Here is a 72089-nt window from a genome sequence, read left to right as displayed (position 1 = left end):
GTCTTTCTCTAACTTGGCCACCTTAGTAGACTGCCCTCTTTACATGATCCAGTTAGCAGGGAACAGAAGCAGATGTGCTTGGTGCAGTCTTTCCCTAACTTGGTCACCTTAGTAGACTGCACTCTTTACAGGATCCAGCTAGCAGGGAACAGGAGCAGATGTGCTTGGTGCAGTCTTTCCCTAACTTGGCAACCTTAGTAGACTGCACTCTTTACAGGATCCAGCTAGCAGGGAACAGGAGCAGATGTGCTTGATGCAGTCTTTCCCCAACTTGGCCACCTTAGTAGACTGCCATCTTTACATGATCCAGCTAGCAGGGAACAGGAGATGTGCTTGGTGCAGTCTTTCCCTAACTTGGCCACCTTAGTAGACTGCCCTCTTTACATGATCCAGCTAGCAGGGAATTGAAGTAGATGTGCTTGATACAGTCTTTCTCTAACTTTGCCACCTTAGTAGACTGCCCTCTTTACACGATCCAGCTAGCAGGGAACTGGAGCAGATGTGGTTTGTGCAGTCTTTCCCTAACTTGGCCACCTTAGTAGACTGCCCTCTTTACATGATCCAGCTAGCAGGGAACAGGAGCAGATGTGCTTGGTGCAGTCTTTCCGTAACTTGGCCACCTAAGTAGATTGCCCTCTTTACAGGATCCAGCTAGCAGGGAACAGGAGCAGATGTGCTTGGTGCAGTCTTTCCGTAACTTGGCCACCTTAGTAGACTGCCCTCTTTGCATGATCCAGCTAACAGGAACTTGATTTGATGTGCTTGGTGTAGTCTTTCCCTAACTTGGCCACCTTAGTAGACTGCCCTCTTTACGTGATCCAGCTAGCAGCGAACTGAAGTAGATGTGCTTGATGCAGTCTTTCCCTGACTTGGCCACCTGAGTAGACTGCCCTCTTTACACAATCCAGCTAGCAAGGGACAGGAGCAGATGTGCTTGGTGCAGTCTTTCGCTAACTTGGCCACCTGAGTAGACTGCCCTCTTTACATGATCCAGCTAGCAGGGAACTGGAGTAGATGTGCTTGGTGCTGTCTTTCCCTAACTTGGCCACCTTAGTAGCCTTCCCTCTTTACACGATCTAGCTAGCAGGCAACATGACCAGATGTGCTTGGTGCAGTCTTTCCCTAACTTGACCACCTTAGTAGACTGCTCTCTTTACATGATCCAGTTAGCAGGAAACAGGAGCAGATGTGCTTGGTGCAATCTGTCCCTAACTTGGCCACCTTAGTAGACTGCCCTCTTTACATGCTCCAGCTAGAAGGGAACTGGAGTAGGTGTGCTTGATGCAGTCTTTCCCCAACTTGGCCACCTTAGTAGACTGCCATCTTTACATGATCCAGCTAGCAGGGAACAGGAGATGTGCTTGGTGCAGTATTTCCCAAACTTTGCCACCTTAGTAGACTGCCCTCTTTACACGATCTTCTTCAAATATATTTTTGTTCTTGAAACTGCTTCCTTTTGATCTTATACACGTCAGTGCAAGAACTTGTTCAGAAATGAAACAGTATTATAATTTTCTGATTAGTGTGCACTTTCTGTTGTGATGTGTTTTGAGTCAACATGCTAGATTAAGCAATGTGCTCTAGTGGTGTCGTTAAACAAAACGAATTTTAATGCATCAGTGTATCGTGACACCCTTACTATTCACCGTTAATACATTTCTATTTAAGTAGTTGCATGTAGATCCCGCCTGCAAAACAATCCTGGATTCGCGCCTGTATTTAGTTCAGTTGGTTGATTGCTCGCTTGAGGTGCACGCGTGGCAGGTTCGAACCATCTCGGTGGATTCTTTCAGCTGATTTTTTTTTCTATCGCTCCAACCAGTGCACCACAACTGGACAAAGGCCGTGGTATGTGCTTTCCTGTGTGTGAGAAAGTACATATAAAAGATCCCTTGCTGCATTAGAAAAAATATATAGCGGGTTTCCTCTGACGACTACGAGTCAGAATTGCTAAATGTGTGACATCCAATAGCCGACGATTACTTAATTAATGTGCTCCAGAGGTGTCGTTAAACAAAACAAACTTTAAACTTTTAACCTTTAAATTGCCATGGTTTAAATGTACCGATGATGACTGGTATTGTACGAGTACACTATTCATGTTTCCATTGAGCACCATGGCCAGTATATCAAATGCTGTGATACATGTATGTGCAAGTCTGTGGGATAGTGCATATAAAATATCCCTTGCTACTAATAGAATACAAATGTAGTGCGTTTCCTCTCTAAGACAATAACATGTCAGAATTACCAAATGTTTGACATCCATTATTAATAAATCCATGATTAATACATCAATTTTCTATAGTAGTGTCGTTAAAGGGACATTCCCGAGTTTGTTGCATTGTAAGATGTTTCCAACTAATAAAATATTTCTACGATTAAACTTACATATTAAATATGTTTTCTTGTTTAGAATATCCGTGTCTGTATATTGAATGTGTTTCTGGTCGTCTTAATATTCGTAAGAAGCCCAAACTGGATTTTGTCTTCAAATAATTTCGTACATATGAAAAAACATATTTGTGGAAATAAAATGTTTAATTTTGGCAGGGTGTGAAATAGGATATCATTGTTTGTGAAACCAAAATAACCAGATACCTACATGTATAGTAATGGAATGAGATTTATTGTGTGATAAATAGATCAGTTTGCAGTGTATTAACATTACACGCATGATGATGATGATGATATTGATTCTACAAGTATTTCACTTGGCGCCTACAGGTCGAGTCGAGAAAAAGAAAGAAAGAAATGTTTCATTTAACGACACACTCAACATATTTTATTTACGGTTATATGGCATCAGACATATGGTTAAGGACCACACAGATTTTGAGAGGAAACCCGCTGTCGCCACTACATGGGCTACTCTTTCCGATTAGCAGCAAGGGATCTTTTATTTGCAATTCCCACAGGCAGGATAGCACAAACCATGGCCTTTGTTGAACCAGTTATGGATCACTGGTCGGTGCAAGTCGTTTACCCATTGAGCCTTGCGGAGCACTCACTCAGGGTTTGGAGTCTGTATCTGGATTAAAAATCCCATGCCTCGACTGGGATCAGAACCCAGTACCTACCCGCCTGTAGACCGATGGCCTAACCACGCCGCCACCGAGGCCGGTTTGATTGGGTGGGTTCCTGGGCCCTTATCCCTTCACTGTAGGACATGTACAATATGTACGTATTTTACCCACACATTACCGGTATTGCCTTATTTATTTCCGATTGATTGAAACACTTATTTTATTAGATAAACAACAAAACGATTGGGTAGACGTTTGCCAACTAACTAGGCTCTCTCCTACATAATTATAATGTAATAGTTACATGTATGTATAGATATAGAATGTGTATACAAATGTATTTCAATAACAATCAATTTTTTTTATTCCAACCTTTTGTTACTAATTTAAAAGGGAAATAGCAGTAACAAAGTATCAAAAGTTTAAGTTTGTTTTGTTTAATGACACACATTTATTTATTAAATCATCGGCTATTGGATGTCAAACATTTGATAACTTTGACAAATAAAGTTTGTTTTGTTTAACGACACATCTAGAAAACATTGATTATTAATCATCGGCTATTGGATGTCAAACATTTGGTAATTCTGACTCGTAATCAATAGAGGAAACCTGCGACATTTTCTTAATGCAGCAAGGGATCATTTATATGCACTTTCCCACAGACAGGAAAGCACATACCACGGCCTTTGACCAGTTGTGGTGCACTGGTTGGAACAAGAAAAAAAAACAATCAGTTGAACGGATCCACTGAGGTGGTTCGATCCTACGACGCAAGCACCTCAAGCGAACACTCAACCGACCGAGCTAAATCCTGCCCTTAACTTTGACAGTCTTAGAGAGGAAACCCGCTACATTTTTTCCCATTAGTAGCAAGTGATTGCACATACCACAGCCTCTGATATACCAGGCTGTTACGAGAAATAGCCCAATGGGCCCAATGACAGGGATTGATCCCAGACCAAACGTGCACCAGGCGAGTACTTTACCACTGGGCTACGTCCCACCACCACTAAAAAAGCTAATTTTAGAATTACAATAATTAATGAGTGTCTGGGTATTTAAAATTTTGCTTGACTAACACAAAATCAGTGCAAGATTAAACAACGCAACACAAATTTATTCTTTTTTCACATTTTAATGTGCTTATACATTACAAATAAGTCAATCAAAAATCCAGATTTAAAAAACGAATACAAAGAAATTATAGCCATTCCCTTCATTATTAAATACAAAAAGAAATCATTATGCCATCCTTCAAACAAATTTGTTGTAACCCAACTGACTATTCTATAAGTGACAAACTATTGTAATTTTTGTCTTAAATTAAAAAAAAAAATTAGCTCCAAAATTTTTGTGGAAAATAAATAAATATGAAACGTCAATTTTTATGAGTTACAGCAAATGTTTTTTTCAACCCACTTCAAGGTTGGCCTGTTTCTATTATCAAAGTGTTTCATTCGTGCAGCAAACAACCAAACAACCAATCAGATTCCAGGTTACAGTTGAATATATTTATGTACAGACAAATCATGCAGCACACACATTCTCATAATAATATGTCTCCTGTTTCTAAAACTGATAAACAGTTTGTAAAAGTCGTTAATCCGAGTCATAGCCTTTCTTGGCTTTGTCCTCTTCGTGTTTTAAGAGACCGATCTTCTTCTTGTGGCGATCAATGGCCTCCTGTAATGTACAATGTATTTCAATTAGATGTGGAATGTGGGTACCTGTGTACAGGTATTGAACAATTATTACATGAGTAACCATACTCGGTGGCACGGAACTACAGGCTGGTAGGTACAGAGCTTGCAGCCTGGTACCAGCTCCAACCCAGAGTGAGTTCTTAAGGGCACTACACTCTCTTCTCTCCCATTAGCCACCAACCCACTGTCCTGGAGAGACAGCCCAGATAGATGAGGTGTGTGCCCAGGACAGCATGCTTGAACCTTAATTGGATATAAGCACGAAAGTAAGTGGAAATGCAATCCAATTACGTGAGTGTTTGTTTGCTATATAAAGCTTACGAAGTGTTTAATTCTCAAATTAATTTCATAAACTATTCAACGCACTAATGCTAGTATGAAAAATACCATACATTTTATATGCAGATACATGTATGTCACATTAATATATATATAAAACGAAGACAGCAGATGTTTTAAAATACTTGCAGTAATAATATGTAATAAATATAATTTTATTAATTTAAAATTTAATGTAGTTATGAAATAAATGTAGTTAAACTTTATAAAAAAAAATACTTTAAAAGCTGATTTAATAATAAATAAAAATAATAAATATATAAAATAAATAAATAAATAATCTAATACAAAGATTACTGATTACTTTATGATTTATTATTAGTATCAAATCAATAAAGCATATTAAGGGTCAGGGTTTTTTTTATTTGTTGCTTTAAAAACTAATTTTTTAAAAGAGTTCATAAACACAATTTCAATATTTATTTTTTAATTGACCTTCCTATCTGGAATTAAAAAAGGAAAAACCCAATCAGTCCCTGTAAACAAAATTAGCATGCATTTAATTATTCCATGAAAGTGATCTTTAATATAAAAAAACCCACAATGTCGTTAAAATATCAAGTTTTTTGTGTTTCAACACATACTTAAATCTGAGTAATCACTCCATTGTATACATGTGTAGCTACATGTATGTAGCCATCTGTTTATCATTTCAACAAATTGTGAATTTGCAATAAATTAACTAAAGACTAACCAAAATCTATTCATATTAAACAACATTGTTCAAGCAGTCCAGCTATGATTTGCATATGTGTACCATAGTACCATAGTGCATATGGCTTAAATTTATTTTTAAAACTAACATTTTAGTAAATCAATGTAACAGCAAATGTAACATCAAATTAAAAAATAAAAAGCGATAATTCAAGAACATTCAAGAATACAATATTATATGTAATAAATATATTGTGCAAAAAGAAGCAAATATCAAAAATAATAAATGTTTGACAGAATAAGTTAGTCAATGCCAATAAAATAGCAAAATCCCAATGAAATGAGTATTTATTAATTTGTATCCGATTTCAAAGTCTATTCAGCTGAAGCACTCAACATTAAACTGAATTTGTTTAAAGTCAATCTGCCGAAAAGTCTGAACTAAGATGGCTGGAAACACACTTTCTAATTTTACTATGTAGCCTTGACCTTTAAGACAGTGCATTCTGCCTGTATATCCATCACATTAATGCAATGAAAAGCACTGAAATGTATAAAACATTTTGTTCCAATTCCAATAAGCGACCTTGACCTTTGACCCCCAAAACATACAAAATGTACATTTTGTTTTAGCAAGTTACAGTTTGTTTTGTTTAACAATATCACTAGAGCACACTGATTGATTATAATCATCGGCTAATTGGATGTCAAATATTTGGTAATTCTTACATAGATGTATAGTTTTAGAGAAGAAACCTGCTACATTTTTCCATTGGTAGCGAGGGATCTTTTATATGCACCATCCCACAGGCTGGAACGAGAAATAGGCAAATGGCTCACTGATGGGGATCGATCATAGACCGACCACACATCAAGCAAGCTCTTTACCACTGGGCTACATCCAGGGTTCATACACTTAAAGGAAGTCAAAATTCAAGGGTTTTTCAAGCACTTTCCAGGTCAACGTTACCAAAATTCCAGGACCTTACCGAGTTTCCACAGGTCGTTAAACACGCAAGTGCCAACCATCTTTGTGGGTTTACAATAGATTCATTAACTTGACACGCTCCCTGAACTTGCTAAATACCCAGCGGCAAAAAGTGACAAACTTTCTTTTCCAATATGGCGACGCTGTCGCTTGGATCTCGTGGCCGCGTGATCCTCGCATCGCAAGATAAAAAACAACAACAAACATTCACACGTCAACTGAGCCGGTAAACATCGATTGGCCGGACGATTGGCATTTGATTGTGCCGCGGAAATGAAACAAATAATTTAATTACATGTTAAATAAAGTAAATAAAGCCTCCATTTTAGGCGTTTATATTTTATCTGACATCAAATTTTCATTTTCAAGCGTTTTCCAGACCGCAAGATGATTTTCAAGGGTATTCAAGCACTGGAATACATTATTTTATTTTAAAGGGTTTTCAAGGGTTTTCCAGGTGCGTACGAACCCTGTACATCTAACCCCTGAACAATAAAAAAAATGCCACCCACAGAAATAAACCCTAATAATGATGATAAAAATGTAATGTGCAAACTACAGGCATTAATTAGTATGCAATGCGAGCAGCGGAAATAAATGAAGCTAAAATGTACTTCTTAGCATCCAGATGATGGTCATGGTGATGATGATGGTCATGGTGATGATGATGGTGAAAATGTAATGTGCAAACTACAGGCATTAATTAGTATGCAATGCGAGCAGTGGAAATAAATGAAGCTAAAATGTATTTCTTAGCATCCAGATGATGATGATGGCGAAAATGCAATATGCAGACAGATGCATTACAAGTAGCAGAACTAAGCTATAAACATTATATTAATTTACTGTTATTTCGATTATTGATGCTCCAGAATAAAAGCCCCGAATCGTCCTTGCATGTCTTTTCATTTAGCACTGCGAGATTGCTGTTGTCAATTAGGTCTGGGCCTGTGCTTATAAAACTTTTAAGAGTCCAGACTCGATCTCAAATGACGTCACATGCATGCAGTTTGTATGGCATTGCCATGACGTTACTGTCTCAGACTATAGAGTCTCGAGTCTAGACTCTAAAAGTTTTATAAGCACCAGGCCAGTTTTGTGCCAGAGGGTAAAATTACATAACTGTAAAACTTGGAAATTAATAAGACATATTTTTATTAAAAAACTTTTATATGACAGTAACAAAACGGCTCTTTACATTTTGTCAAAGTACATGGAATGCAGAGCCCAATTTCAAAACAATTCGAATCCTCAACCACCCAGTAGATTATTTTCTGGCAGAAAACCTGTCAGGCCCTTGGTGTATATTACCTGGTAGTATTTGTTGAATCTTCACCAATATTACACCAGTGAGTTAATATGGGAAAGGGGGCATCCTCACCCCCTCCACCATCATCTGACAAATATAACACACTTACGGTCATCCTAACACTAGGTGTCAAACTGCAATCACTTTCTCTTTAGTATCACTCATTGGAGCACTAGATACTATTATCTAAATATTTTATTCTGCTTAATACCTAACCTAATACAGTTTTAAAAACTGTAATTGTACTTTGAAACTTTTTAATACTTCATTAAAAAAACCCCACCTACTCTCTAAATACCGTATGCTATTTAATAACGGCTTCATACTGTTTCCAAGAACTGTATTCCAATTAGAAATAACATTTCAATATATTACTCCATAGATACATTTGTACCTTTGGCTGTTTAGTAACTGCTTCAAACTATTTTTAAGAAATATATGCAATCAAGCAATTTTTTAAAACTTTAAACTGTGAGATACTAGCTACTCTCTGTTTACCTATTAATACTTTAAATTTGAGATACTATTCTCTAAATACCTTATGCAATTTAGCAATTTTTAAATACTTTCATTGTGAGATACTCGTCTCTGCTTAACTATTAATGCTTCAATTTCAAGATACTACTCTCTAGATACCTTATGCAATTTTTAAATACTTTAATTGTGAGATACTAATCTCTGAGTAACTATTAATTTTTTTAATTTCGAGATACTACAATGTATTCTCTAAATACCGTATGCAATTTAGCAATTTTTAAAAACTTTCATTGTGAGATACTACTCTCTGCTTAACTATTAATGGTTCAATTTCGGGACACTATTCTCTAGATACCTTAAAAAAAATTCAATACTGTAATTTTTCAATACTAGTCTCTGCTTAACTATTAATTCTTTAATTTTGAGATACTATTATCAAGTATTCGGTAGATAGCTTATGCAATATAGCAATTTTTAAATACTTTCATTGAGATACTAGTCTCTGCTTAACTATTACTGCTTCAATTTCGAGATACTATTTTCTAGATACCTTATGTTGCTTAATAACTGTTTCATGGTGAGACACCTCCTCCTCTAAATGTTTGTGGAGTCTTTCCAGCTGGAGAGCTTGCTATATACAATAATTACAAGATTAAACAGGCGAATAGACAAAAAAGCACATTAATAAAACGAAAAACACCATCAAACTAGCGTAACTACAGTGCACAGGTTCACATACATTCATAAATGTTGGGATTTTTTATTTTCTTCTGGGGTGTGGGTTTTTTTTTTAATGAATAATTTATTTTACAAATTAAAACCAAATGAAATCAGGTTATAAAGTATATTAAATGTCATAAAACGTTTTTAAAACAACAATTAAATCTGCACTATCAGATACACGTAGTAAAAGATTAACCTAAATGGGCTTGATGTGAAACCAAAGTGCCAAAATACAGAGATTAAAATTTAAAAATATAGTAACAAATATGTCAATAATGACTTTTTCTCAATGGTCCTTCTATTATTTAAAATGTTTGTTTTTTTAAATGGAGATTTACATGTGCCACGATATAAATGATGTAAACCTGGACTTAATGAGGAAAATGATGAAACATGCAAAAGACAAGCAAAAAGCAATGTGTGTTAAATACAGTCAAACCTTTTAAAACAGCCACCTTTATATAAACAGACACCTTCTGTAAACAGTCACTTTACGATTCTACAAAACTGTTTAATAAATCAAAATTTGACTGTATTAATTAAGCAGACACATGTTATAAAAAAACTACTGTATGATTATCCAAAATCATTTTTAACAGCATATATACTGACTTATATTAAGCAACCACTGTCTTATTACACCATCGTATGTTACAGTATAAAGAGGATATTTTAGTTTGTTGAAGAATTTTTTTTTTAATACATTACAAATGAAAAAAAGAAATGTTTTATTTAACGACGCACTCAAAACATTTTATTTACAGTTATATGGCGTCAGACATATGGTTAAGAACCACACAGATTTTGAGAGGAAACCCACTGTCGCCACTTCATGGGCTACTCTTTCCGATTAGCAACAAGGGATCTTTTATTTGCGCTTCCCACAGACAGGATAGCACAAACCATGGCCTTTGTTGAACCAGTTATGGATCACTGGTTGGTGGAAGTGGTTTACACCTACCCATTGAGCCTTGTGGAGCACTCACTCAGGGTTTGGAGTCGGTATCTGGATTAAAAATCTCATGCCTCGACTGGGATCCGAACCCAGTACCTACCAGCCTGTTGGCCGATGGCCTAACCACAACGCCACCGAGGCCGGTACATTACAAATGAACCTGTATAAAACCAATCACCTGTCTTAAGGTCACTGACAAAAGAATACCGTTCCGAGTACACAATTGCAATGCACCCGGGGGAAGCTGAACAAAAGAATATCGGCCTCCTCCACCCAAACTCCCAATACTTGCTGCTGGTAATAACTTGGTACTTGGTGATGCCTCGACCAGAAGCGGTCAGTCCCTTATCAGGGCCCTATGGGCAACCTAGGGAGACACCACAGCATCGTTAAGGTCTAAAATTAACAAGCTACTCTCGATTCACTAATATCAAAACCTATATTAGCTCGGCCATTTACCTTTCGACCGACCGTTCAAAATTGCGCCAAATTCCCTCAATAAAAATTGCGCACCCTTTTCTCTTTGGCATTTAACTGCTCCATTCAAATTCCATAGCACCACCACCACCCCCACCCGCTACCGATTTGCTGGTGCTCCCTTGCACCTGCCAGTGCAGGCGGTCCCTCCTCTCCCCTCCCCCCACCTTTCCTGTCATGGATGGAGGAGCCGACTCTTGCGCCCACGACAGCCGTGCGCTACAACAGCTTGTTCTGAATGTGCACGTAAAACCCTATGGCATGACTGACATTAAGGTCACTGCAGGGGACAATATTTTAAAATCTTAAGTAACCGGAAATCAGTTCATGTGAGTTTTACTTAGGTAACCGATTGTTCGGTTACATGAATATACTTCTCCTAACTGATGACTTAGGCCTACCTAATCCTAAAGCACTTGAACTACGGTTCTGTGCTACATTTAATTTTAGAATGTAATTGTTCACCACGATTGGCGGTTCTCGTGATTTTAAAGTTTGTGTAACTGTCATGCGAACAGAACGATGGTTCTCGTGAAATATTGTGCCCTGCACTGGCTGCTTGTTAAAGGTTTGACTGTATTTACTACAATATAAGCAATAGCTGTGTTAAATATATACATATATAACTGGTATCATACAGCCGTGTTAAATATATATATATATGCATATAGCGTATAATAAACATGCAGGAATTGCGCTGGCTACACACACACAGCTCGGAGAATGGCCACGTGACGATTTCTACCTTGTGGGTTTCTATTTGTTTTGCATGGTAGTCCATCTCTTCTGTCATCAATTTTCTTATCTCCTTCAACTGTTCCTTTTGCTGTTAAGGCAATAGAGGCATTCAAATACCACACAAAACATCCGTACTCTGTACTGATGAAAATTACTAGTTTTTGTCGGAATCCTTAAAAGTTTCTGTGGGTTTTTTTTAAATGGTTTAAAATGTCAACACAAACTCTGTTACAATAAAACTAGGAAGAAGGAGGAAATGTTTCATTTAATGACACACTCAACACATTTTATTTACAGTAATATGGTGTCAGACATATAGTTAAGGACCACACAGATATCTGTGGGGTCCTTAACCATATGTCTGACCCCATATAACCGTAAATAAAATGTGTTGACCGAGTCATTAAATAAAACATTTCCTATCTTCCTTCGTTCCATTCCCAGCTACGACTTTAATCGAGGTAGATGTTAGTCCCTGCTCTCTTGATCTCCCTCCCACCCCTGGGGGCTTTGATCGTCACATATGGGAAGCTAATTGAATACTACACCAGGTCATGAGCCATCGTGACTTTGGTGAATTGTGAAGCAAAGAAGATACGGAGGACACGGAAGAGGAAACATGTGCCAGGGGTGGCACAAGGGGTGGGGTTAAAATTGGCAGCTCCTTCTGCATTGCAACCCCCCCCCCCCCCCCCCCCCCCCCCCCCAACCTGCTGCATCGGTGAAGGTGTCAAAGCCCAGGCCAGTCCAGAAGATAGTTGCTGCCTCTCACGCCATCAGTTGACGCTCCGACCAGCCCTGAGTTGTCTGTCTCCACCAACTCCTGTCCACACCGACAGTGGAGTCAGTGACAAGTGGCCCAAAAGGATAAGACAAAAACTACTTGAGCATGTAGCAACATCAACAACCACCATGGGTGATGACTGGTGGATGGCACTTGGCAACTTCCTCCAAAGTACCATGCAAAGCTGATGGGAACTGATCGTCAACCGTGAGGGTTTTTGCACCACTCAGGTTTATCACAGGATGGGATGGGGGACAAGAACGTCATCATCACAGCCAAGATCGGTGATGTCTACAGACAGGCAGTGTTCGAAATAAGCACTTATCAGTTTGTCGCCGACAAGTGAAAATCTATTTGGACAAACAAAATGTGCCTTGGTGGTTGTCCAGTGGACAAGTAAAACATTTCTGTGCAGTTTCATTTTGAGCAATCACAAACATCATCCTGGTAGTTGAATAAAACAAACAATTTATATGGACAAGTGAAGAAATTGGCGGACAAACAGATTTCTAGATCTAGTCACATGTTTTGCTTATTTCTATCACCGAGAGGCCCACCTAACTGTTGATATGGACGGAGTATCGATTCACCGGGTGCTGAGGATTCTCCTGACCAGCGAGTACAATGTGTTTATCAGGAAAGCGGGACACCTTCAGCGATATCTCGCCAACTTTAAGAGGACTGACGTCATCTTCAGTCCCTAGCATAGTCGGACTTTTGGCTCCAGTTCAAAAATTAGTTTAAATCTTTTTGTAAATAGTCTAACGCACATTATTTTGGCAGCCCGTTTAAATTGCTCAAATCACCTTGATTTAGTTCTGCTCACCCAAAATTACATGCCTTCTTTATACAGATGTGTGTTATGTAGAGATTATTATATGAGCTTGTGTGTCATACTGATTTTACGAAACAAGTGTCTGGATTATTGTATTATCCGAGCAAGAGCGAGGGTAATACATGAATCCTGACACAATTCACACGCAAGTGTAATAATTTTTTTATTATCCACATTATCCAAAATATAATTTTTATGAATACCATGCTAGGACAATGTCAAAACGTTTCAAACGTTACTAAAAAGAGATGACGAAACGACATCTTTTTCCAAAATGACGTCATTTTGATAAGCGGTTACACTGTGGAAGCCACATTAAATTATGATGTCACTTCACAAAATTACGTCATTCGTTAAGCATGTGAAATAATTATGACACACGTGGGTCATACTGGATATATGTTTCCCTGAATATCTTGAACTGTGTGGATAATAAGGTACTTTAAACAGTAATCCTTTCTATATCCTCTATGTACATACATAACACAGAGAATTGCAACTGTTGTACCTGCTTTCTAAAGTACTCTTCTTCCCGGGCAGCCTCCATCTTTCCAAATGCACCACCGGCATCCCTGAACACAACAAATAATATTATATTAGCGGTGAGTCAATGAAAATGGGTTAAAATAAAAAATATATATTTATGGTGAAACCCTTCCATACCTGGCCTAGTGCTTATAAAAACTGAGTCTGAGACACTAATGATGTGACAACACCATACAAAGTGCATGTGTGTGACGTCATTTGAGATTGAGTCTGGACTCTTAAAAAGTTTTATAAGCACAGGCCCAGAACTAATTCTCTCAAAACCGGACTTTTTCCATGGTAGGCCTACCATGATTTACACATCTTTTAACACTGACATTAACCCCTCTAAAATATGGATCCACCATAAACTGAACAATCTAGCCCCAATGTGTCTACTTCATATACAGGTACAATGTATTCCTAAATACCACACAGTCACACTGTAGTAGTTATTGTGCTGCAAACACCAAGGGATACACTTTTAATTGGAGGAGGAGGGGGGGGGGGGGGGGGGGGGGGGGGGGGGCATGGCAAGTGTTGCCTTCAGTTTTCACTAACAGAAATTAGTGCACCGAGGCAAACCTTTCCTTTAAAAAGAGGGTACAGAGTCAAGTTTTCTCAGACATAAATTATTTCATGCTGGTGCCTTGAGCTCTAACCTATGTAATTTGTTGGAAGGAAGGATGACACACTCAACACATTGTATAAAAGAGTAGTAGGGGCCAACCCTGCTTCCTATTTCACCTTAGGGTGGAGCGGTCACTCTTCCAGTGCTGCTAGAACAGGCTTGGACATGTAGAGGCTAAACGCGAAAAACCGTGGCGTTCTGCAGAATGGCCGCCATACGAGTCACGAAAAAAACAAGTCAACATTGACTGAGAAATGACGTGGAGGCAAGGAATCTCGCTAAAAAAGAATCCAACCTGGTGGTGCAGACTGTCTAAACGAGAAGTGTTCCAGCGTTCAATCAGTTCCAATGGCTGCATTCATCCCAGTAGAAAACTTCACTTCGCTGACAAAAACAACGAAGTAAAGGATCCCCAAGTCGAACAGCGAAAGCACGTGCAGTGTGCACAAGCGAAACAAACGTGTCAAGCTGCAGACTGGGAATGGTTGATTAAGTGATTATGGATGCAGACAGTTCCATGTAATGTAGTTAACGTACATTTAATCAAGTTATTTTAAGCTGTTACAGATAACAATTAAGCAAAATTCAATTAACAGCAGTGTATATACATGTATTCCTACACGTATTGTCTACTTTTTGTTTCCTTTCAAAATGTGTTTAACCATATAAAAAGTAAGGAGAGAGAGAGAAGTGTTTTATTTAACGACTTACTCAACACATTTTATTTATGGTTATATGGCGTCAGACATATGGTTAAGGACCACACAGATATTGAGAGAGGAAACCCACTGTCACCACTTCATGGGTTTATATACACCATCCCACAAGAAATACAACCAATGGGCCCACCAACAGGGATCGCACAAGAAATAGCCCAATGGGCCCACCAACAGGGATCGATCCCACACCGACAGCGCATCGAGCAAGCGCTTTACCACTGGGCTACAGCCTACCCCTTATAAAGAGTAAGGAAGAAAAATTAATTTGATATCGTTTAGTGAAAAACCATCAACAGTGTTTCATTTCCAAATAAATGTTCAACACGTTGGAAAGTGTTAATAAAGGTACAGTGCAGTATTATCAACACACACGGCTGTATCTTGTTGATGATAGTAAAGTAAAGTTTCTTTTATTTAACGACGCCACTAGAGCACATTGATTTTTTATCTTATCATCGGCTATTGGACGTCAAACATATGGTCATTCTGACACTTTTTTTTAGAGGAAACCCGCTGTCGCCACATAGGCTACTCTTTTACGACAGGCAGCAAGGGATCTTTTACTTGCGCTTCCCACAGGCAGGATAGCACAAACCATGGCCTTTGTTGAACCAGTTATGGATCACTGGTCGGTGCAAGTGGTTTGCACCTACCCATTGAGCCTTGCGGAGCACTCACTCAGGGTTTGGAGTCGGTATCTGGATTAAAAATCCCATGCCTCGACTGGGATCCGAACCCAGTACCTACCAGCCTGTAGACCGATGGCCTAACCATGACGCCACCGAGGCCGGTGTTGTTGATGATACTACAAAGACGCTATACAGGCCTTGACAGTAACCTTTTTCAGTGGTAGCCCACTGGCCTACCAGGTTATAAAATCTGGTAGCCCTCAGTAAAAATAGGTAACCCCTTTATTTTTTTATAAATTAAAAAAAAGAGAGAAAAAAAGCAAAATCTTTTTACTTTTATTTAAACGTTGTTTTAGGTTGTTTTTTGTTTGTTTTTTGTTTGTTTGTTTTTTTGGGTATTTAAGCATCTTGTTGATGTTCAAAACTGGATGTGCAAAAAAAATCTAGTAGACCAGCGGACTACCATGTTTAGACATCTGGTACCCCGAGCAACAAATTGGTAGCCAAAACACCCCCGGGCTACCACTAAGGTCAAGCCCTGCAAACTACGTCATAGTGCTGAAGGGAGATAACTGATGAATGTCTTCTATTACGTCTCAAAACCCGGACTTTTTATTTTGTCCGACGAAACATTTTGTTCAATACCACGTCGTGTTTCACAATACACAACCAGCCTCGGTGGCGTCGTGGCAGGCCATTGGTCTACAAGCTGGTAGGTACTGGGTTCGGATCCCAGTCGAGGCATGGGATTTTTAATCCAGATACCGACTCCAAACCATGAGTGAGTGCTCCGCAAGGCTCAATGGGTAGGTGTAAACCACTTGCACCGACCAGTGATCCATAACTGGTTCAACAAAGGCCATGGTTTGTGCTATCCTGTCTGTGGGAAGCGTAAATAAAAGATCCCTTGCTGCTAATCGGAAGAGTAGCTCATGTAGTGGCGACAGCGGATTTCCTCTCAAAATCTGTGTGGTCCGTAACCATATGTCTGACGCCATATAACCATAAATAAAATGTGTTGAGTGCGTTGTTAAATAAAACATTTCTTTCTTTCTTTCATAATACACCAGTTTCTAAAACACTGAATAGTATTTGCCAATATATTTTTAAATTGACATCTTTCTTCTTTTATTATTTTCGTGCTTATATCCAATTAAGGTTCAAGCATGCTGTCCTGGACACACACCTCAGCTATCTGAGCTGTCTGTCCAGGACAGTGGGTTAGTTGTTAGTGAGAAAGAAAAGAGTGTAGTGGTCTTACACCTACCAATTGAGTCGTTAAAACTCACTGTAGTTGGGAGCTGGTACTGGGCTGTGAACCCTGTACCTACCAGCCGTATGTCCGATGGCTTAACCACGACGCCGGTTAAAACTGATTAGCAACTGTCATAGTGCTAAAGGGAGATAACTGATGAATGTATGCTATTACTTTTGTCAGACAGAAATTCGAAGTTGTTCCTTACCTAATGCTTCCACCAGTGCCACCTCCCTGAAAGTAAAAATAATAATAAATAATATATATATATATATATAATATTAGGTACCAACAACCAATATTTAGAAAGCACCTTTCCATAATATACTTACTTTTCAATCTGATTAAAATTAGCTCTACTGGTATATACTAGTAGATCTAACAGCATTGCATGGACTCCCATGTCCAGGTGACATAATTTCATCTATAAATAACAATTTAAATATCGACCAATTACTCTTCGCCTTTTATAGCGTTATTCCGGAGCATACAAATTCTAAAAATATCAGGCTAGACTATTTATGCAATAGGCGAATTTGTTGGTCTACTTCAACATTGAAAAAAACAGGGAAAAAAGTGCAGTAATAAACTCTGGATTGTATAACAGATTTTATGGCTATACCATCATGGGGTGCCCCCCCCCCCCCCCCCCCCCCCCCCCCCCCCGTCTTGAAACAAAGTTTATATAAAATTTTATATTGAAATTATATTGACACATGTGCTGTTTTTCACACTTGTCAGATTGAAATTACGTGCGCTGTACGAGTGTGATCGCACCCGTGCACATTAAAAAGCATGGTCTGGGTTCTTCTCATACACCGGTCCAAGAGCTATGATGGCACAATCTAAACTCTCACATTTGGCATCGAGGACATTTGTCTTGTTTTTGATTTAAAGAGGACATAAAGTTCTCAAGAAAATTGATATTTGTCTGATGAAAATGCAGTGATGCTGCTGAATTGGTAATAGGGTCTCCACGAGTACTCGAGTACTCAGGCATGGGTCGAGTCTAGCAAGACTCCGTCCGTTCACAGGACTCGAGTACCCGTATAAGGTGGAATACAATGATCAATGTATGACAATAACTTCAGCAATAGATAATTAACGATGTAAGTTACATAATAATTATATGATCATGCACTAGTTTCTCTTTTTAAACTGGTCGTTCGTCCATCACAACACTGCACGTACATGTATCAACCAGTTTTTAACTGTAATACAATGGCATGATTTGGCATCCATGTTCAACGCTGGAATTAAGATACGTAATGCTAATCGTTTTTTTTTTTTTTTTTTTATCCCAGTGCCCCCTTTCCTTTCTCTCCTTTGAATTCCGTCTCATTTCTTCCCGATCTGGCAACTCCTCCTATCTTTCAACTTCTTTTGCTGTCCATCTCCACATCCCAGTCCTTGTCTCTCCAACCAATGAATGAATGAATGAATGTTTAACAACACCCCAGCACGAAAAATACATCGGCTATTGGGTGTCAAACAATGGTAAATGCAAAAACAATTGGAACAGTACGAAGACAGTGGTCTTATAAAATCAATGAAGATGGGTGGAGATCAGTTGTAAGTATTATTAATGACATATTTTTTCTAACTAATGAATGAATGAATGAATGAATGTTTAACGACACCCCAGCACGAAAAATACATCGGCTATTCGGTGTCAAACTATGGTAATGCAAATAAATAAAGTGATGATCAACATCAATATAAAAATTCAAGATTTAAACAAAAACAGTGTAAAGAACTGTGCAAAAACACAAATATCACAGAATTTTACGGATACTGAATTTTACTCAAAACTTCAATTTTGTGCTGTATTGGCCATTCTCAAAGAGAATGTTACACCCCTGCGCCACGGTGAGGTTACAGCACGCGCAGGGGCTCTCCAAACACGACAGGTGCTTGTCTCTTGTGGCTATCTGTGCCACACACCTGCTACCCATCAGATTTTAGCTGTGGGCTTAGTCTGACCACTTCGGGGAGTGTTCAGTAGTTACTTCTGGCATTGATAAGAGGCACTTGTAACCACCTACTATGCTCCCCTACTACCAGTGGTAGTTAGTTAGTGCCGTGGGTCAGACCAGCTTTACTAGCGGCAGAGGACGAGGATGCCAGGTGGGTGCAGGGTTATACACAGAGACTGCACCCGTGGAGGAAGTTGAGACAGGTAGGCAATGGTGTGGACAGCTCAGAAGACGGAGTCGGAGGAAATTGACAGAAAGGGTCGAAACACATTGAAATCGTGGGAGAAATTGGAAAGTTTTTTATATTAAGATAATGAGAATGTTAGGCAGAGGGTGATAGATGAGAAAGATGAATGAGTGTGTGAGCCAGCTTTGACAGGATTTGAACCACTGTCGTCAGCTTGATTGTCCAGCAGCTTATCCACTAGACCACAGAGCTCACCAATGCTATTTTAGTTTATTCCTTAATCTCATACTGTGAAATGTTTTATTTAACGACGCACTCAACACATTTTATTTACGGTTATAAGGAAGGAAGGAAATGTTTTATTTAACGACGCACTCAACACATTTTATTTACGGTTATATGGCATCAGACACATGGTTCAGGACCACACAGATATTCAGAGAGGAAACATGCTGTCGCCAATTCATTGACTACTCTTTTCGATTAGCAGCAAGGGATCTTTTATCTGCACCATCCCACAGACAGGGTAGTACATACCACAGCCTTTGATATACCAGTTGTAGTGCACTGGCTGGAACTAGAAATAGCCAAATGGGCCCACCAACAGGGATCGATCCCAGACTGACCACGCATTGAATGAGAGGTTTACAACTGGGCTACATCCTCCCCCCCCCCCATAAAACCATAAATAAAATGTGTTGAGTGTGTCACTAAATAAAAGATTTCCTTCCTTCCATAAAACATACATAATTATACATCATGTATATGTTGTTAAACAATAACAGTGGCGGATCCAGATCCAGAAAATTCATTTGGGGAGGGGGGGGGGGGGGCCCAATGACATGAGGCAGAATGCCAATGGAACTTGGGTGAGGTTTGGAGGGGATTGTAAAACATTTTTCATTAATATATAATAAAATTATAACAGCCCCCACCCCCTCTCCCCTTAGATCCGCTTCTGAATAATATATTGTTCAATAGGTTGGTGAACTAGTAGAAATTCTGGCGATATAGTAAAATTTAGTTGGTTCTGCTCCAGCGGGCTAGTGAAATATGTTCCATTTCTGCACCCCTGGGTGTCTGATCCAGACTTGGCTGTCAATAATTTAAGTGTTAATACACTAGTACTTAACAGAATAACAGACTGATAACTAAATGGAACGAAGGTTGTCTTTGGTTGTCATCAGTGCTTGTATACCGTACACAGCAGAATTTATGTCTTAATCAAGCCACCCCCCCCCCCCCATCCCAAATATTGCTTAATTTCTGTAAAATTTGCCTCAATTCACTTTTTCATAATTTGTAATCTCACCTTTCCTGCACCAGATCCGAATTCGCCCGTACTCATGTACCGAACTCTAAAATAAAATAAACAAAACACTAATTTAAAGTTAATTATAAGAGAGACATTTACATACATGTTAACGACACACAGTTTTCGCCATGAGCAAAATCAAGGCGAGCTGAAGATCACTCTCCTGAAATGGTGCTAGGCGAGCAATCACTCCCCTCAATAAATGTATATATACTATTCACTAAATAATGCTGGGAGGTATTAAACTTTGTCGTGCTCGCTTGACAAATCCCCTGACGTTTGGGTGTTTTGAAACACTGTCCTTGTATTTTGCACATAATTTGCACCAAACAAAATTGGCGTAACTTCTACCATTTTTCTCTATGATTTTGTAACCAAAATGGTCAGTCATCGGCCATGCTTTAAATATTTTTAATTCCACGGAATTACCTTTTCCCGCCAGTGTTCCTCCTTGAAAAAACACACATGCACTCGAATCGTTCCGTTTCCATTCATTCGGAACACTTCGGTCGATATCGGACCGTTGTAATGTCTCTGGTATCGGCCGAGATGTTCCGAGTCATGATGTTCATAGATTCTGTCGAGGAGTTCTGAATGAGTTTCCGTGATAATTCGTAAACAAAGAGTTTCAAATAAAAACGTCAGTTCGAGATTGTTACTACACAAATAAACACAACAGTTCGCGATAGTTACATATTTATTTGTGAGATAGCTTTTTGTGTCTGATTTGTGAGATAGTTTTTTTTGTGTCAAAATCATAGAGAAAAGGAGCTAGAAGTTTCAAAACAAAAAATTAAAGTTTATTGCAAGGCAACCGATTCGTAGATCGCCTAAAACTTTCCAGGCGAGTGTGGAGGCGAGCACGAGCAATCGAAGACTGACACATTTAAAGGGACAAACCCTAGTTTTGAAACACTAAGGCATATTTTTCACCTAGACCCTTAAAAATAAGACTAAAATGCGACTCCATAATCATTACTTCTCAGACGCACGTGTGTTTTTAAAAATATGAAAAATGCATTTTGTTGTATTAGAAACACCAGGATGACCAGAAACACTTCAGTTGTATGGAAATGGATAAACTAAACAATAAAATATAAGTAATGTTTGATATCAGTGATCATAAACGGCTCTAATAGTGAGAAATATGTCTTAGTGTTTAGAACCAGGGTCTATCCTTTTAACACATTTTAATTAGGGTTATATATGTTGGGCATAATATAGTTAAAGACCACAGAGATAGTTAGAGATATAAAGAGCAGCAAGAGATCTTTTATATGCACCATCCCACAGACAGGATAGCACATATCATGGCCTTTGACGTACCACATATATATACAGTGAAACCTCTCAAAACTGGATCCTCTGTAAACTGGAATTCCCCCAAAACTGGATATTTTTCACAGTCCTTTTTTAAAACTCAGTACAGAAATTAACCTTTCTAAACTGGATACCTCTTAAAAACGAACATTTTACTTGGTCTGGAGGGTGTCTGGTTTAGAGGGGTTTCACTGTACATACTATGCCCTTTATTACACCAGTTGTGGTGCACTGGCTGCAACTCAACACCAACTATAGGTCCCAGAAATGAGCTACTCTCGGCATACTAAGTTCAAAAACATACATAGCTCCCATTTATATTTTCAGCGGACCGTTAAAACATGTGCCCAATTTCCTTCATTCAAACTGCGCACTTTTCCCTTTGGCATAATTAATCCTATGGATCATTCCAAATTTCATAGCGCCAAAACCAACCCACCCCCTGTTACCGACTCCGGTCGGGCTGCTGGTGCTTCCTTGCACAGATCTGACAGTGCAGGCGGTCCCTTCTCCAAGGCATAAAATTTAGCACAAACGATTTTGTCGCTTGTCTGTCGGTTATGCAAAACCAACATTGTCGGTGTGAGAAAGATTAGAAGATTCCAAAAAGTTTAGTAACAAAATTGCATGTTCCCTTTGATCATTTTGCTACGTGCACAAAATCCTAATATGCTGTTCGGAAATTAAAGGGACTGTCCAGAGTTTCAGCCATAGTAAGAGTTCCTCCACCCCTCCCCCCAAAAAACAACAACAACATAAACCCTACTTTTTCTTTATTTTAATAAACAATATCTTATCTTTGGTTATGCAAAACCAATATCAACATAAAACGACGGATCGTTCATGCAAAAGCTGTAATCACTCATCAGAAAACCCAAACAAACGTGTGTTGGCTAATATCATCACTGTTTTGGAAAACTGCGTGCACTGGGAAATCCCTGACCTAGATATGTCATATGTGCTTGATGGTAATGTTCTAACCAGCTTTTCCTCCATCGTTCAACGTGTCCAGCTATTTCCCTCACGACCACTGTCTACTTTCATTATAAAATGCTACCTGCGTTAGCACGACACCAACATACATTACAATTTACGGAAGTTTGCTGAAATTATCAACTTCCCGACATCACGATATTCAGTGTTTGAAGCTCGTAGTTCCTTAGAATTATATATATTATATACTAATGCAATTTAATGACACTGGAGAAAACAAAATATGTTTTAAAAATATTTAAAAATAATTTTTTTAAATCTTCCCCAAAAGAGGTCAAAAACGATTTTGGTCCTAGCATACAAAAAGGACATTTTCGTATTTATGATAGGAGAATTTCTACGAAAATCTTAGATTCTCGTTTGAATATCATTGTCTATTAACCTTTTCATTTGTATCTGAACTTCTGAAGAAAATCATTCTTACAAACACTAAAACCACACGAACGACATATTGGTTGTCTGAAAAATTCAAATTTTATGCCATGCTTTTACCTCCCACCCCACCCCAACCCTTTCTTGTCCTGAACAGAGGAGCCCTTGCCCAATGACAATGTACCTGGACTCGCGATAGGGGTCTGCGACAAGTGAAAATCAGTCCAGTTTTAGACACATCAGATATTCAATTCATATCTGCAATATACTGGGAACATTTTGTTGAGTATCCTGTCGCAAACTAAAACTAAACCATTGAAAAGATGGTACGGTAAAACGCATGCCTTTTGATATATAGTAGTCGTGTTTCACTGGCTGGTACAACAAATAGCCCAGTGGGCACACTAACAGGGATCAATCTTAGACCGACCCCGCATCAGTTAACTGTTTACGACTGTCACCAAGTGACTGTGCTACGTCCTGGCACCTGCCACATGGCATATGCTTAAAATTTATAGCTTCGCAGACAGTACATGTATTAACCACCCCTCTTTAAAAAAAAACAGGGATCCGCCAGACACAGCCCTCGAAATGCAGATCATTTTGCAACAGCTTTCTGCGGCGGCACTGCTGATTCAAATGACTGCCGACGCGAATTTTCCGAAGGCTGCAGGCCTACTGTACTCACATTTAAAACGACAGTAACTTTATTACTGGAGGGAAAAGATATGCTTTCCGGTCAAGTATAACTAAGAACTACTGTCTCTATATGACATGGTCTAGCTTCGCTGACATTTTACGCGATATTTCCTTACCCAATCAATCTCAACGTGCTAGTCAATCTTGAGGCCATTTTACGCTGTCCAAGGTCACAAGGAGGGGTAACTCTAAATGTCTTCAAAATAATGCTTGACGTGACCCATCGAATCTCCGCCCCACTTCATACTCGCCCCCAGTGAATGGTCTTTCCATTCTATATCACATGGACGGAACCAGTATTCTTCTTGGGAGGGGATAAGGCTGCCTGTATGTAAATTGTTGTAATTTGTTAAACGCTAGGCAATTTGGAAAACTAGAGTAAAGAGAACACGCACGTATGATGATCTGGAAGACGCTGAAGACCCCTATTTTAAAAAAAAAAATTTAATTAAAAAAAAGAAGAAGAAAAATAGAGGCATGTTAAACCCTGATACAGAATTATATAAATTATATTTGTATACATTCAAGGTTATCTCTCTCTCTCTCTCTCTCTCTCTCTCTCTCTCTCTCTCTCTCTCTCTCTCTCTCTCTCTCTCTCTCTCTCTCTCTCTCTCTCTCTCTCTCTCTCTCTCACACACACACACACACACGTGTGCACACACGCACACGTGCATGTCTCGTCTGATCCCCAGCAGCTGTCTCGCCAGCGACTGGTCCTGTCGCCTCAGCTCGATCTGGAATGGAAAGTAAAAGATACAATCTCGATTGATTATATTTATTCATTTACCTCAACTATCTGGGCATTCTTTCCAGGACAGGGGGCTACTTGTTAGTGGTTAGTGAGAGAGAGAGAGAGAGAGAAAAAAGAGGGTGCAGTGGTCGTTTAAACTCGCTGTGGGCGGGAGCCTATACCTGGCTGCGAACCCAGTGCCTACCAGCCTTATGTCCGATGGTTTAATGACAACACCACTGAGGCCGGTGAGTGATTATATAATCGGCCTCGGTGGTGTCATGATTAAGCCATGAGACCTAAGGCTGGTAGGATGAAACGGAAATTTAAAGATGCAACCTCACTTGCTTATAAAGTTAAAGTTTGTTTTGTTTTAACGACACCACTAGGGCACAGTAGTTTATGCATCATCGGCTATTGGATGTCAAACATTTGGCATATAGTCTTGGAGAAAACCCGCTAAAAACAATCTCCATTAGTAACAAGGGATCTTTTATATGTACTGTCCCACATACAAGACAGCACATAAAACTAGTTGGGACAGGACAGTGTTCACCCGATTCGGTGGACCCAGTGGGCTATTTCTCATTCACTCCAGTCCACCACGACTGGCTATAGGAGAAGCCATGTGTTTTTGTACATGACGTCATACATCAGCATGCGCGCGCATCTGGTAGACAGAAGTCGATAATGGCCAGTAGCAACAAAACGAAATAGCGTAGAGTGAATAGCAACCAATGGCCTAAACATGTGCTTAAATTACCGCTTGTAGCACGAGAACGCTCATAGCTCCTGTGTAGAGGAGATACATGTAGTCTTTTGACCCATACAATTTGACGATTTGCTGAGTTTACGGCAAACAAACGTTTATTCCATGTAAGGCGTCTGGTCCATATTTCCAAGCAAAGCATTGCAAACGAGCGCACACATATATAAATAAAAATTATAAAATAAAAGGTAGACCTAGCTAGATGTATTTAAAATTGTTTTAAATATGAACAAATGAGCAGCTTTTTTATGTTTCGGGCACTACCGGACAATTCGCCGGTTGCCCCATTTATTTTTCAATATCCTACCTATTTACAATTAACCAGGTTCTCCTTGAATGTTAAAAATATATGTACAATAAAAGTGTTTGTGCTTGTATCATAATAAAATATATTTACTGCATGACTGTGTTCTTGTTTTCATTTATAAAGTTTAATGTATGTTGTTTAAAATTGATTAGTTAAAAGATTCTAACCTGGTTTGCGGGCCTGGGACCCGTTCCACGAAGCGATCGTGTACTAAGATCACCTTAAGTGCATATGCATATATGGTAGTTATACAGTTACGGTGATCTTAGCGCTAAGGTTGCTTTGTGGAACGGGGCCTAGGCCTCCAAAGCGACAAGCTGGGAGGTCCAGGCCTAGTTTTTGTACATTTTGTGCATAATTGGCCAATACATTTTCATAGTTCATAAGTAATGTCGACGGCGTCATTACACGAAGCAACAACCCCTTCGAAACACCAATGTTTTAAAAATACGGCAAAATATTCTCTTTCAACCCTTGAATATACTAAATGTTTGAAAAGTGCCATTTCTTAACATACATGTAGTCACCCTCTTGTAATTTTCGTGTAGTCCAAATTACCCTTATAACTTTACTCCAGAGAAAGATCCCCAAGTTCGACGCATAGTTGCCAGGTTTATGTTTGATTCCGAAGATCATTTTATATGCATTTAATCTGAATTTTTATCCAAAAGGTTTGTTAAAGATGGGTTCGATGTGTTTAATTAACAATTTAGTTTTGTTGCAGTGAAAAAAGGCGTGCAAGACTGAGTTTTCTAACTGAAATTACATTTCTAATTATGTTATAAATTAAATCAAAAACATCATTTTCAATTAAACCCGAATTTAGTATCTGCCAAACAGTTTTCCAGTTTATGCTTTCAGTTAAAATGGTTTCCCATTTGGTCTTAAACGATGCGTCTTTGTGAGTTCGTTATAACAAAACTGCGTATATGTCTTTAGTTTTCGCGACTGTCAATTCGTATCACCTTCGTCGATACGAAAGATGGCTTCTAAGTCACCATCATAGGGGTCAACTGAGCAGCTACTAGACAAGTCTGATGTGCTATATATATTATATATATATCATGTCAGACATGTTTACTGGTTCATTTGTAAGGCTTTTCTTGAACAGTAAAGTTTAAGGAAGTAAGTATCTTATTAGAAAACTTTACAAAACGTTAAAACTATTCATTTTAAGTCCTTTTTTATTCCTTAAAGTTACTGATATCGGATATATATTAACTTGTACAAATTGTATTAAAATGGAGGATACTAAATTTAGTTTCAGTACCTGTTCCATGAATATTAGTACAGAACTTATAGCCTTTTAAATGGATACACCTTAAATTTACTTGGTCCCTCAAGTTTGTGGTTCCATCTTCAGGACATTTTCTAGCATTCTTTTTTTTTATAAATTAATATATGTATATATTACTATCCATTAAAAAAAAACAAAAAAACAAAAAAAACTTACCATTAATATTTTAGTCCCTTAATCGCATGCAGGGCAGGGCATAGTTTTATATGCAATCGGTCTAGGGTGCGAGTGCGAGTGCTGCGAATAATTTTTACATGCTCATATACCACTAGAGTTTCGAGCATGTCCGCCCGGGGCCTGTCTCTGGATAGCCAGGGGCTTGTCCCGGGACAGAAAAAAAATTAAGCGGACAATTTTGAAATTTACATCCACAAATTAAATAGTGGGCCTTTAAAATTTTGATGCGCATCTCTAATTAATATAATTAATAAAGAAAATTCTACTCATTAAATTTGGTCGCTAGATTAGATCGGGTGGTCAAAAAGAAATTAGATAAAATCGGTGGCCTGACTCGGGATGGGGGTAGAGTTGAAAATGAGCAGAATTTTAAAAATCAGTAAAAATGTTAAAGCCGCACACCCTAGTTCCATCCAGCGAAAATAAATTATAATTTGGTTAATCTACAAACCTGTAACACACTTAGATCACGTTTTTATCAAATGGAGTGAAAAAGCAGGTTTTATATCGACAAATACCATGGGAATCCCCATGTCCCAATTGCTTGAAATAATTTTGAAAGTTTGTATTCTGATGTCACCGATAGATGTCGCTCGAAGCACAACAATGCCTACGTCACGACAAATTTCACAGACTTGGGGTGCGTTCTTTTCACCTCTCCTGGACATGTTCCAACTGTTCTGTCCTGGTTGTATCCCTCTCCAGATATCGTAGGACTTTATTGGTTTTAAGGGTTTGTAACGTTTTGTATTGAGATACTTATTTGTCTGAACTTTATTGTTACTGAAAATGTTCACGAACTGTGAAAAAAAATCTCACAAATGAACAACAACAAATCGGATATTGATTGCGCGAACCGTGCACGAGAAAACAAACCGAACCAAAATGATAACGGTCACGTGGTATACCAACGTCTGTGACATTGAAATGGAAATATCCCGTCTAAAAATAGATTAGACCTTGTCTGCTCAACGGTTTTTTTCTCAAACGTGCGTCCGTTTTTCAGAAATACAAAAAATGCATTTTGTGGTATTACAAACACCAGGATTACCAGGATTACCAAAAAACACTTCATGTGAATGGAAATGTATATTCTAAATAATAAACGGTAAGTAAAGTGCAATTTTATTTGTGAAAAAATGGGTTTAATAGCGAAAAACAACGCCGTAATGGTTAACAACTAGCCGTAACTAGGGTGTGTCCCTTTAATAGAATTTTAAAAAAGAAAGAAAAAAGTTACAAGCCAAAAATAAAAAGAATTTACTGCTCGGTCGAATATTTATATAATTTGGAGCATTTAAGAAGGACAGTCAAAAATAAATAGGAATTGTGTACTTACTTTCATTCTTTTCTTCTTTTGGCAACTCTACATACATTTCTTCTTCAAACCAGTCTGGATTTATATCAAAATCTTCCTGAAACGTACCGATGTCAAAGGTGCCCCTTTATTCGGCTGACATGTTTGTAAATACCGCGTTGTATTCATACGCGAGTAAAGCTGCCTAATTAAATATTAGGTGGTTCTCCATGATTAATCACCTAGGATTTAAGGTAACTGGCCAATCAGAATTGAATATTTTCCAAAGACATGGTAGAATTTTTATTATCATGCGTGTATAATTTAACAGGACGTATTAAACAACAACAAAGAAACACACTCGGCCGAGCAGTCAATTCATTTTATTTTTGGCTTCTAATGTTTTTTTCTTTTGTTTTTTTTAATCCTACTAATTTCTTTTACTAATTGCTAATTTAGTCCATTTTACTCAATTTAGTCCATTTTCAACCCCCCCCCCCCCCCCCCCCCCCCCCCCCCACCCCCCCCCCCCCCCCCCCCCCCCCCCCCATGTCAGGCCACCGATCTTATCGAAGGTCGGACTCGGGATGGGCGTGTTCGAAACCCTAGTGGTATACGAACACGTTAAACTAGTTATCTATCTTTTTGACCGCCCGATCTAATCTAGCGACCAAATTTAATGAGTAGAATTTTTTTTAGTAATTATATTGATTAGAGATGCGCATCAAAATTTTAAAGACCCACTATTTAATTTTTGGATGTAAATTTCAAAATTGTCCCCATATTTTTTTTCTGTCCCGGAACAAGACACTGGCTATCCAGAAACAGGCCCCGGGACGGACATGCTCGAAACTCTAGTGGTATATGAGCATGTAAAAAGTGTTCGCACTCGTAGACGTTGAAGGTGTAGTGCTGTGCTGAAGTACAGATCTTGAGAAGCCGGATCCGTCTGAACGAGAGAGAGAGAATCAGACTAGGGTATAGTCCAGTCGTCATGGGTTGGTTTAGTGGTGCGGACGGGCCCGACTCCGGAGGATACGAGATGGTATCACAATAATAAAAAAAGTAAAATCTAGAAAAGAGTAGTAGGGGCCGACCCCCTTCCTATTTCTTCTTAGAGTGGGGCGGCCAATCTTCAGTCTAGGGTTGATTTTCATTGGTAGACCTTTGGGGGCTAGTTCTAGTTCCTGCAGATGCTCCACAACCTGCGTAAAAAAGGCTATGCTATTTATTATCCTGTCTGTGGGTTGTTTCATATAAAAGAACTCTTGCTGCTAATCGGAAATTGTAACCCATTGCGTGGCAACAGCAGGTTTCCTCCCTAATATTATCCGTGTGATCCATAAACATGTCCGACGCCATATATTATATGCATTTTTTTGCTTTTGGTATTATTACCATTAATAATATTCTTGGTATAAAAATGTAATTCAATCTATATTAAGTTTAATTCCGTAATCCGATATCATTCAGTTATCGGCAATGCACAGGCAGTCATTGGTATTATGGCTGGTTGGTAACGAGTTCGCATCTTTGTGCGGGGAGGGGTGGGGGGGGGGGGGGGGGGGATTTAGCTCAGTCGGTTGAGTACTCACTTGAGGTGCTTGCGTCGCTGGATCGAACCACCTCGGTGGATCCATTCACCTGATTGGTTTTTTTCTCGTTCCAACCAGAGCACCACAAGTGGACAAAGGTCGTGGTATGTGCTTTTCTGTCTGTGTGGGAAAATGCATATAAAAGATTCCTTGCTGCATTAGAAAACATGTAGCGGGTTTCCTCTGATGACTACGAGAAATATCAAATGTTTGACATCCAATAGCCGATTATTAATTTAACCAATGTGCTCCAGTGGTGTTGTTAAACAAAATAAATAAACTCTGTGCGGGCACCAGCAAGCAACTTAGTGGGCAGTTTTGCATAGGTGGATAATTAAATGGATGGACGGAAAGGACGGATGGGTGAGGACGGACGGACGGATGGGTGAGGACGGATGGATGGAGGAATGGATCATATCATGAATGGGTGAAGGAAGGATGAAGAAGAAAAACGAAGTGTGATTTTTATTGACACCACTAGAACACACAGAACCCGAAAGATGAAGGAAAGATGAAGGAATGAAGGGAACGGAAATTGGGTCAGCTGTAATGAGATTGAACATAATTTAGTTTTTGGAAGTGGTTTCTATTTATTGTTGTTTTATTTTGGTTTTGGTCTTTTTTCTTGCTAATTTGTTGGGAGTGTGTGTGGTTTGGACGGTTCTCTGTGAATGGGTGTGTGTTTCTTTGTTGTTGTTTAATACGTCCTGTTAAATTATACACGCATGATAATAAAAATTCTACCATGTCTTTGGAAATACTCGATTCTGATTAGCCAGTTACTTTAAATCCTAGGTGATTAATTATGGAGAACCATCAAATATTTAATTAGGCCGTTTTACTTGCGTATGAATACACCGCCCCATCCCGAGTCAGCCGAACAAAGGGGCACCTTTGACATCGGTACGTTTCAGGAAGGTTTTGATATAAATCCAGACTGGTTTGAAGAAGAAATGTATGCAGAGTTGCCAAAACTAGAAAAGAATGAAAGTAAGTACACCAACTGCAGTTTTAACAAGAAGAAATGGAAAAATAGCTGTGTAATACTCTACCCTAGTTAGTAGTTATAGCAGACGATCGAATTTTGTTTGGGAGGAGTGTGTGTGTGTGTGGGGGGGGGGTATTTATTAAATTTCAAACACACGTGTTATGTATTCTTGTTTATGGATTTTCCTTTACATCTGTTAATAAAATAGACAAGATTCAATATTTTTTCGAAGTTCTACGGTCGTATGTATTTATTTATTATGTTTTTTATACTGTCAACAGGTGTTGACATTTCAACATTATAAACATAAACATATTCCCTCCGCATATTAAAAATAAATCTAACTTTGAATACGTTTTAATCGTGATAGAATGGAGATAAACATAGTCTTATTTCAGTTTCGAGGTAGGTTATCGTGGATTTAACACCGCTAAATGTCATTTCAAACCGAACGCGTTAGTGTCATGTATATGTGACTACTCGAATGATACCATGACTCAGTGCCCCGGTTTGTACTGCGTGGAAGTGAAACGTAATGTAAATCTTTTCAATAATTATTTAACACTTGCAAACTACACCTGCTTATTCGCTATCTTATCTAGTACAGTATAATTGTCACATTAAAAGGAAAGAGCATCCGTTCACGTAGGAAACTGGTGTCCTCTCAAATTATAGAGTGGGATATAGCCCAGTGGAAAAGCGCTCGCTTGATGCGCGATCACTGTAGGATCGATCCTCGTTGATGGGTCCATTGGGCTATTTCTCATTCCAGCCAGTGCACCACGACTTGTATATCAAAGGCCGTGGTACATACTACCCTGTCTGTGGGATGGTTCATATAAAAGATCTCTTGCTGCTAATCGAAAAGAGTAGCCCATGAAGTGGCGACAGCGGGTTTCCTCTCTCAATATATGTGTGGTCGTTAACCATATGTCTGACGGCATTGTAAAATATTAAAAAAAACCAGGTTTTGGCTGTTACAAAAAGTTTGTTTATTTTGCTTAACAACACCACTAGAAGACATTGATTTATTAATCATCGGCTATTGGATGTCAAACATATGGTCATTTTGACAGAGTTATATATGGAGGAAACCCGCTACATTTTCCTATTACATGTAGTAGCAAGGGATCTTTTATATGCACCATCCCACAGACACGATAGCACATACCACGGCATTTGATATGCCAGTCGTGATGCACTGGCTGTGATGAGAAATAGCCATATGGGCCCACCGACGGGGATGGATCTTAGACTGACCGCGCATCAAGCGAGCGCTTTACCACTGGGCTACGTCCCGCCCACTGGCTGTTACAAATGCAAATTTAGTATAGGGGAATGTCCGAATAACTCTCCTGAAAAATAATGTGAATTTAAGTTAGTATGGAGTTTAACACCAACGAATTTGGTGGGTTAATTAAGTAGGGTTTCATCTCTCCATTACTGAAAAATAATACAGCATTGAGACAATAGTGTGACTTCGCAGGTGTATTTTAAAAGTAAGATACCTTTGTATGCACGTTCTCAGAGACAGGGCAGAGCATACAACAGTCTTGTTGTACTCGGTGTGTGGGGCACTGTTTGGGAACCATCCTACCAGCTCAGGATACGGCATAAAGAACGGAAACAGACGTAAAACGAGGATTTTTTGCAGGTGGGTCTACATGCAACTAAAATGGAAGTATATTTGCGGTGAATACTACTATAGGGGTGTCACAATACACCAATGATTTAAAATTTGTTTTGTTTAACGACACCACTACAGCGCATTGTTTAATCTAGCATGTTCATCCAAAAGGCATCACAGTAGAAAGTGTGCACACTAACCAGAGAATTATAATACTGCTCCATGCCAGAAGATTTTGATTTACCAGCTGTGGTGCATTGGTTGGAACGAGAAATAGCCCAATGGGCCACCGACAGGAATCAATCCACACATCAGGCTAGCGTTTTAACACTGAGCTACGCCCCGCCTTTATTAGAAGGGTAAGCGCCAACATGTATAATACAGCATGTCATGTTATGGCGCCTAATGTATGCAGAAAAACAGTTTGAAATTACATACTTATTTAAAGTTCTAGCTTGCATATTTGAACAACGTTGAACATCAGTAGGGCCTACTATGATGATGACGCTTTGTTGATGGAACATTTAAATTAGAAACAGACATATGAATTGTGCTATAGAATCATGTTTCATAGATATTTTTCAAGGATTTTACCGGCCTCGGTGGCGTAGTGGTTAGGCCATCGGTCTACAGGCTGGTAGGTACTGGGTTCGGATCCCAGTCGAGGCATAATCCAGATACCGACTCCAAAACCCTGAGTGAGTGCTCCGCAAGGCTCAATGGGTAGGTGTAAACCACTTGCACCGACCAGTGATCCATAACTGGTTCAACAAAGGCCATGGTTTGTGCTATCCTGCCTGTGGGAAGCGCAAATAAAAGATCCCTTGCTGCTAATCGAAAATAGTAGCCCATGTAGTGGCGACAGCGGGTTTCCTCTCAAATTCTGTGTGGTCCTTAACCATATGTCTGACGCCATATAACCGTAAATAAAATGTGTTGAGTGCGTCGTTATATAAAATATTGCTTAATTACATAAGGAAGTCCGATTAGATGAACATGAAGAACGACGTTTCAGAGGAAGCTACTCTTGTAACCGAGCCTTTCATTTTTTCTGCACTTATAGTCCGTAGGTGTCTTCATTAAAAACGAGCGTCCGCCTGATGCGCGGTCGGTTTGGGATCGATCCCTGCCGGTGGGCCCATTGGGCTATTTCCTGTTTCAGCCTTTGCACCATGACTGATATCTCAAAGGCCGTGGTGTGTGCCATCATGTCTGTGGAATTGTGCATATAAAATATCCGTTGCTACTATTGTTTAATGCTATCACTGGAGTACATTGATTTATTATATTAATCATCGGCTATTGGCTGTCAAACATTTGGTAATTTCGACATATATAGTCTTAAAGAGGAAACCCGCCACATCTTTTCGATTAGCAACAAGGGCTCTTTTATATGCACCATCCCGCAGACAAGATAGCACTGCTACTAATTGAGAAAAAATGTGGCAGGTTTCCTCTCTAAGATTATACGTGACCATTTCCAAATGTTTGACATCCAGTAGCCGATGATTAATAAATCAATTAATGTGTTGTAGTGGTATCGTTAAACAAAACAAATTTTAACATCATTTGAAAACGTATGTATAGCTATTTTGAATTATGTCTGTATATTATATTGTACGAAGAATTGTTGTCATTGCTGTAAATACCCTTTGTACAATAATTCTTCATATGATGTCGTTTGATGGCCTGAGTGTACCGAAATAAGGTTTCAAGTTTGACTAGTTTCAAAGTCAAAGGCGGACCAATGAATTACATATAACTCTATAGGTAGTAATGAACTAAATAACTTCCGGCTGGGTCAAAGTTCCAGGTGCACCGAATGTTTGATAGAGAAGTTAACACCACAAGTCCTATGATTAGTGATAATTAAATGTGAGTCTGTTGGTTGTAAAAAAAAAGAAAAAAAGAGGTTTATCTGGGCAATAAATGTGTGCAATTTTATTTCATCTAGTACAACTATGTCAAGTTGCCTTGTGCTTGAAACATGTATTGGGTACCTGTAAAGAACCCCCCCCCCCCCCCCAATTTTGTGCAGAATTATGATAGTTATAGATGCTACCCATTATATCTGAAATGAGCAGCTTAACCCCTATTTTTTCTAATTCACTTTAAGAGTGAGAGGTGGTAGTATTTTTGTTCGTGATGTTTATCCATTGATACGCTGTAAATAGGAGTTGTAGACATATATGTTAGTATTGTCGTATGTGGGTTTTGATTTGGCAGTATACACCCTATAATGCATAATGTTATAACTTATATTAAAACATATTACTGAATTTGAAACCCATACCAACTTAAAAAGCATTTTTACTTAACCTTTCTATGTAATAAACCCCCCAAAAATGTTTCTTAACAAATTACCATTAAATTATATAGATTAGTATAATTTTTAATACAAGGGTGAAGTCGAAAACCTAGGACAGCCAAGTAATCGAGAATACAGTTCAAAGATACTAAAAAGTTAGAACGGCGCGTGCTTTCACTTGGCTGTTCCATCAGCTGTCTTCAAACCGGTATTGAAAAAAATATATAAACAAGTTAAAGGCATATTGTCACATACCATTGACCTATTTGATGGCTCAACAAACAATTACCTGAAAATATATACAATTGATCTGTCTTTAAAAGTAATTTATTCAACCATCTACAAAACCACCACATCCCACTGATTGATGATATTTTGTAAAAATAACTGAATTATGGCGACGGTTCATAATTTAAAATCAATAGGATTGTCATGGATTTGCCTCCATCGTGGTTCAGTTTGGGTGTTACAACAGCGAGGTTTGGTATCCCAAATAAATGTAATTTTCATTTATTATCAAGCTTTGGAGAAATAAGGTCCTTAAATCTGTGACAATATTCCTTTAACCTTTGCAATTGTATGGTCATTTGTAAAAATCAGAGGTATTCATTATAGTTATATGTGTTTGGTCTTCTTTACATTTAACAGAAATGCACATTTTAATATCCCTTACTCAAAATCAATAATTCGCCGCAGAGGACTGCACATGATTAAGAATATGTATTACATGTGAAATGTATTCAGGTACACGCATGTTTGTGACATGCATGTAAGTTATATATTTCAACAACATAAATATTTATAGAAACAGAATATAATATTTTTGGCATGTAAAATATATTCATGAATTTACATATTTATCATATAATAACGATATGCATTCAAGACCTAACAATGACATTTGTTTAAAACATGCATATTTATCATATTTTGAAACAGAATATGTAAAATGTATTTTAGAATTTACGCATTTATTACATAATGACGATATGCATTCAAGATCGAATAATGACATTTATTTAAAGTATGCATACTTATAACATGCAAAATATTTTAAAACAATATACATATTTCTCCTACATGAAATGAACGCGTGCATATTGATTAGTTTCATGATAGTTCCCCCTTATCAAACCTGGCATGAACATACTAAAGAACAATCACTGGTAGTCCTGTCATAGTGGAGCATTTACAATTATATCCAAATGTAATTTATATATATTTAGTGTGCATGTATAATTGAGTTAATTGTTAATGTATCACTTAGTCGTTAGTTAAGACCTGGTGCAAATAAGACTAAATTTTCTTGTCTCCAGTATATTCCAGCTTCTGAAAATGATTGTTAATGTGATATTGATGGTTCTTTGTTGTCAATTAATTTGTATGTACCCAATTGATATATGTTTCAAATTTCAGACAAATCACACTAACGGAAGTAAAGATACCTAGCAACAAAGTTGACAAAACCTGTGAAAAACGGCAACTTTTTGCGTGACAAGCATATTTTATATAAAAAAGACTACAATTATGTGCAAATTAAAATAATACACTTCCTTAAGTGAATATGATATATGCTTACATAGAGTAATTACCGCAAAATGTGTAAAAGATCTCAGAAATCAATGAAATCGGTCAATAAATAAGATTTCTGCGGTACATTTTCGAAAATTAGGTAATTGTCTCCAAGAACCTTTTTCCCCTCATTTTACTTGTTTCGGCATGAATATAAATTAAGATAAATCTGTTATTTGTGCCTAATATGAGTAATTTCATAACAAATGTAGTTATAATGTAAACAACTAGTGTAGTTTATCCTTTCTATGCTTGTCACACACTCTACTCGTATCCCTTGGTAGCATGTAACACCTGTCCCAACCATAACGGTGGTGGTTCTTCCTTGTATACTGTTGTGTAGAATACTATATAGTTACACTATTCTTCCAATTCTCTTGCACACATTTCCTTAACCCATTATTATTATTTTCTCTTACAGTGGGCTTAATTCTCAAAGGCAGTTCCAGACTAAGGACCCAAAACTAGTGGTGTCCCAACCATAACGCTTCTGTCCCAACCATAACGGCAACAATATAGATTACGTTTTAGCAATAATATCACTTTACATGTCTCTAAAAGCTACCAAATTTAATAGCAGTGAATGTTTCACACATGTTTTTGTGTCATAAGAAGATTATAATGTACAATATGTTTTACTCTGAATTGTGTTGAATCACAGAAAATATTTCATTCCAAGAAATGTATTACTATATAACATTGTATAATAAGTTATAGGACATAAACAATGCAAATAATACACGTATTTGCTACACAATGTGGATTGTGAGCACTTCCTTTGAAGCTGCAGTTTGTTGTTTAGTATTGTGTCCCAACCATAACGGTCCAGGGTAACACTAAGGATGTGGGCGTCTGAGTGGCAATGTATGGATAATCATAGATTAAATTTACACTGTTGGTGTTTGATTGAGTAGTTAAGCAGTTTTATACTTCATGTACACATGCATTACAAGTATGTGGGTATCCAATACACATTTAAATTTATTGACAAAGTTCAGTTTATGTTCAGTCATTCGTAAATGTTTTCATTGAAAACACCAAATATTTGATGTATGAAGGTTATGCATTCTAAAATTCATTCAAATGAGGTACCAAACATTATTTAGTGAATAATGTGTGTATATGCTACAAAACATGGATTGTGAACAATTCTTTTGAAGCTACAGTTTGTTAAGGATGTGGGCATTTGAGTGGGAATGTATGGCTAATCATAGATTAAATGGACACTAAGTACATAATTGAGTAACTTTTGAGCTATTGTTATGTTGTTCGGGTATTTAGTTCTGTGAAAGTTTAATTTCATTTGACATTTTGGGAGGTGTTCAAAATGTCACAGTTCTTTGAAATACCACTTCTATGATCACATTTATGTGAGCTTTTAGGAAGCTAAGATTGTTTTAAATGATTGTCATATGAATGTATTATATGTTTTTATGATAACAGTAATAAAATGTCAACTATTAAATGTTAATTTGCTCAAATTGCTATTGTAAAGCATGTGTCCCAGCCATAACGGTGAAATCCTATTCAGAGTGAAATATTCAAGAGCTTATATTCATGCACTTACAAGAGATATCTTCTTCAAATTTTCAGGAAGTTAAGTAACCATGTCCAAAATTATAGTTAAGACATTTTTACTAATCTAAATATGTGCCTTGTTATTTTAATTTTTTTTTCCATAATTCCAGTTTCGATACAAATTTTCCTAGTTCTATACATCTTAGCCACAAAATTAATTTTTGTCATCAAAATATATACTATTCCCCAATTGAAATTGCTGCAAATCGGACTATTTGTTAAAGTTGAAATTTTGGTCAAATGTCACACTTTATTTGCACCAGGGCTTAAGTAGGGTCCAAAATTCAGACCAATTAGTGTGAAATTAAATTACAACAATCAAGAATGATATGGATTTAAATTTTTGCTCCAAGCTGGTACCCAATCTGCCAACAAACGTATCTATTTATTATTATGTCAGAATCGGCAGCAGTTGACAGATTACAACTGTTCTCTTGACAAAATAATAGATATGTGCCGACTAACGACACAATTCACAAACGAGGTTTTAGCCCGAGTATGTTGCCTAGGGAAACACTATTGACAAGAAACAAATTCCCAAGGAAAATTAACACGTAACCATTTGAGTCAGGTCGTATAAAATAGACACAGAGAGACCTAAGACTTAGAGGGATGCTTTCTTGCACCTACCAGTGCAGGCGGTCCCTTCTCCCACCCACCGCAACCCTTTCCTGTCCTGGACGGAGAAGCCGGCCGAGGCTGGCACCTGTGCCCATGACTAACGTGTGCTAAAACAGCTTCCTCTGAAAGTGTACGTTAATCACCAGACCAGACCAGACCAGACCAGACAGAGAGAGTCAAAGATATAGACCCAGACAGCTGAAGCGGGAACCAAAGAAGGACAGCTCTGCTGTTCATTCCCTTGGGGTTTTCAGTCGTAGTGTCAACTCTGTTGTTCACCTAAGAGCTCAGACGTATATATTATCTGTATCATCATGTTGTTAACTTGTTAATCATGTTTTATCTCGGAAAGCAAAATAGAAAATACATCACCAATTTGTGACTTCTGTTCCTTCATTTACATTCGTCAGAAAATAAGAAAAGAAAACTTACTCTGTGTTAGTACTATTACTAATATACAAACTACTTATTTGTTTAGACCAATAGGTACATTTATATGTGAAGTCGAGGTTCACCCACTATACGATGTGTGTTGCCGTCCTCATGTTTGTTGTAGGTCAGACAGGATTTTATCTACCAATAACTCTGTACGTACTGAACAAATATACACATGTATTACGAAGTAAAATATGAAGAAAAAAAAAGCCCGCTGCAGTCATTAGCAGACACCTGCAAATACACTGCATATACAGACACTGATATTCTGTAGAGAAACCTGTACTTACTATGTAATTGTAGTGGCCGAAAAAGCTCTGCTAGTGGGAAACATTTCACAGTGGGTGAAAACACAGGACAGTCCCGTTACAATATGTTAAGGGGTCGATAAATGCTTTGGGGGTAACGGGGCTGTTGTTCTTTAGTTTTGTTTTGCTTGTGGTTTCTTTTGAATTTTGTACTGGTTTTGTAGTAGTTTTGTAGCATTTCGTGGTGGTTTTGTTGTTTGTGGTGTATGGAAATATGTGTGTGGTGTGTGTTTGTGTGTTTGTGTGCATGTTCTTTTTGCGTCTGTGTAGGTGTGCGTATGCATTTGTGACACACACACACACACACACACACACACACACGCAGACGCACACAGATATATAATATTAAAATACATACTTGAAACACCTCACTGAGTATTTTAAAATCAAATTTTGCACAGGTGTCTGAGTTGTCGTATTTCCATATATAATCGATAGAACACGTTGTCTCCATATATAGTGGAGCAATGAAATCGAGTGGTGCTTTGTCTAATAGCCTCTTGTTTTCCTCTCCACGTTTTCACTAGTGTGTCTTTAACCTGACTTTTCTCGTAAAAGTAAGTAGCCTTTCAGTTGTTATTGTTGTTGTTGTTGCTGTTGTTTTTATTGTTATTATTAATTTTTTTTTTATTATTGTTGTTGTTGCTGTTGTTTTTATTGCTGTTGCTGTTTTTATTTTTGTTGTTGCTATGTTTGTGTTTTTGCTATTTTATTGCTGTTGTTTTTATTGCTTTTGCTTTTATTGTTGTTGTTGCTGTTGTTTTTGTTATTGTTACTGTTGTTGTTGTTGGCCCTTAACTTCTTGTGGTTAATGTAGCTAATAGTCAATGATCACTCTAGTGTCAACATATACTACAGTTTACCTTTATTTCAGTACAAGACGGAATGAAAAAGATGAGAGAACTCTTCACCAGTGGTTGTCTTCTCTTACTTTGCTGTATTGAAGGGATGATTAGGGAAGACCCTAGGACTGGTATGCATAATTAACGATATTTAATGCACATTATTGCTTAATATCAACATATATATTGGTATATTAATTAATAATACGGTTCAAATGTGACGGTTTTTATATAAAACGGGCGCATCCATTTTGTTCCATGCCACTGAATCCGCCCTTAGGTGAGCCGGTAGTTACGTAATAGTTAACTGAAAAAAGTACCGTATAAGTCTGTTGATTTTTGTGCTAAATGATGAAACCAGTCTCGGTGGCGTCATTGTTGAGCCGTCCGACATAACGCTGCTAGGTACATGGTTCGCAGCCCAGTATTGGCTCCCACCCAGAGCCCATTGGTATATAGTATCATCATATTTTGTCCGTGAAACAGCGGTAACCTGAAATAATAAAATTACTGTTTAGTTACATGTAGTTAATTGGTCTATTCTTTTAGTTACCCCCACCTGTGATTTTTGTTTTGCGGCAATTGTACCAGTGTCATTAACATCACAGAGTATTGTAATGCATTTTTTTCACCAATCTGAAGCGTCGTGGCATCTCCTAATATTAGTCTTTGTTTAATGGTATGGAGAAAGTGTGGACACTTGTGTTATTAGCAGGTAGTGGATTATGACCCGTGTCAACATATTGCTGGGGGAAATTACTGTAAATAATTCTGTAACACTATTGATTAAGTTGACTGTATCATCTAAAATCACAGAACTGACAAATCACGTAGTCCCAAAGAAAAGAAAATTATCACTTGGTTATCGTGGATGGTCCAGTGGTTTTTGCTGTTGTTGTGTTGTTGTTTTTTAAAGGGACATACCCTAGTTTTTAAACACTAACGCATATTTTTGACTATTATAACCGTTTTTGATAACTTAAATCATACTTTACTTAGATTTTATTGTTTAGATTATTCATTTCCGTACATTCGAAGTGTTTAATTGTGGTCATCCTGGTGTTTTTAATATCAAAATGCATTTCTCATATTTTTAAAAACGCACGTGCGTCTGAGAAGTAACAGTTATGGAGTCGAGTTTTCGTCTATTTATAAAGGGTATTTCACCATTTCAAAGTCACAGACTCCTGTTTCACTCAATTGTAACTTTATCCAAATGCGTTACCGGTTTGTAGATTAACTAAACTTAGTGTTAATTTCCACGGGTTGAAACTAGGGTATGTCTCTTTAAACTTTGGATTTTTAAAGAGGGAAAAATGCTATAACCCCATTTTATTCTGTTAATGTTTAGTTAAATTCCTTATTATATTACCTGGGCATGTACATGTGTAACTTCAGTGGTTGCAAAACAAGGTGTCGCGTGTCGCATGCGACGTTTAGTACCCTCATTTCCGAAGTCTATTTTCGCCACAGTTGCTCAGACTCCAGTTCATATTTTCTTGGTTCTTGTCTGAATGGATAGCTCGGCTTATATGGGTTAATTTCTTCAGGAAAACTTTGAGTTTCCACGAATACAGCGTCCATTACTGCTCATTGCTGTGGCGATTAGCACACACTTACACTGTACATGGAACGCTTGGATATTGCTTATTCCTGCACTGACCAATCACACTCAAGGATAGAAATGTGGGATAACTCCACATGATTATCATTATCACGGATTGCGAGAAGAATCAGAAGAGAAAACAGCCGAAGCAGCATTCAATAGACTCTTTGTTCAAGTGACAGAAACAAGGTAAGGAAATTCTGAATCGCCTTTTTTCTAACGAGACCGATGGTCATCAGTACGTGGAATGTCTTTGTTTTGTTTTTTTAAATAAAACAATTTGATTCATGAGCACACTAGACCCAGTGATTTTCCCAGCGGAAAACGGACGGAATTCCCATTGTGAAACGGAATTTACATTTGGAAACGGAATTACGATTTTCCGCGAAGTTAAAACAAATCAATACTATTTTACTATTGCCACACACAGTAAAACTGAGATTGACCCGTGCACAGTACTATTGGCAAACGCTAGACTGAATTATGCGCCTCATGGTAAACCAAAGGGTCACAATGGGAACCAATCAAATACTTCGCGAACATTAGTGAAACGTTTGCTGGCTGAACTTGGGGCTGGTTTACTGCTTAGTCTGTTGCGCCTGAGCAGATGGGACAGGTATTTTTCCAGGAGTAAGTTTAGCCAGCGGTTTGTCGCTAACGCTTGTCTTGGAACACAGATTTTTACACTACACATTAAAGCGAATGACCATTTCGGGAACCACCAGTCAAAATATGTTTGAAAACGTTTAGCAAAAAACGGCTGGCTGAATGATGGAAAGTTACTTTATTTCCGCTTTGTCATGCGCATACTTCAGTTTGCAGACGACGTTAGACTGTCACAGAGATGAAAAAATAAATGTTTACGTTTTGTGAACCCTAAGCCCCGTAGAATAAAGCAGTGCACTTAATTGTTGGACAATCATGCTTTATGTAGTTATTATAATTGTAGCCTTTGCTCCTGATATGATTTTTTGCTACTGATACGATCACTTTAAGTAACCTAAAGTCCGAACCAAATTGTTAACAACTACGATAAATTACTCTCCTACCTTTAATTACCGTTATATTTCCACCAAATTTTGTCCAGACACAAGTTGTGAAAACACAATTACAGTGACGTAGATTCCACATACGAGACTGTAACGATGTCGCCAGTATCGACTTCGCTGAGATAGCATAGGGCAGTTTTCTGCCGTCTGCCATTTTTTTTTATGAAATATTCTTCAAGAGGGGTGAAAGCCTCCAAAGTATGTGACATTAATATAAAATCAATGATCTCTAGTGGTATCTTTAAACAAACAAAAAATACTAATAAAAACATTAATATGACGTCATCACGTTTGCTTTTATATCATAACATGGTAAGACGTTGTTACATTAAATGATATCCTTTCACCCATCTTCCGTCATCACGTTTGCTTCGAAAAATGTGGGTAAAATCTAACGAAAAATAAAGGTAGGAAAGCAATTTATCGTAGTTGTTAACAATTTGGTTCAGACTTTAGTAAGATGAGACAACTTATAGACTTAGTCACCCAGTCAGATTTCTTGGTTTTTCAAATTGTCTGAATCTGAAGCAACTAGAGTGGTCAGAGTAAGACAGTTTCTTTCTGACACACCTCTGACACAACTTCCCACTGTTTTGTCTAGAAACAGAGAAATATAATACATCATGTGATGTAACACAGTTTGAACCAGCAGCTTTTGCAACACATGTGCATTAAAGATCTGAAATGTTTCTTAACCCGAAAGTCATACTTGTTCTATCCTTAAGCCAACAATTTCACCAACTATATGCATGACAAGTGGACTATATTGCACACTTCTGTGGTAACAGACTCCGGCCAATACAGCCCCCCCCCCCACCCACCCACCCCACCCCACGTGCCCCCATTACTGAGTGTCTGTAGCTCTCGATAAACCCCCAACTCCTACTCTGTCAGTTCCAACGCCTACTAGTACTTCGTTTTGCAACCGCTGCTTAGTAACGGGTGTCCTTAAATTCTGGAACGGGCCGTTAATTAGTTCCCCAGAATCTATATATCTGATCTGGCTTTCAAGGTAGCGATTTACTACAGTGGTAACTAATTATTAACTACAACATCAACGTTTATTTGCATTTACCACAAAATAATACACAAATACAATTATAATTAATTAGTTTGATTTCAGCTATTAAAATAATACCCCTCCCCTAAATTATTAGTACTCGAGTTTTAATTATAAATTAAGATCCAGAAAATCAGCTCAGGCAAACATGCTACCTTTCAGGTGCAAACGAAACCAATAATACAAAACATAACAAAAACTAACGACAAACGAAGAACATATTCTACTAAACAGGTAGGCATAGATAGTACCTTTTGCTATCTCCAAGTAAGACAAAGTACTTGGGTAATTTTAGTTAATATAGTCAACTCAGGACTTCTCAACATGACCCTCTTAAATAATTTATCCTTAATATAATGATAATGAATAAATCAAAGCTCAGTTAATACCCAACTTATTATATACCAAATGGCCATACCGAAATTATTTCCAAATAAACAAAACTATATCCCATATAATAAAATATTAATTATTAAAGAAAAACAATTTCACACAACCTATTTTCGATACAACCTAAATCCGTTTTCACTACATATGTATGTTGTTTAAAAAATCAGGCTGGTCAAACCAAGGTGCCTTTTCTTAAATTACTGTGTTTACTATGTGCATACAGACGTGGTTGACAGGTGACATCATTACTGTGTTTACTATGTGCATACAGACGTGGTTTACAGGTGACATCATTACTGTGTTTACTATGTGCATACAGACGTGGTTTACAGGTGACATCATTACTGTGTTTACTATGTGCATACAGACGTGGTTTACAGGTGACATCATTACTGTGTTTACTGTGTGCATACAGACGTGGTTTACAGGTGACATCATTACTGTGTTTACTGTGTGCATACAGACGTGGTTTACAGGTGACATCATTACTGTGTTTACTGTGTGCATACAGACGTGGTTTACAGGTGACATCATTACTGTGTTTACTATGTGCATACAGACGTGGTTTACAGGTGACATCATTACTGTGTTTACTATGTGCATACAGACGTGGTTTACAGGTGACATCATTACTGTGTTTACTATGTGCATACATACGTGGTTTACAGGTGACATCATTACTCTGTTTACTATGTGCATACAGACGCGGTTTACAGGTGACATCACTTCCAAGCTGCAGTACCAGACGCAATCAAAACCAAACCAAACATGACAAAACAAAATGGCCGCCCCCAATTATCAGGAAATGTCATGTGCTTTACTCACTCTAAAATTGCGCATTTTCAATTTGTTAAACTGTCAGTATATCTTGGTGGTACGGGTATGCATCTTTTCAATAAGGCTCATTTTTTACATGATTCTCCCTTTAACAGTGAAGGTTACACAGCAAGCTGTTCACTTTGTGTCTGTCCCTGCCTCTATGTTGGTTGGTCTGTCTATCTGTCTCTGACTGTGTGTCTGTCTCTCTGTCTGTCTTTTTCTCTCTCTCTCTCCCCCCCCTCTCTCTCTCTCTCCGTCTCTCTCTCTCTCTCTGTCTGTCTGTCTGTCTCTCTCTCTGTCTCTCTGTCTCTCTCTGTCCCTTTCCCTGTTTCTCTCTATATATTATCTCTGTCTCTGTATATGTTTATATGTTTATATGTCTCTCTCTCTCTCTCTCTCTCTCTCTCTCTCTCTCTCTCTTTCTTTATATATCTCTCCTCTCTCAGTTTATATTTCTCTTCCCCCCTCTCTGTCCGTCTCTCTCCCTCCATATCTCTCTCTCTCTCTCTCTCTCTCTCTCTCTCTCTCTCTCTCTCTCTCTCTCTCTCTCCCCGTTTCTCTCTCTCTGTCTGTCTGTCTGTCTCTCTCTCTGTCTCTCTCTGTCCCTTTCCCTGTTTCTCTCTATATATTATCTCTCTCTCTGTATATGTTTATCTCTCTCTCTCTCTCTCTCTCTCTCTCTCTCTCTCTCTCTCTCTCTCTCTCTCTCTCTCTCTCTCTCTCTCTCTCTCTCTCTCCATTATGAAATACTATTTTCCTCACACATCTCACCCGTTTAACCACTTGTTTAAAACGTGATATTTGCCTTACATTTCAGTTCTTTTCCATGGTAGAGAACGCAAAAATTGGGCATTGGGCAAACCCACCCGCCAGTCGACGACTTATAACCCCATGTTTTCGTCCAGTAACGCTGTCGACGGACGACTTTCCAACGACATGAAGTTTCGCTCCTGTATCCACACAAGTTTTGAGAGAGATCCATGGTGGATAGTGGATCTCCAAGTGGTATGGGTGGAGAGGTTTGGGATGGGTTAGAGGTGTGGGTCGGGTGTTTGGTTTTGGGTGGGTCTGCTGGTATAGGTAGGATAGAGTATGGTAAGGTATAGTAGGGTAGGCTGGAGTACGATAAGGTAAAGTAGGGTAGGGTAAAGTAGGGTAGGGTAAAGTAGGGTAGGGTAAGAGTAATATTAGCATCATACTTTAACAAAATATATATTTTTATAATTTTGTTTAGCCTTGAATATATTTATAATATTGTTTCTGTAAACTTCATTGATAGATGTGTGGCGTAGGAATTCAATGTTTCATTGATCAATAGCTAAATGAAGTGACGTAATTTTTCCGGTCTTTAATCTGTGCATTATAAAGTTTTGTTTAGTCATTTTGGAAGTCATCCTGTGAGGTTTTTGTTCATTGATGTGCGGTGTAATAAATAAATACTCGTTCCCTGTGAGATCGCTTAGTACGCTTTCGCTCCTGAAATACGATAAAAACACACTAGTTGTCATAAGCATATTTCCATCATTCTACCCTCAAAATTAGTCGTAATCCATATCAAAATGCGTAGTGATTCGTTTACAAACCAATAATATGTCTGTTTGGCAGTAATGCTAATATGAATAAACGTTGTAATCCAGATTCGGGCATTTTCGTTTTATTAGGGCAAAAGCGCCCCTACAAAAATGTGAGCCCGTACGCATATGCTTGTTGTAGTATAAACGGTCTCACACGGGAACTCGTTTAGTATTCTCTATGTATAATGTTACATATCTTCAACAGACCATCCGTGTGAAGGAAGTTTACATCATGAACCGAGGCGACTGCTGTGGTGGGTTTTTGTTACTTTGTTGGTCAGACACGGCTGAGCGGGGGTGGGTGGGGGTTGCTGGATATGCCTTAATCTTAAGGCATATTGTCACAGACCACTGACCTATTTAATGGTCTAACAAAGTATTACGGGAACAAAAATAATTTTATTTGTTCCTAAATGTACTTTATTCAACCATCTTCATAACCACCATACTCCATTTATCAATAATATTTTGTAAAACTAATTGAATTATGGGAATGGCCCATAATTTAAAAAATAAAATTGCCGACAGGGTTGACATGGATTTCACTCCATCATGGTTTAATCAAGGAGATGTAATAGCTAGATTTGGGTTCCAACAATTAATGTATTTTTATTTATTATCCATTTTTAGAGAACAGTATGCCTTTAAGGCAGAGGTGAATTTTATTCTATTTTTCAAACGTTTACGGTGAAGCTTACCCCCTGTTGAAGCCCAAAATGTCCTAACTGCCAATTGGGACATCTTGGACGGACACCGGTCCGACGCACAGTTTCAAAATGTCCACATGCCTTTATACGGTGTAAACGGATCGCCACGACTGGTATATCAAAGGATTTAGTATGTGCCGTCCTTTCTGTGGAAAAGTGCATATAAAAGACTCTTTGCTGCTACTGGAAAAATGTGACAGGTTTCCTCTCGAGACTACTTGTCAGAATTACATGTACTAATTGTTTGACATCCAATAGCCGATGATTAATTCATTAATGTGCCTCTAGAGGTGTCGTTAAACCAACAAACAATTTGACTGATTTAAGCAAATGTAACAAAGTATATGGCATGTCTTGGCCCAATATGTCCCAGTGGCATCTTGGGCAACTGGGGCATTTTGGGCTTCAACACCCCCCGAACCCGCTAGTAACTTTGCTTTGCGCCCATGATCTGTCAGCCACCCACTCCCATTATCTATTTTCTTCCATCGTGCATATTTGTTGGTGTTGTCTTTACAATAGGTTTCATCTCAGTCCATCCATCCACCCGTCCTTCCATCCGTCCGTCCGTCTAGAATGTCATGTGATATTGAGCTCAAATTTTGTATATAGCTTTATCATGTACTGTTACAGATCTATTTTGACTTTCATAGAGATTTGGGAAGGGACGTGGCGCAGTGGTAAAGTGCTCGCTTAAAGGCATACTGTCACGGATTTAAGGACCTTATTTCTCTAAAAATATATAATAAATAAAAATTACATTAATTGTTGGAAACCAAATCTAGCTATTGCATCACCTTAACTGATCCATGATGGAGTGAAATACATGGCATCCCTCTCGGCAATTTTAGTTTTTGAATTATGGACCATTGCCATAATTCAATTATTTTTACAAAATGTCATTAATAAATGGAGTATGGTGGTTATGAAGATGGTTGAATAAAGTACATTTAGGGACAAATCAAATGATTTTTGTTCAGGTAATACTTTGTTAAACCATTAAATAGGTCAGTGGTCTGTAACAATACACCTTTAATGTGCGGTCGGTTTCGGATTGATCCCCGTTGGTGGGCTCATTTGGGCCATTTCTCGTTTCAGTCAGTGCACCACTACTGGTATATCAAAGGCCGTGGTATGTGCTATCCTTTCTGTGGAATGGTTCATATAAAAAGATCCCTTGCTGCTAATGGGAAAATGTAGCGGGATTCCTCTCTAAATCTAAATGTCAAAATTACCAAATGTTTCAAATCCAATAGCCAGTGATGAATAAATCAATGTGATCTAGTGGCAATCTGATTACAATTAGCTCTACTGATCTACAGTGGAGCTAATTTTAATTAGATTGATCTAGCGGTGTCGACAAACAAAACAAACTTCATGGGGATTCTCTCATTTTTGCTGGAGTTGTGGTCCTCAACTAAGTAGATATGAAAGCAAATATTTCCTATGAATTAGATATAAACATGACACGGCTTTCTTGGATTATGTATAATTTCAGTATGATAATATTTTCTTCTACCTTTATTGTTGGAAACAAATTCATCGACTCAGCTTTGATTAAAGGGACAGACCCTAGTTTTAACCCGTGAAAATTAACACTAAGTTTTGTTAATCTACAAACCTGTAACACATTTGGATAAAGTTACACTTGAGTGAAACATTAGTCTGTGATTTTGAAATGGTGAAATACCCTCTAAAAATAGACTAAAACTCCATTCCATAACAGCTACTTCTCAGACGCACGTGCGTTTTTAAAACTATGAGAAATGCATTTTGTGATATTAAAAACACCAGGATGACCAAAAACACTTCGAATGTCGGAAAGTGATAATCTAAACCATAAAATCTAAGTAAATTATGATTTCAGTTATCAAAAACAGCTATAATAGTCAAACATATGCCTTAGTGTTTGAAAACTAGGGTATGTCCCTTTAACGTGAAATATGCAGTTGTTTCTATACTATACTGATGGAAAGAAATAAAGGATCACACAGATTACAACATGAAATAATGACTGCATCAAAAATCGATTCATATTGTCAGAAGTTGACTGGGAACATATAGGCAGCACATTCAACATTACAGACATTCAATCCCACATTACAACTTGGTATGAAATATAGACATTACTACGCTAGTTGTGAATTAAATTTGGTCTACAATTTGATGTGTCCCCTTATTTCTTTCCTTCAGTATATTAATTGTGTTTGAATGTGGTCCGGGCCGTTATATAGTCTGAATTGCGATAGTTCAGTTGTTTCTATCCTATTGTAAACTGAAGGCGGATGTGTTCTGTATTGTGATTGGTTAATTACATTCTTTTTTCCGGGATCAAATAGACAATAACACCCGGAAAGGTAAAGACGTCATTAGCTATTGGAACAGGCGAAGTTGACGATTCAAGGGTCTACACTTAGATTGTAGCCAGGCATTTTTTTTCAAGAAATACCAAATATACAGTTAGTTGCGTTGAAAAACGATCCAGTTTACAATGGACATAACCATATTAAGTTTTTAGATTTGCGGGTGTTATTGTCTATTTGATGCCCATATGTTTCATTTTTTATCTCAGGCTAACGCCTTCGGTTAAAAATGACATTTGCGGGATCAAATATATAATAGGACCCGCAAATCTAAAAACGTCATATGGTTATCTCCTAATTAATTGTTTATCAACATAGCCCGGGCCCGTTATGGGTGTATACTACCAAATCAAATCCCATAGAAGACAATAGTAACATATGTGGCTAACACTCTTACCTGCAGCGTATCAAGCGACATAAACGCCACGGATGTAAATACTAGCACCCCTCATTCTTAAAATGAATCAGAAATAAAATTGGGGTGTCAAGCTGCTGATTTCTGAGATAACGGGTAACGTCTATGACTACCCTAGTTCCGCACACATTTAGAATACAGTTTTTTTGCAGATACCCAATACATGTTTCAAGTACAAGGCTACTTGACATAGTGGTACTAGATGAAATAAAATTGCATAAATTTTTTTGCCCAAAAGAAGCTTTATTAATTTTTAATTTTTTTTTTACAATCAACACACACATTTATCATCAATTACATGACTTGTGGTGTTCACTTGTCTATCAAACGTTGGCTGCACCTCGAACTTTGACCCAACCGGACGTTATTTGGTTTAGTAATACCTATACTGATAACATACATTTTACAAAAAGTGTCCAGCTATGTGTTTTTATGACAACCAGGATCTGGTGTATTCTGACATAAACTGACAACCTTACTGACACTGCTGTTTCTACGGTGCAACCTGATATATTGTACACCTCATAAGGCATATATATTGCATACAGTTTTGTACAAATGCAATATGTCATATTAAACAACAAAATGTTTTTAAATAAAAGTCCTGAAGATATTTATATCTGTGACGTTACAAAAAACGTAAAAGCCAAAGACGTTCATGGGATGAAAAAAGCGCTAAAGTGGCATTAAACTTATGATCCGTCCTATCCTATTCTCTGTTCTGTTTTTTCTAGGTCGTCGACTTAGCAATTTCCACATTGACGTTCACAGAGGTACCATTGCACAACTACAGTTAGTCGGCTTGTGTCATTACCAAAGTGAACCCCTTAAGTCTGGGATCGCCAAGAGTTTCCGCTGCCCCTATGACCTGATAGGTCAGTTCGTTCGACTGTGGATTGACCACGACCGTCAGGCTTTAAACTTGTGTGAAGTCGAGGTGTACGGGTCGAAGTACATGTATATGCTCGGTATGTGGTAAGAAGGTTACACACCACAATTAATTATTTCATGCAGGCACGGGCCATAGCCCAGTGGTAAAGCGCTCGCGTGATGCGCGGTCGGTCTAGGATCGATCCCCGTCGGTGGGCCCAGTTAGGCTATTTCTCGTTCCACGAAGTGCACTACGACTGGTATATCAAAGGCCGTTGTAGCGGGTTTTCTTTCTACGGATAAATGTCAAAATTACTAAATGTTTGACATCCACTAGCCGATGATTGATAAATCATTGTGCTCTAGTGATGTACTTAAGCAAAACAAACAAACAAATTTTAATTATTCCACGCTTTTTACTACAATTTCTACGTCTATATCTATATATTCTGTGAAGAATACAGCACTGTCGAGAGGGTCATGTGACTGCTAGTTTTAGGGAGTGCTCTCAACTGACAAGCACCATGTAAAAATCTACATAGGTGTAAAAAAAGATCAACACCGTCTCGTGTTGCTGTTATACAAGTTATACAAGTTATACAAGTGGCACTATATCACTTGCACACTTGTTATCACAAGTTATGTCCCAATCATCGATTATAAGCGAAAATTAATCGATGTGATGATCGATTACATAAATACATAATCGATTGTGTGGGGAAATAGTAAATGTACTTGTTCCTCGAGTTTAGATGCTGGAATTGATGTAATAAATATGTTTGGGTTGGTGTTTGTTTTCAGGTGTACAGATAGAAAAACTATAATAAATAGTTATTAAAGTTAAAATTAGCCATTTGTAGGGTCTATCCTGGAGAACACAATAATTAATAGGTGCATGATTTTTTTAATTCAATCCTTCTTATGTTCATATAATTCTAACCGATTGTGTAATCGAAAGTTGATCGTTTGGTGCAAACCGATTATAACCGATGATCGATGGTGAAATTACAATCGATTCCCAACACTAGTTATCACTCAGTACTACACATAGCAAGTACAAGTAACTTCAAATGAGGTTTTTAAACTACTTCAGAGGTCAACCTACGTGTAATCATCATAGAAAGATTTTTAAAAAGCATATCAGAATTTTGTAGTATTTTTTATGACCTGTGTTCCTTTTTGATTAGCGGGACTCCAGACCAACATGCATAGCAGGATCGAACCACCTCGATGGATCAATTCAACTGATTGGATTTCTTTCTTTTTTCCAGCCAGATCACCACAACTGGTCAAAGTCCGTGGTATGTGCTTTCCTGTCTGTGGGATGGTGCATATAAAATAGTTTTGACATTCAATAGCTGATAATTAATTAATCAATGTGCTCTAGTGGTGTCTTTAAACAAACCAAAGTAACATTTTCTCTCTCTTCATTTGTCAGATCCGAGTGATGGGTCATGGGCGATAAACATGCCGGCCTCGCAATCATCAAGCCTAAATATAGGGTATCCAGCCGCCTCTAACGCAGTGGACGGCAACTATAACCAAGTCTTCGCTTATGGCTCGTGCTCACACACCCGCTACGGCGACAAGAGGCCGTGGTGGCAAGTGGATCTCTTGCAGATGTTGATCATCACCAGCGTCAAACTGTACAATCGTAAAGACTGCTGTGGTAGGTACTGCAAATTTAAAGCGACATACCAGTTTTTAAAAACTTACGCTAGGGTCAATCTGTCAACTGTCACTGCGAATTTAAAGCGACATTCCCGAGTTTTTAAACACTTATGCTAGGGTCAGACGGTCAACTGTCACTGCGGATTTTAAAGTGACATACCAGAGTTTTTAAACACTTACGCTAGGGTCAGACTGTCAATTGTAACTGCGAATTTAAAGCGACACACATGAGTTTTTAAACACTTATGCTAGGTTCAGACAGTCAATTGTCACTGCGAATTTAAAGTGACATACACAAGTTTTTGAACAGTTATGCTAGGATCAGACTGTCAACTGTCACTGCGAATTTAAAGTGACATACACAAGTTTTTGAACAGTTATGCTAGAATCAGACTGTCAACTGTCACTGCCAATTTTAAAGTGACATACCCGATTTTTAAAACACTTATGCTAGGATCAAACGGTCATGTCATGTCATAGGGCTTTATGTGCACATTCAGAGCAAGCTGTTGTAGCGCACACCTGTCTTGGGCACAAGAGCCGGCCTCGGCTGGCTCCTCCGTCCAGGACAGAAAAGGTGACAGGGTGGGGCAGAGTGAGCACCAGTAGCCCGACTGTGGTCGGTAGCAGGCGGGGTGCGGGGTGGGGTGGGGTGGGGGTAATGGTGCTATGGGAATTTTGAATGGAGCCAGAATTAAATTCTGGCTCCATTCAAAATTCCATAACACCAGTATTCCAACCCCCCCCCCCCCCTGCTACCGACCACGATTATGCCAAAAGAGAAAAGGTGCGCAAGTTTGATTGAGAAATTTGGGTGCAATTTTGAATGGTCGGTCAAAAAGAAAGTTTCGGAGGTAATATAGGTTTTGACATTAGTGAATCGAGAGTAGCTCGTTAATTAGACCTCTATGCTGCTGTGGTGTCTCCCTAGGTTGGCCATAGGGCCTGTAGACAACCAAGCACGTGTTCAAATTTGAAGTTCTTTATTCTTGTTCATGAATTGTTTTCTTATTCTTAAGTTCTTAACTCTAGAGATCCAAATACAGATTGACTGAAAGATATAAAAAATAAAAGAACTAAGTACTGTGTCTTTTCTATATCAATACATTAATAATACTAGACAAATTATATATTCACTATTTTGTAATTACAACATTTACGGTAATTTATAGTACAATCGAGCCAACCATGTGAAATATAAAAATGTGTTTTTACTTATATATATAACGTTAAATTCAATAACCCAAGAAATATAAAGGAAGTTTGTTACATAGAAAATCAAAATATTTATATTAAACGTGGGGATGACATGTATAATTTCTTTACCATTGTTTTAGGCGTTCTTTAATGTTGGTCGTCTGCACATGGTTGGTTGTCATTACGTTAGAATGATCTCCCTTGGCCCATGGTAAAGTAACGGGTGATATATAATCGACGCTAAAACTAAAAGAAAGCAGAATTTTCCCTCAAATAACTAAAAGTACTCTAGCGAACTACACAACACAGTTAATTAATTCAAACCCGATTGTTTGACCACTACGGGGCTCTTAAAAAGGGCCTGACCGTTTCTGGTCGCGGCATGACAACCCAGCGGAGACTCGTGCAATTGTGTAAACACCGGTAGGCAAGGCGCTGTCATTCCGGGGTTTTTTCCAAATCTTGTTGTTGTTGCACTTAACAACGTCCTCCTCTTCAGTGTCACCAAGTACCAAGTAGACCACATGAGCAAGTATTTGGGGGTGGAATAGGGTAGGCTGGTATTCTTTTGTCCAGCTTCCCCTGGGTGCAGTGCAATTGTGTACTCTGAGCCAGTATTCTTTTGTCCAGCTCCTTATTAGAGTACGTGCTGGGCCATTAAATGGGAGCGGGTGCATTGTTATCATTAGTCAATGCACCCTATGTACTGTTGCGGTTGTGCATGCTGTCTGTTTGTAAACCCTAGTTTGGTGTTAAGGTTGTTCCTATTGTCCTAAGTCCCTATTCTAATGTAATCAACTGCAATCCAGAGCCCCCCACCCCCCCCCCCCCCATCCTTGGATTATAATGAAATACAAGGAGAGGGGGGGATTATACTAGCCTAGCTATCTAACTTGAAGGGTTTTCCCTTATAGTGTGAGTATTGGTTAAAAAGCCTAGTGCTTAGTATACTTAGTTTGGTTACCAATGAAACAATGCATCTATTTAGGTAGGGACCGGCCTCGGTGGCGTCGTGGCAGGCCATCGGTCTACAGGCTGGTAGGTACTGGGTTCGGATCCCAGTCGAGGCATGGGATTGTTAATCCAGATACCGACTCCAAACCCTGAGTGAGGGCTCCGCAAGGCTCAATGGGTAGGTGTAAACCACTTGCACCGACCAGTGATACATAACTGGTTCAACAAAGGCCATGGTTTGTGCTATCCTGCCTGTGGGAAGCGCAAATAAAAGATCCCTTGCTGCCAATCGGAAGAGTAGCCCATGTAATGGCGACAGCGGGTTTTCCTCTCAAAATCTGTGTGGTCCTTAACCATATGTCTGACGCCATATAACCGTAAATAAAATGTGTTGAGTGCGTCGTTAAATAAAACATTTTCTATTTAGGTAGGGAGTCAACTATCGATAGTATGTAAGTAACTGTATACATGTACTAAGTTGAATTTTGTTTCCCACCCCTTTAAATTCTTAGCTAAGTTTGCAAACTTATTGGTAATATGAAGTTAAATGATGTCTAATAAGTGAGCTTACTTGTTATCTATCTGGTTGTCTGGTAATCTGGTTTTCTGGTTTCTTATCCGCCTCTTCTTCTGGAACCCTAAGTGACTCACCTTATATTGCTATAATAGAGCTTGTAATTGGTAGTAAATGGTGCAGGTGCAAGTGCAAAGGCAAAGTCGTGAAGGTTATTTACAGTATTAAGGGGATAACCACCGCAATAATTTCCTAAAAAGAAGAAGAAATAAAGAGCATTTATATCTACAAATATACAAGTTTATCGGGTATAATATCGTGCTTTTACCCCTCGTCGTTGGTCCCCCGGGGTGGAGTGCATAGTCGAGGCCGAGTGCTTAGGGTCGCTCCTCCATCCGAGGGACATATATTGTTAAACATTCCACCGTTCTCTCCCCGGGTTTGGAATGCATGGTCGAGGTCGAATGCTTTAAAACAGTTATGCTAGGTTCAGACTGTCAACTGTCATTGCGAATTTTAAATTGGTTGATTTGCCGTAGTTGTTCGAAAGGTACCTCCTTACTGGAGCCTTTTGGGATTGGTTAATATGAGTTGGTATTCTTTTGTAATTTAAAGTGACAAAACCCTAGATTCTAAACACGTATGCTAGGTTCAGAGTGTCAACTGTTACGACGAAGTTGGCCAACGGTTGCGTTGTAATTTCCCCAACTCCCGACTTAGATAGGTGCGGTCAGATTAACAACTAATGGGTTATGCGACAAGAATCGAGTTGTAAGAGCGCTCATACTAGCAACTGGACAGTCGTAGTACAAGTTGTGAGAGCAGAAATGTTGCCATCTTTGTAGTGACCCTAACATAAGGCCTATTGTTCAATAGCGCCATTTTTGCAAACTGAAATTGTACTTTACTTTTATTTTATTGTTTAGATTATCCATTTCTGTACATTTGAAGTGTTTCTGGTCTTCCTGGTGTTTTTAATATAACAAAATTAATTTTTTTATCTTAAAAAACAAATAAACACAAAAACGCAAACAAAACAAAAGTTTTAGTGTATTTTTAAGAGTATTTCACCGTTTCAACATCACAAACTCTTATTTTGCTTTGTTGTAATATATATTATCCCAATGTGTTAGGTCTCACTACACAGATGTCATCTGCCACTGAAACCCATGTTAAATTGCCCAACTTAGATTTCATTTATTATCGTGCTTATATCCAAATAAACTTTAAGCACGCTGTCCTGGGCACACACCTCAGCTAACTGGGATGTCTGTCAAGGACAGTGGGTTAGTGTTTAGAGTGATGAAGTCAGTGTAGTGACGTCAACATCGACATTTATGTGTTCGCTGGTGCGCGAATGTATAGGGATGAAACTTGGAAAACTGGCGGCGAGTGTGGTTCAGCGACGAGTTGCTTTTCCTTCTACAGCGACGTGATGGACGACAACGTGTTTACAGATGCCGCAATGAACGTTTTGCCAACAACTGTGTCGCCCAAGTTGACAGATTCGGTGGAGGGAGTGTCATGATGTGGGGAGCCATCTCATACACCGGCAAAAGTGAACTTGTGTTCGTACAAGGCAACCTGACAGCTGTACGCTACCGGGATGAAATTCTTCGCCGTCACATGCTTCCCATTTTGGATCGACAGAGAGAACTCTTTCAGCAGGACAATGCCAGGCCGCATACGGCACGTGTAACAATGGATTTCCTACAAAATGAGACCATTAATGTGCTGCCATGGCCATCAAGAACGCCAGATCTCAACCCCATTTGTCTCTGGGACAAACTCGACAGATGTGTACGCCAGCATGACCCGGAGCCTCAGACGCTTCCACAACTGTCACATGCACTGCAGGAAGAATGGGCTACGATTCCACGTGCCCGGATTCAGAGACTCATTCAGTTTATGCCAAGGAGATGTCACGCAGTGATTGCTGCTACTGGTGGCCACACAAGGTACTGATTTCAGTGCCCTCGTGCGACGCTGTTTGGTGACGAAAACGCCTCCATGAAAACGCTGTCAGTCCATAGCAAGAACATTGTTACATACTCATGTCAAATTTGACTGTGATACGATCATAAATAACGAAATTATGCTACTTTGTATTAAATCTGATAATTCCATGAATATTTCGCCTATGCTTTTTTTTTTTTTTTTTGACAGAGTATATAAATAGTTATATTTATCTAGGCGCTTACATCCATACATCCATACACACACTCACATGCAAGGAGAGAGAGAGAGAGAGAGAGCGAGAGAGAGAGAGAGAGAGAGAGAGAGAGAGAGAGAGAGAGAGAGAGAGAGAGAGAGAGAGAGAGAGAGAGAGAGAGAGAGAGAGAGAGGGAGAGAGAGAGGGAGAGAGATAGAGGGGAGGGAGAGATGGGAGAGGGACTGAGAGGTAGTTACCAGGAAAGATAGGGAATGGGAAAAAGACAGGAGGGAGAGAGGGAAGATGAGAGAAAGATGGAAGGGGAGATCGAGAAAGAGTGAGAGACATAGGGAGGGAGAGAGATAGGGATGAGTAGAGAGAAAGAGAGATATGGAGGAAATATTAGGGATAGAGAAAGAAGGGGGAAGAGATAGACAAAATCCGAAAAATAATGATTTTTAAATATAATTAGTTTATCCTAGGTTTTGCACTCCACGACTTCCGGATTGATGTGTTTGCAAACGCACACGACACAGACCCTAAGAAATGTAATGAGCAGTTATCGTCTCCAATGGGGCTCGCTCGGAAATATAAATGTATCCAGGACCTTGTAGGACGCATCGTTCGTGTCACAAAAACGAAAATCCTCCGAGACAGAGACGTGCTGGCGTTGTGTGAAGTCAAGGTGTACGGCTGGAAACTGGGTACGTTATGCTAGTATCAGACTGTCAACTGACACGATTAGGTTGGCCAACTCGATGGTTGCGTTGTAATAATTTCCCCAACGGCCATCTTACGACGGGTGCGCTCAGATTAACAACTAATCGGTCATAGAAGTCGTATACGATGAGAATCGAGTTGTTAGAGCGCAAGACTAGAAACTTGATAGATGTAGAGGTCGTAAGACCAGAAAGTTTGCCAACTTGGTCGTGGCCGTTGGTAGTCAGAGCCTAGTATGACATATGCTGACCATATCCTGGAAATATCCTGGAAATAGTTTACAAAAATGACTTAGACACTTGTTTCTTTTTCTTTTAAATTAATATACATATTTGCAATTGTAAATGTAACTAATTATTTCACAGGATCGTAAAGCTTTTCACTGTAAGTAATTATTTTCGTTTGATCTAACAGTTTGGTACATCTGTTCGGGTTCGCTGTTGTTTCTTTTACGTTCACTGAAGCATGACAACTCACACACAAAAAATCATCAGCCACCTGTTGTTGCTGTTCATACCCAAATGAAAAAAAAAGAAATAACACACAATACTTATAATTAAATTTGAAACACAATAAAAGTTCATATTTTATTTTTTTTTTTGTCAGCTGACCGCAAAGTATTATAGAAAAGCCTGAGTGTACGCATTAAGCAGTGACGTAACTGACACACTATCAAGATTCTCCACTAAAATAAAATAAAACATTCTACAAATAAATGAAATTATTTTGTTATAATTTGTTTTTATAGGCATATAGCTAAAGGTATAGCCTCTATTAGAAATTAGCGAGAAAAATTAGGCAGAGTTACGTCCCGTAACCGTTATCCATTTCCGGCGCGTTCCGGTGGCAGAAACAATGGCTGATGACCACAGTTGTTTGTGAATTTTCAGCTGAGATTTATGCATACCAGCCCCTGGCATCATAAATGTCCCCTACCTAGGCTTTAAAAATAAAGAATGATGCAGGTAAAAATTAAGTTGATGAAATTGTGTTTTGTTATACTAGTAATTGACCATGTGTTAAATATAAGAGATGAATCTAGCGAGGTGTCACCCACCCTGATTGTTTAGGTTTTTTTCAAAGCTGCAATCTCGCCTCTCATTAATGATCATAATTTCATTTAAACATACAAACACACCTATAGTTTTAATGAATTGTGTGCGACAGTAACACGGTTGTAATAGATAATAGAAACATACATGTATGTTCATCGTGCGTCCCTCGGGGAATGCATTTTTTCATACTATGGAATTTACTTCGAGTTATTTATTTCTGAGCCGCTTGTTTTCTAAATTACACACAAAAATAGTATATTTTTGTTATTTCCAAAACACTTTTATTTTTATTTTTACGTTAAATTATTTACAAAAACAACAAACAACATTTTTGTAGGAGGATGGGGCAGACTGTATGTAATATTCCGATCAGAACAGTCCCCTTCCCCACGTGCTATATATATATTTTTTTTCAATGTATTTCCGGGGACGCATGACCCGACCCTTCCCCTAAAAACATCACTAGCCAGTCTAGACTAAATATTTCGTTTGCTGCAAATTAATTAGGCCTATATACATTGCATTATAAAGTGTACATTTTGCTGTAATAACAGCTAAATGAATAATTTAACCTAAAAACATCTACCTATAGTAACAGTCCTTGTTTTGTTTACATCAAAATATTTGTGTAAACATATTTATGTTAGTTTTGTATGCCGATTATGTACGGTTAAATGTTAAAATAAAGACATTGTTCTATACATGATTATCAGCGTAAGCGGCAGGCAAAACAAAAAACCTAATATTTTTAAAATAAAAACCCCTCAACAATTTTACCTCCCCCCAAAGAAAACCTCAGTAACAACAACAAATCTGCCCCCAAATAAACAATAGCCTACAAAACAAGGCCACACACCAGTACCAAAAACATAACCCAGACGAACACCTACATTAAAAAAAAGTTTTATCTATGTACATATACCAGTGGCGTAGGGAGGTGCATGCACACACACACACACACACACACACACACACACACACACACACACACACATACATACATATATCAGTGGCGTAGGAAGGTGCCAAAAAGTGGGGGGCACACTTTTATATTTTCACACTTTTACACTATTATAAAGCGAAATATCAGAAAAGCGCCCCCCCCCCCCCCTTGCCGCTCCCCCACTTCCTACGCCAGTGAATATATATATATATATACACACACGATGGAATGCTTAATGGTTGTGCATATTAATAATTGCAGGTAGATATTAAATTACATAATGAAATTGTGTCCCTTACACTATGTCCATCTGACAATGACACTGGACTTGGTGTTCCGATTTGTTTGCGAATCACATAGAAACCTTATCGTTAGACAAGGAAGTGAATTTCTGTATCGTTAGTTTGATTATTAACTACTGCATAGGTCGTAGTTAATAATGCAGCTAGCGGTACAGATAATCGCAGCGAGTCATTTAGTCAAATTAATGTACACTTCCGTTCGTACACAGTGATATATATACAAACACATGCATATTACTTGCAAATGTCAAAACTTTATTAAGGTGCCTTTTTAAACGAGTCAATTATCAATGAGCCCTTTTTCTTGGTCTCCCCAAGACGTGTTCGTAAGTATTTCTGTTGAGCACAAAACATTTTGTACATTTTCTTTTCTGTAAAAGGAGATTGGACACAATCTGACAAACAATAATAGTATTACAAAACTTTATTAACGTCAAAAAATAAAAGAACAAGTCGACGACTACTCCTCAATGCTGTAGTAACAAAGGGCCTTTGTTGCAAAGCGACTGGAGCGTGAAAGCGACTGAAATAATTTAGTGGGTGACTGGGGCCACTTAGCGCTATGCAAATCAAGGGCAGATAAGTATGTTTCTAATAAAGGTTATAAACTGTATGTTTCCAAGCACAAAACCGCCATTATTCCAACTTTGACATTGCGTCTTTAATTATTACAAAATATATTTTTCTGTTTACATCTTTATATTTATAGTTTTAGATCAGCCAGTGCATCACGACTGGTATATCAAAGGCCATGGTATGTGCTATCCTGTCAGAATGGATGGTGCATACAAAAGATCCGTTGCTACTTACAGAAAAATGTAGCGGGTTTCCTCTCCAAGACTATATGTCAAAATTACCAAGTGTTCGACATCAAATAGCCGACGATTAACAAATCAATATGCTTTAGAGGTGTAGTTAAACAAAACAAATAAACAGTTTCAGATCCTGAATACCTGAAGAGTCGGGACAATTTTGCTGTAGGCCAACGGGTGGCTCAGTCCGCGGGCACGGTCAGCGGGGCCAGGGCCGTGGACGGCAATCTGCATAACAACGATGCCGGCGGCACGTGTTCCCTGACGGTCGCCAATAGTCGAGGTAGTGGCTGGTTGACGGTGATGTTCGGCACGATATACGTTGAAGCCATCTTGCTCGTCTTCAGAGTTGACTGCTGTGGTGGGTATATATTTACAACGTCACGCACTTTTCTCCCCAGTGGCGTAGCGAGGGGAGGGTGGGGCAAGGGGTCACCCCCCCCAATCAAACCTTTTTTTTCTTTAACTATTAAATTTTATAAAATACATACATACACATAAATAGTGTGAGTTACCCCCACCCCATATGGGTTGGCCCCTCCCCTAATTTAAAATTCTCAATGCCAGTGTTTTTCCTTCTTTGTTTTGTTTTGTTTTAGGTGTGTTTTTTTTTTGTTGTTGTTGTTTGGTTTTTTGGGGTGGGTTTTTTTTGTTGGGGGGGGGGGCTTTGTGGGTTTTGTTGGGTTTGGGATCTCCTAGGGAGTGTCGGTCCTTTTATGTTCATGGAAGCAATCACGACTTTGCCTTTTTTCTTTGCTGCCGACGATTTTGATCACAGATCTGTTTTGGTTTGTGTATTGTTGGGTTGTTTTTGGGTTTTTTTGTGGGGTTTTTTTTTTTTGGGGGGGGGGTGGGTGGGGGGGGCGTGTTAAATTATTTGTTTGTTTTTTTGGAGGGAACTTTTTTATTGTGTTATTTTCTTTTGGGTTATTTATTTAAAGGGTTATTTATTGATGTTGTAGATTTGTTGGTATTTGGGGGGAGGGTGGGGTCTTTTATTGCTGTTTCTTTCTTTGCTACCGACGAAGGCGACTTTAAAACTAGGGGAAGGATTTAGCTCATTCGGTTGAGTGCTCGTTTGAGTGCACGAGTCAACCATACAACATCCTACTTGGACCATAATTAAAAATGACCATCTTCAATCACGTTTTATATGCATTGTCTTTATGTGCATAATATTTTCTATTTAAAACATTTCAGTAGATTATGACTCATTTAAATTTTTAATACCTCATTAGGCCTGTGAATAAATCAGATTATGGTGATAAAAGGTCAATCGTGATTTTGGGTCCAGGATACCGATTTTGTCATCACGTGCAAGATTATTCAATCAAAATCCCGAATCGATAATTTAAAACTGCAAGGAATTATTGGGTGCATTGTAGGCCTAAATATCATGTGCCCTTTATGAGAGCTGATAAAAATGTATTTAATACATGCATATACTAGTATGTACATTAAATCTAACAACTAATAATAAATTATGGCATGTGCCAGCCTGACATTTTGAAAAAGACTTGCTTTGTATATTTTGTTACGCACAGTGCTTCCTCCCCGAAGCTGTTTTTGTATTCATAATTTTAGTTTTTCATTATTAAAAATTAACTTTTATAAATAAAGAATTGAACAAATCAATCCCTTCTTTTATTCAAGGAGATCATACGGTCGACTTATTTATTTTCCCATTAGGGCATTACTTTCTAAGTGTGAAACTTGTGACCCTAGTTGCTTAACATTTTCACCATGTTAATTTTGTACATCAGGTAAAATTTCTTACTTATTGTCAGGAATCAGAATGTCCACCCTGATTTTTATGATGTCCCAGGTGGTCCCCTCACCCAATATGGAAGCTGATTTAGGGAACCTCCGATTCATGTAAAAAGTCCCCAGCTCCAGGAGTAATATGTCTGTTAATCCCATAAACGACTCTAAACGAATGGTTTATAGGGTGTATACTACCAAATCAAATCCCATAGACGATAATAGTAACATATGTGGCTAAAACTCCTACCTGCAACGTATCAACCGACATAAACGCCACGGATATAAATACTACCACCACTTACACTTAAAGTGAATCAGAAAAAAATGGGGGTCAAGCTGCTCGTTTCTGAGATAACGGGTAGCTCTATGACTACCCTAGTTTCGCACAAAATTCGAGTACTTTTTTTTACAGGTACCCCATACATGTTTCAAGCACAAGGCTACTTGACACATTGGTACTAGATGAAATAAAATTGCACATTTGTTTTACCCAGATGAAACTATTATTTTTTACAACCAACACACTCACATTTATAACCAATCACAGGACTTGTGGTGTTCACTTCTCTATCAAAAGTTGGGTGCACCTCGAACTTTGACCCAGCCGGAAGTTATTTCGTTTAGTACTACCTAAAGAGTATGTATATGTTGAAATCTAGCCTCGAATACTCGCAGTCGAGTCGGACTTACGCCACGTGACCTATTACTTTTGGTCAGCGACCGAAAATATAGAAATTTATCTAATCATATCTTGCCAATGTATACAGTGATTTGAGAATAAATGAACGTTTTTGTAGAAAATCAAGCTCCCACTCTGTTTGTGTGGGTGAACGAGAAGGTGTTGTGTGGCAGACAGCAGAAGCGGTATGAGAAAGGCGCGGCGGTCAGTTATCCCTGCCCTTCCGACACGCTGGGGCATTACATCATCGTCACACAACGTCCGGGAACCCCTCCCACTGATATCATTCCGATATGTGAAGTAGAGGTGTATGGAACTAGACAAGGTATACAAGGTATACCATCCAGTCTCTCTCTCTCTCTCTCTCTCTCTCTCTCTCTCTCTCTCCAGTCCGATGGCATGTACTATCCTATCTGTGGGAAGCTGTATATAAAAGATCCCTTGCTGCTAATCGTAAAGAGTAGCCCAATGCGTGACGGCAGCGAGTTTCCTCTCACATTAACTGTGTGGTCCTTAACCATATGCCCGATGCCATTACATATAACCGTAATTAAAATGTGTTCAGTGTGTCATTTCATAAAACATTCCTTCATTCCTCTCTTTCTTTGGTCTCGGATGTCGTTCAAAGACCGTTTATTCTTTATGTAAGTCCCTGTGTGTGCTGTTCCTCATCATGTTTGACATTCAATAGTCGATGATTAATTAATCAATATGCTCTAGTGGTGTCGTTATACAAAACAAACTTTAACTCTATGACGGTGTCTTGGTTCGTTTAGTGCTACCATTGTTTCTGTTTTAGGCTAAGTACGGCCCTGTTACATGTTGGTCATATATGCCGTGTATACGCAGCCACAAACGAAACGCGAATTTGTTTTCAGTTCTCAAGCACGGTGGAAGCAAGTAGACATTGGGGGAGGGATAGGGCGGGCTGACTGAGATCGAGGGCACAAAGCAAACTTCGGGAGTATGCTCCCCCGTAAATTACGAAAATTAGATCTCCTCCAATGCAATTTTCTGCATTCTAGAAATAAAATTCATCTCTGCTCAATATTTACTATCAATAATATTTTTTATTCAGAATTATTGGAGGGCTAGAGAGCACTCCCAGCCCCACCTCCACCCCCCTACCCCTAGTCCGCCGTGCCTGCGAATAATATATTATGTATACACGTTAAAGGTTCATACCCTAGTTTTTAAACACTATGGCATATTTTTTACATTTGTAGCCGTTTTTGAAAACTGAAATCATACTTTATTTAGATTTTATGGCTTAGATTATCAATTTTGTTCATCCTGGTGTTTTTATATCAAAAATGCATTTCTCATATTTTTAAAAACGCACGTGCGTCTGAGAAGTAACAATTATGGAGTCGAGTGTTAGTCTACTTTTAGAGGGTATTTCACCATTTTAAAGTCACAGTTTTACTCAAATGCAACGTTATCCAAGTGTGTTACAGGTTTGTAGATTAACTAAACTTAGTGACAATTTTCACAGGTTAAAACTAGGGTTTGTCCGTTTAAATGCAGGGTGGTGAAACACAACGCCAGAGTCGGTTAAGGAGGAATTTGCCCCAGTTGAATTTTTGTTTCTTCTGTAGATAAAAACTGGGCACTGGGCGCGAAAGCGAGTGTTTTGTATCTAACTACGGGTGACAAGCAGGTCGGACAGCCGCACGACGCCCCCCAGGCTACGGACGGGGACTTCTCGAACAGGTATTCGGAGAACGTGTGTCCCGTACATGTGGGGAATTATTTCTTCACGCTCGTTGTCGACCTACACGCATACCTGCATGTGGACAGGGTCGTGTACAACACTGCAGTAGGACACAGTAAGTGTGTGTTATGCTAGTGTCAAAATATTAGTTGTCACGACGGAGTTGGCCAACTCGACATTTGCCTTGTGTGTGTATACAGAGAGAGAGAGAGAGAGAGAGAGAGAGAGAGAGAGAGAGAGAGAGAGAGAGAGAGAGAGAGAGAGAGAGAGAGAGAGAGAGAGAGAGGAGAATTATATAAATATTAACAAGCATTTCTGACTCGCAAATTGTCTCTCATGCCCATAGTCGAACGGTCACTCGTTGTTTTTTTTTTAGGGGGAGCAAGCTGATTTTTACCTGAATTAAACGAAAATGTCCCAATTAGGAGAGAGAGAGAGAGAGAGAGAGAGAGAGAGAGAGAGAGAGAGAGAGAGAGAGAGAGAGAGAGAGACTTTTTTAACATGCCCCTGTACCACTAAGGATTTCGGGCACACAATTGAAAAACAACATTTATTCATATTAGTATCTGGGGGCGAGACGTAGTCCAGTAGTAAAGCGCTCGCTTGATGTGCTGTCGGTTTGGGATCGATCCCCGTCAGTGTGGTATACCAAAGGCTGTAGTATATGTTGTCCTGTCTATGGGATGGTGCATATAAAAGATCCCTTGCTGCTAATTGAAAATAGTAGCCCATGAAGTGACGACAGCGTGTTTCCTTCCTTAATATATATGTTGTCCTTAACCATATTATGTCCGACGCTATATAACCGTAAAATAAAATGTGTTGAGTGCGTCGTTAAATAAAACATTTCCTTTCCCGTTCTTCATACTAGTATCACAGGTAAACACCTATATAGGTTTATCAACGAATTACTAGGCATTTTTACACGGATTACAACTAATTTTGCGTATAGGATGATTGAAATACATAATAAAAAGGTATCGTGTTAACATGTTTTGCCCGAATATCGGTCCTCTTTGCCTGAAATTGAGGATTTGCTCCAGCACTAGCGGGACAATTTCCTCTCAAAAAGTACCAAATGTTTGACATCCGGTGACTAATAAATCAATGTGCTCTGGTGGTGTTGTTAAACATGACGCACACTGTAACTTGTCCATACGTACGTATGCATGTGCATGTGTATGGATTAAATCATGCATTTTACATCTATAATGTTTTAGGGTCGGGAACTAGTCCAGTCGGTAGAGCGCTCGTCTGAGGTGCATGTGTCGCAAGATCGAACCACCTCAGTGGATACATTCTCTGATTGGGTTTTATCCCGTTCCAACCAGTGCCCCACAACTGGTATATTAAAGGCCGTGATAATGGAAAAAAAAAATAATGTGTCTGGTTTCCTCAAAGACCACGTGTCAAAATTACCAAAACAGCCAATAAATAAATAAATTGATGTGCTCTAGTGGTGTCGTTGAACAAAACAAACTCTCTTCTTTTTTGTTCTTGTAGCTTTTACAATGGGCAACGTGGCTGTTTGGTTAGCTAACCCGCAGGTGAAATACATGAACAAACACGTATGTTACCGCGTCTCTGGAACTACTGGTGCCGGTGAGTATGTGACGGTCAAGTGCAAGGGCTTTGGACCAGACCTCATCGCCAGTCGAGTTATTTTGAAAAATACTTTAAGAGGACAGCCGATGTTAATCTGCGAGGTAGAAGTCTACGGAAGATTCGCCTATTATGTATAACGCCTTTCTTGTGAAGATGTTGGTAAAAAATATAATATCGAATATTTAAGAAAGAATAAAGTTCTAAAGAACGTTTAAAATATCCGAGTTTGGTTTTCTGATACGGGGGGGAGGGGGGGGGGGAGGGGGCGTTGAGATGTAGCCCAGTGGTAAAGTGCTCGCTTGGTTCGCGGTCGGTGTGGGATCGATCCCCGTCGGTGGGCCCATTGGTCAATTTTTTTTCGTTCCAGCCAGTGTAACATGACTGGTATATCAAATGCCGCGGTATTTGCTATTATATCTGTGGGATGGTGCATATAAAAGATACCTTGCTACTAATGGAAAAATGTAGCTGGTTTTCTCTCTTAGACAGCAAAACAATACTAAATGTTTCACATCCAGTAGCAGGTGATTAATAAATCAACGTGCTCTAGTGGTGTTGTTAAACAAAACAAACCTCTTTTTTCTTGTGAAGACGTTGGTAGAAATATATAAAATATTCAAGAAAAAACAAAGAAATACATTTTAAAATGCCCGAGTTTGGTTTTCTGACGGCATGTTTGCAGCACGTGCGGTACAACACAAAAAACACGACATCATACTTTTGGAGGAGTTTTATACCTCGTATGAGGCGGGATTTAGCTCAGTTGGTTGAGTGCTTGCTCGAGGAGCTTGCGGGGAAAGGTCGAACCACCTCGGTTGATCCATTCAACTTTTTGTGTTTTTCTCGTTGCAACCAGTGCACCACAGCTGGTCAAAGACCGTGGTATGTGCTTTCCAGTGTTCGAAATAAGCACTTGTCCGTTTGTCCCGACAAGTGAAAATTTACTCGGAGAAGCATAATTTGCCGTAGTGGTTATCCGGTGGACAAGTAAAAATGTTTTTTTTACAAAGCAGTATCAAAAGTTTTATCAATCGTCGTACTTAGAAAAAAAAAAAAGAAGAAGAAGAAAAGAGTCCAAGTCCAATACATTTTACATGCTCATATACCACTTCGAGCATGTGTGTCCCGGGTCCTGTCTCTGGATAGCTAGAGGCCAAGAAAATATTATAGGGGCAATTTTGATTTTACCCCCTAATTTATGTGTGGAACCCAAAATAAAATTATAGTAATTAAATTTAAATTTTAAGTTTGACGCTTTATTAATAGGGCTATCTAAAATAAATCAACTTACTATTTAATACAATTATGCCCTTGAGGGTCGAAAAATAGAGGTTGGTGAGGAAAGTTGAGCCTAGGCCACAGGAAGTTATTTAGTAGTTGGGTAAAAGGAGGGGCATCAATCGTATCGGGATCTCGATGCCTCTCAAGGTTGTTTTAAAGATCCAGCGTTGGTGCCGCTAGGAGAGCGGCACTGTCACTAGTAGAGTACCAAAGTGGCAGAGTCCAGGAGAGCGGCACTGCCACTAGTAGAGTAGCAAAGTGGCAGAGTCCAGGAGAGCGGCACTGTCACTAGTAGAGTAGCAAAGAGTCCAACGCTGGCAATTGCAGAGAAGGGAGGTTGTTGAGGAAAGTTTTGCGTCCGGTGAGTCGTGGATAGTGAAACGTTTTCTAGCGATCCCAGAGAGCAGAGACACGTCTCTGTCAAACAAGAGAACAAAAACATTACGTAATTCATAAGACGCTTTCACCACATTAATGTTTAAAAACCGACCGGGGGGGGGGGGGGGGGGGGGGTAGGGCAAGGTAAAGAACCAGAACCCGTCGGCGAAGAAAAAACAACAAAAATAAACCCCAAACCCCCCACGAATATCATAGTATGAGAGTTAAATAATCATGGTCTTGATAACATAATTGTCTTAGCTCGTGAATATTCGGAATATATTGGAGTTGCGATTGAGATACGAATTCACCACTCGGAACGTCTCGGCTGATATTCGATACCATTCCTATTTATAAAAAAACCCCCAAAAACCCCCCAAAAAACAAACACGTTTATTGTTTTGTTATTTAAGTTTGAAACGAAGTAGATGCCTGTTTACCACACATGTGAAAGTCAGTTTTCCTTTGATTTTTGTGAATTACTGATTACATCATCCGTAATGTGACAAAACGAAAACCTGTTACGCGGGTTAATTTAAGATTAAAAACATATTAGTTAACATTTATTATTTTATTATTTACGTGTAAGTTATATTTACATATATCTCCGCAGTGAATTTTATGAAATAAGTTACTTAAAATATAATTTTGTATGACAAAACTAAATTACGATCGATCAACAAACTCATGAAAAGGCGGGATAAGGCAGATCACGTGGTTTCTTATCGATTTGTTATCAGAACAAGTATGAAAATAACAGGCCCTGTTCAATAATACAAAAAAAAAAAAGTAAAAATATGGCTGGTCTCCCCAACATAGAGGTTTCCTTTCCGTCTGCTTCCACCTCCTGCCCAACATAGATGGACAAGTGGAAATATTGGTGGAGAAGTAGATTTTGTGGTATACTTGTCCGGTGGACAAGTGAATTTGTTTTCTTATTTCTATCACTGTTGTAAAGAAATGTTGTTGTTTTTTACACAGAGGATTTAAAAAAAAAAAAAACCTAAAAAAACACACAAAAAAACCAACCCAAAAACCACACATCATGGATTTAAAACTTAATAATAGGTTTTACATGCATTTTAAATTTATTCATTATAGTTATGTTTGATCTTCTTTGCATTTAACAGAAATGCACATTTTAATATCCCTTTGTCGAAAGATATTATCCGCCGCAGAGGACTGCATATACGATTCAGAATATGTATGACATGTGAAATGTATTCAAGTACACGCATGTTTGTGACATAAATAATATATTCAATAAGATAAATATTTATCATATGTAGAAACAAAATATAATATTTTTGGCACGTAAATATATTCATGAATTTACATATTTATCATATAATAACGGTATGCATTCAAGACCTAACAATGGCATTTGTTTAAAACATGCATATTTATTATGTTTTCAAACAGAATATACATGTGTATATGACATATAAAATGTATTTTGGAATTAATGTATTTATTACATAATAACGATATGCATTCAAGATCGAATAATGACATTTATTTAAAGTATGCATATTTATAACATACAAAATATTTTAAAACAATATGCATATTTCTCCTACATAAAATGAACTCAGTGCGTGCATATTGATTAGTTTCATGATAGTTCCCCCTAATCAAACCTGGCATGAACATACTAAAGAACAATCACTGGTAGTACTGTCATAGTGGAGCATTTACAATTATATCCAAATATAATTTATATATATTTAGTGTGCATGTATAATTGAGTTAATTGTTATTGTATCACTTAGTCGTTAGTTAATTAAGGTCTAGAAATCAGACCAATTAGTGTGAAACTAAATTACAGCAATCAAGAATGATATGGATTTTAGTTTTTGCTCCAAGCTGGTACTCAATCTGCCAACAAACGTACCTATTTATTATTATGTCAGAATCGGCAGCATTTGACAGATTACAACTGATCTCTTGACAACATAATAGATATGTGCCGACCAATGTCACAATTAACAAACGAGGTCTTAGCCCGAGTATGTTGCCTAGGGAAAGACTATTGACAAGAAACAAATTTCCAAGGAAAATTAAAACCTAACCATTTGAGCCGGGGTCCAATAAAACAGACACAGAGATACCTAAGAGGTATGCTTTCTTGCACCTGCCAGTGCAGGGTGTATACTACCAAATCAAATTCCATAGACGACAATAGTAACATATGCGGCTAAAACTCCTACCTGCAACGTATCAACCGACATAAACGCCACGGATATAAATACTACCACCCCTTACACTTAAAGTGAATCAGAAAAAAATGGGGGTCAAGCTGCTCGTTTCTGAGATAACGGGTAGCGTCTATGACTACCCTAGTTTCGCACAAAATTTGAGTACTTTTTTTTACAGGTACCCCATACATGTTTCAAGCACAAGGCTACTTGACACATTGGTACTAGATGAAATAAAATTGCACATTTATTTTACCCAGATGAAACTATTATTTTTTACAACCAACACACTCACATTTATAACCAATCACAGGACTTGTGGTGTTCACTTCTCTATCAAAAGTTGGGTGCACCTCGAACTTCGACCCAGCCGGAAGTTATTTGGTATAGTACTACCTATACTGATAACATACATTTTTCAAAAAGTGTCCAGCTATGTGTCTTTATGACAACCAGGATCTGGTGTATTCTGACATAAACTGACAACCTCAATGAAACTGTTGTTTCTACAGTGCAACCTAATATAATGTACACCTCAAAAGCATATATATTGCATATAGTTTTGTACAAATGCAATATGTCATATTAAACAACAAAATGTTTTAAAATAAAACTCCTGAAGATATTTACTTTCAGTTGGGTGTGTGTACTCAGGTATATATGTAGAGACAACAAAGATAGTCAGAGTACCTCTACCCCTTTAAAGAATGCCATTAAAACACATGCACTTGATTGACCCCTAGATTATGAAGACCTTAACAGGCACATCAAAGAAATATCAGTATTAAAAAAAATACACTGTCTGAGGAAGGAAACACAAACATGACTGTACCTGTATGAAGTAATGACTTAATGTCCTGAACATTAGTGTGGGAGGAAATCCTGTATGCTGGGTGTGGGTGTCTTCAAGTTACCAGGTGTGGGAATTTCAAATCCATCGGCCATGCTGATTTTCATAATGAACCATCAAAACCATTGGCAGCCACCAATATTCCTGACTATATTTTATTTATAGCCTACTGTAGTTGGAGGTTTTAATAGTTGTGATATCTGGAATAATCTAGCAGCTTTAACACATTTATTTTTGATTAATTACTGAAAAAAACTATTTTTAAATGACAAAATTACCCGAACATCTATTTTCTTGCATTATTTTCTAATCCGGATGAATACAATATGTACATTAGATGTATTCCTACAATCTGTAATCCAGC

At 38.4% G+C, this 72089-nt stretch overlaps 2 protein-coding genes across 3 annotated transcripts; one reads left to right on the top strand and one right to left on the bottom strand.

Moving 5' to 3' along the window:
- Positions 1 to 4148: 4148 nt before the first annotated feature.
- On the bottom strand, positions 4149 to 23832 carry LOC121377393 (ATPase inhibitor mai-2, mitochondrial-like). 2 transcript variants are annotated; one of them, XM_041505375.1, is made up of 6 exons: positions 23749 to 23832; positions 20246 to 20291; positions 16979 to 17004; positions 13520 to 13583; positions 9050 to 9130; positions 4149 to 4712 (listed from the first exon to the last, which is right to left on the bottom strand). In XM_041505375.1, exons 1-6 carry the CDS (start codon positions 23784 to 23786, stop codon positions 4629 to 4631), a joined length of 339 nt encoding a protein of 112 aa, XP_041361309.1. In that variant the 5' UTR covers positions 23787 to 23832; the 3' UTR covers positions 4149 to 4628. The 2 variants fall into 2 exon arrangements, with proteins under 2 accessions (XP_041361309.1, XP_041361308.1); XM_041505374.1 differs by lacking the exon at positions 9050 to 9130 and adding an exon at positions 11400 to 11480 and having other exon boundaries at positions 23749 to 23830.
- An 8596-nt stretch (positions 23833 to 32428) lies between these two features.
- Positions 32429 to 67230, top strand: LOC121377446. Its single transcript, XM_041505433.1, has 11 exons — positions 32429 to 32446; positions 40116 to 40214; positions 45825 to 46012; positions 46787 to 46835; positions 50801 to 51034; positions 52375 to 52605; positions 57907 to 58128; positions 61381 to 61617; positions 63818 to 64024; positions 65298 to 65528; positions 66917 to 67230. Exons 2-11 carry the CDS (start codon positions 40127 to 40129, stop codon positions 67153 to 67155), a joined length of 1926 nt encoding a protein of 641 aa, XP_041361367.1. The 5' UTR covers positions 32429 to 32446; positions 40116 to 40126; the 3' UTR covers positions 67156 to 67230.
- The last annotated feature ends 4859 nt before the right edge of the window (positions 67231 to 72089 follow it).

The sequence above is a fragment of the Gigantopelta aegis genome, chromosome 7 (assembly GCF_016097555.1).
Source record: "Gigantopelta aegis isolate Gae_Host chromosome 7, Gae_host_genome, whole genome shotgun sequence".
Classification (NCBI taxonomy): Eukaryota; Metazoa; Mollusca; class Gastropoda; order Neomphalida; family Peltospiridae; genus Gigantopelta; species Gigantopelta aegis.
The sequence above is the reverse complement of the archived record's forward strand: the minus strand, read 5'-3'. Positions and strand labels throughout refer to the sequence as shown.

Bases quoted from the DNA above. Each gene is read 5' to 3' on its own strand.
- LOC121377393 (XM_041505375.1), bottom strand. From the start codon at position 23,786: ATGGCCTCAAGATTGACTAGCACGTTGAGATTGATTGG. The intron at 20,292-23,748 runs GTAAGGAAATAT...ATTTTATTTTAG, and splicing joins AGCACGTTGAGATTGATTGG to AGTTCGGTACATGAGTACGG. The intron at 9,131-13,519 runs GTACAACAGTTG...TATTGTATATAG, and splicing joins AAGAGTACTTTAGAAAGCAG to CAAGCTCTCCAGCTGGAAAG.
- LOC121377446 (XM_041505433.1), top strand. From the start codon at position 40,127: ATGAAAAAGATGAGAGAACTCTTCACCAGTGGTTGTCTTCTCTTACTT. The intron at 46,013-46,786 runs GTATGGGTGGAG...TATCTTCAACAG, and splicing joins GGATAGTGGATCTCCAAGTG to ACCATCCGTGTGAAGGAAGT. The intron at 51,035-52,374 runs GTATGTGGTAAG...TTCATTTGTCAG, and splicing joins GAAGTACATGTATATGCTCG to ATCCGAGTGATGGGTCATGG.